The sequence below is a fragment of the Rutidosis leptorrhynchoides genome, chromosome 2 (assembly GCF_046630445.1).
Source record: "Rutidosis leptorrhynchoides isolate AG116_Rl617_1_P2 chromosome 2, CSIRO_AGI_Rlap_v1, whole genome shotgun sequence".
NCBI classification, from domain to species: Eukaryota; Viridiplantae; Streptophyta; class Magnoliopsida; order Asterales; family Asteraceae; genus Rutidosis; species Rutidosis leptorrhynchoides.
In genome coordinates, this window is record NC_092334.1 from 336,853,005 (window position 1) to 336,925,093 (window position 72,089).

Sequence of the window (72,089 nt, forward strand, 5' to 3'; positions counted from 1 at the left end):
TCTATTGTTACGATTTGATATATATAGGTTAAACCTATAACTCACCAACATTTTTGTTGACGTTTAAAGCATGTTTATTCTCAAGTGAATACTAAGAGCTTCCACTGTTGCATACAAAAATAAGGACAAGATTTGGAGTCCATGTTTGTATGATATTGTGTAAAAACTGCATTCAAGAAACTGATTTCGATGTAACATATTTGTATTGTAAACCATTATGTAATGGTCGTGTGTAAACAGAATATTTTAGATTATCATTATTTGATAATCTACATAAAGCTTTTTAAACCTTTATTTATGAAATAAAGGTTATGGTTTGTTTTAAAATGAATGCAGTCTTTGAAAAACGTCTCATATAGAGGTCAAAACCTCGCAACGAAATCAATTAATATGGAACGTTTTTAATCAATAAGAACGGGACATTTCATAGTGATTATTGGTGTTTTGGAGACTTTTAGGGTTTTCGTGGTTGACTAATTTTGACTAGAGTCAAAATTAGGGTTTGTTGAGGATTATGACCCGAATGCCGATTCGATTCGATTTGTAAACTTAAAATGGATTAAGTTGAAGTATAAAACCGAGTTAAACATGTTTTGGTGTCAAAACTTGTAAAAGGTGAGATTTTGACCTTATGGGTCAAAATTAGGGTTTATGGGCGATTTTGAGAACGATAAGTGTTTAACACTTGTGTTCGGGTTTAATTGGCATATTAGGACCATTATCACTTGTGTTAGTGATTATTGGTTAGTTTGGGCGCGGTTTGTCCTTAGAAGTGCATTTGGGTCGAAATTGCCCTAAGTGTCGAATTGGGTTGGTTTGTAGATCCAATCTAAGTGTGTTGTTGAATTTGTGATAATGGATTAGGTACTTTCCATTGACGAGTTGCGGATTACTGGGAAGCATTTCTTCAAGGCGACAAGGTGAGTGTTAATATCCTATGTGCATATGTATGTGTAGGATGGGTGCGGGTCGGGTGAAGTGGTTCTCGGTTATAGAACTCACTTCACATATAGGTGGATTTGATGGACTTGTGTATGGGTCCAATTAGCACGGTTGTGCATTTTGGTTGACCACCTTTGGCGAAGTACACACTTTGGGTGTACGTTATCACACGTGGTTGTGAGTGGAATAATTATACATGTGTGTATGTAATGTATTTACTTGTACGATATGCGATGTAGGTTTTAAGTTCAGGTATGCGATACCACATCGTGTTGACTTATGATATGGGTTTAAAGTTTCGGCGTTCGATCTCATATCATTGTGTGCGTGTGTGTGGATGTAATGTGGGTTTAAAGTTCGAGCGATCGATACCACATTGTACTTTTCATGTAATAAGGGTTTAAATTTCGAGCGTCGATACCTTATTATCATGAGTAATGTGTAGGATACGAGTTTTAAGTTCGGGCGTTCGATACCATATCCTCGTGTGTGTGTGTGTGGCGTGAAATGTGGGTTTTAAGTTCGGGCGATCGATACCACATTGAGCGTAACGGGTGGTCTTAAGTTCGGGCGTCGATACCATTCAAGGGGCCAGTGATGCATACTAGCGGCGTCTGCGTGGCTAACGGTTCACTCGCGAGAATTGTTCCCTTTGAATTTCGGTTAACCATGATTACGCGTTGTAGTGTAGCATGTTAAATTTCGGGTTATATTAATGTATTGTTATGATGTAGCTAACCCTTCGGGTGTAGCTTATTGGCGTTGTTCACATCGTCGTTGGTGACTTACTTTATGGTTGTTGTTACTAGCTTGCTGCTTAGTGATTATATGGTATGCTTAGCTTAGCTTGCCTTTATGCTTGGATGCTCCGGTATGCAGTATTTGATTATTGGTGTGGCGTGTCCATTTTATGCATATATATGTATGTAGTATATTTTCACTCACTAAGCGTTAGCTTACCCTCTCGTTGTTTACATTTTTATAGGTTTGCATGCTTGGCGGCTCGGGTAAGCTTGGGGATTAGAGATCTTGGCTAGGTTGCTAAGAAGATCTTGCTTTTGGACTCGATTAGGATTTGGGTAGCGTAGTCCCAAATCACCATGCTCGGTTTTATGTAAACCTAACTAGTCGGGTCATAATGATTATAACCGGTTTACGATTTAATTAATGAACCATTGTATTAGGGAGTTTAAATTATTAATGTATGTTTTAAGTTCGTTGACCTTACTTTGGTAACAAATATGTTTTGGAAATTGTGTAATGGGACCTAAAGTATTATTTAAAGCGTATTAAAAGGAAAAAAAAAATTATGGGCCGGTTTTAATACGGGTTGGGTCGTTACAAGTGGTATCAAAGCATGGTGTAAGGGATTTAGGTGACTTGAGATAGTTGCCTAGACTTAGACTTTTGTGTGTGCATATTTGTTGCGGGACTTGTAGGTGAACGGGTCGGAACAGGTTATAGTTAGTGCCTTGTCTGTAGGTGGACTAACTAGGATTTTTGGCTTGTGTTGTGATGCTATTCCCTTGCGTGTGTTTATATCGCGTGGAATCGTCGTTGTGTTGGTTATATCATTGAGCGAGGCGGTCGTTGTACTAACGAGTTGAGACGACGTGTGTGCGTAATAAGGACTTGCAAACCTTATTACGGGTGCAAATCGTGTCTAACAAGTGATGTACGACGAGTGTTGAGCAAGATGGGGCGGTGTTATGTGTGTTGTTTTATACGTTTGTGGACTAATCGTTTTGCATTCTTTAGAATGACGACGCGAAACGAGATCGAGACGAATGATGAGGAGTTTAACTCTAGAGTTGCGGCTGCCGTTGCGGAGCAAATGAGTGCGTTTCGAGAAGAAATGGATAGGAAGTATTCCGAATTTCGGGGTAGTAGTGAAATGGAGCGTTGTCTTAAGAGCTTCATGAGGACTAAACTCCCGATGTATGACGGGAAACCGGATCCTTGGGTAAGCAAAACTTGGATCTCGGATGTCGAAGGGTGTTTTCGTACTATTGAATGCCCTCCAGAGAGGAAGACGAGACTCGCTACTAATTTGTTGCGGGGTAGGGCAAAGGATTGGTTGGATGGTAAGATTGATCTTGTCGGTGGTGAACCGTTTATGGCGTTATCATGGGAGGAGTTTAAGAAAGAATTCTTTGAGGAATTCCGAACTTCAGCCGATTTGTCGGAAATGCGTAATGAGTTGCGAAATTTGCAACAAGGTTCTATGGATTTGAATACTCTCAAGACGACCTTTATGGCGAAGGCTCGTTTTTGCCCGGAGTATTTGGGGAATGATCATTTGTTGATGCAGGATTTCTATCGAACCTTGAATGATGACTTGAAGAGTAAGATTAGCAGAGTTCAGGCGAAATCGTTTGCGGAGTTATTCACCGCAGCTAGAGGTTTCGAGTCGTATTCGCGATCGAAGGTTGGTGAACCTTCAAGTGAGAGAAGGGTTGTTTCTTATGGTGCTCCAAGTAAGAGGACTAAGGGTCCGAGCGTGAGCACGGGTGGTACGCGGATGAGTATGTTAGATTCTAGTACGTCTAGATGTTACAATTGTGGCGTGAGGGGTCACAAGTCTTGGGAATGTTCGGTGCCAAAGGGTGATGGTATGGTGTGCTTCAATTGACGAGAAGAAGGATATCGTAAGTCGGAATGTCCCAAGTTAGCGGGGACGGGTGCGGCAAGGAGACGTTAAGGTACGTTTCGTTTTAATAAATATGTCCTTTGATTATTTATTAAGTACCGTTGAATTTGAGTTTATTAAATGCATTGTGTTGTGCATGTTGTTTTTATGGGTGACGTTCCTAATGGAAGTACCCTATGGTGACGTTTGATTGTCGGGCGAAGGGCGTAAGACTTGGTGCAACCAAGCATTCCTTAGTATTTGGGAAATGTTTCTACCAAGCCATGGAAATGGGTTTTGGTGTTCGATTGTTAAGCGCGTGTTCACTTGTGTGTTGGAGTTGATGAACCATGAGGTTCGACGGGTGAGATGAAACCCTTGAAATCGAGTGTTTTGGATCTCGATGTACGTTGGTAAAGGAGTCTACGTGACGCGACATTAGGTGCCTCTTTTATACCTACTAGCGTGGTGTTCGACTCCGATTGTGTTGCGGTTACATTGTACTTAGGGTACCGAAGTGAAACCCTTAAGTACATGAGTGATCGGGTGAAGTTTGACAAGCTATAGCAATTGGATGATTGCAAGGGTAGAGTTATGTAATTTTCGGTACACTTTTCGTTCGAAGTGTTAAGGATTGGTTGAAATCCTTCATGTGCTGAAGATTGGAGCGAGATGTAGTGATGGGTCGTGTGAAATCAATTGTTGGTAAAGTCTACCTTTGGTAGCAATGTACGGTTATACAAAATGCGGTTATGGAACGTAGTTCCAAGTGGGGGAGTTACACTCCCGCACGAGGAAATTTTAGTGTGAGATTGCGGATGATGCTTTTGATAGATCCGAAATTCGTGTCGGGACCTAGTTTTGGTCGATTTGTAGTAGAGTACAATTTTGGTTAAATTGTACTTATGAATTTGGATTTGAAATATCACCGGGGGTGGTAATGTGGTGAATCTCGTTGGGAGATAATGGGCGTATTTGACGAGCAAGGTGAAATCCTTCGGTTAAGGGATGTGTGTGTCGGGTTCTCTTCTAAGAGAAATATTGTTTTGTGCCTATGGGCGTGATAGGTGGTTCTTGCTCGATCTTGTTAGCAATGTTTTATGCCTACGTATGGTTCGTGTGCGGGAGATTCCAAGTTGAGTGGAATGATTTTATGTATGCGTATATACTTAGTTTGCTTGTTGTATTGTGGCAAGTGCTATCCAATGGCGAGGATTCACTTTTCGTTGACCACTGTTGGAATGTGATAAGTAGTAAGTGTTATCCGTTAGGATTCGCTTTTCGTTGGCTACTTGTGGTATGTGGAATGCGTTTTTCGTTAGGAATCGCTTTGGTTTGGCCATGTGTGAGGCATGTGACGAGTGATTAATGTTTGACTTATCGCTCTTCGTCAGTCACATGTAGGTAGTTGGTTATGTGGCGAGTGATTAACGTTTGACCTATCGCTCTCCGTCGGCCACATGTGTGATTGAGGTAAGTGTTAACGTCTCGGTGGCACTTTTCGTCAGCCTCGTCGGTCACGTGCGCGTTGCGATGGTTGGTGAGTGGTTAACGTTTGACCTACCGCTCTTCGTCGACCAACATCGAGTCGAATGTTGACATTGCGTATTGTTGTTGATGTGTGATCTATTGGGTGTTTTATTCGCAATGGTGGGGTCGTGAGGACCATGTTGTATGATTAGTGATGCGATAGCCGTGTTTCGCTCACCTGTTGCTACGGGTGTGACGATAGTCGATTTTGTACACCTTGGGTTAGCGTTGCCATGGTCGTTTTGGGAGCTAACGGTTTTAGCCGTTGCTTGTGATGTTGTACGGTAGTTCCGTATTAGTCGTATTGCGCATTACAAGGGATGTTTAGTGATTGGTGTTATCCGTAAGGATTCGTTTGGTTCGGTCTTCATCGTTTCGGGTTGTTGACCTTAGGTTTAGACTGGTTGATTTTAGCGTTGTACTCGGTAAGGGTACGCTAAGGGATCGATATCTTAGTAAGAGATTGGTTGAGTTTCCCGATGTGAGGGATTGAGCAAGTTTTAGTGCTCGGATTGTGGAATTGATAAATCGCGGGTGACGATTTAGTTGGTAAAGGCAATTCATTGGGAAGAATTGCTTAGGAAAGTCGGTTGGGACTTATGTTTGAGGACCGTGAAGTGTGGTCCGTTTGGGTTCGTGACTAGGATTACGAGGACGTGATCGAATCTAAGTGGGGGAGAGTTGTAACACCCCGTTTTCCCCGTATATGATTTATAGGTGTATTGTGTATGTACGATAGGCGTATGAAGGGTTCGGGACATGTTCGGGTGTTGAGGTCTTGTATGCAAGAAAATGACTCAGATCACGCTGTGTGTCGCGGCACGACAAATGAGGCCGCGGCGCGGCATTTAACTGGAATCCAGATCAGAAGCTTGACAAAAAATGATCCCAGACCTAGGCAAATGTCGCGGCGCGACATTTAAGGCCGCGGCGCGGCAATGTGGGCGAACTGGTTCCTGTTTTCGCAATATTTAGGTAAAGGGAGGGGCATTTTGGTCTTTTCAAATTTGAGCCAGATTTGAGGCTTTAACCTCATCCACTCACTCATTTTCTTTATTTTCTTTTTCTTTTTCTTTCCTATTTTCCTCTCAAAACTTAAAATCCTCAATTGATTCAAGTGGAATTTTGGAAAGGAAGAAGCGGGTTTTGATCTTTGGCGTAGTTGACAAGTTTTTTCTCCTCGTTCTTGGCTACACGGTGATACTAGTGGTAAGCTCTAACTCCGAATTTCATTTTCGTGTTCATCATTCAAATTTGGGGCTTTTGATTGTATGATTCATAGATAGAACCCATTTAGTTGTTAATTGGAGATTAACACCAAGATTCGGGTTTTTAAGTGTTAAAGGCGGGTTTTGGGTTGGTTAATGATTTAACCATGTTTAAGACTTGTAAATGGTGTACAATCACTAGCATTAGTGATTATTGGTGTTTTGGAGACTTTTAGGGTTTTCGTGGTTGACTAATTTTGACTAGAGTCAAAATTAGGGTTTGTTGAGGATTATGACCCGAATGTCAATTCGATGCGGTTTGTAAACTTAAAATGGATTAAGTTGAAGTATAAAACCGAGTTAAACATGTTTTGGTGTCAAAACTTGTAAAAGGTGAGATTTTGACCTTATGGGTCAAAATTAGGGTTTATGGGCGATTTTGAGAACGATAAGTGTTTAACACTTGTGTTCGGGTTTAATTGGCATATTAGGACCATTATCACTTGTGTTAGTGATTATTGGTTAGTTTGGACGCGGTTTGTCCTTAGAAGTGCATTTGGGTCGAAATTGCACTAAGTGTCGAATTGGGTTGGTTTGTAGATCCAATCTAAGTGTGTTGTTGAATTTGTGATAATGGATTAGGTACTTTCCATTGACGAGTTGCGGATTACTGGGAAGCATTTCTTCAAGGCGACAAGGTGAGTGTTAATATCCTATGTGCATATGTATGTGTAGGATGGGTGCGGATCGGGTGAAGTGGTTCTCGGTTATAGAACTCACTTCACATATAGGTGGATTTGATGGACTTGTGTATGGGTCCAATTGGCATGGTTATGCGTTTTGGTTGACCACCGTTGGCGAAGTACACACTTTGGGTGTACGTTATCACACGTGGTTGTGAGTGGAATAATTATACATGTGTGTATGTAATGTATTTACTTGTACGATATGCGATGTGGGTTTTAAGTTCGGGTATGCGATACCACATCGTGTTGACTTATGATATGGGTTTAAAGTTCCGGCGTTCGATCTCATATCATTGTGTGCGTGTGTGTGGATGTAATGTGGGTTTAAAGTTCGGGCGATCGATACCACATTGTACTTTTCATGTAATAAGGGTTTAAAGTTCGAGCGTCGATACCTTATTATCATGAGTAATGTGTAGGATACGAGTTTTAAGTTCGGGCGTTTGATACCATATCCTCGTGTGTGTGTGTGGCGTGAAATGTGGGTTTTAATTTCGGGCGATCGATACCACATTGAGCGTAACGGGTGGTCTTAAGTTCGGGCGTCGATACCACTCAAGGGGCTAGTGATGCATACTAGCGGGGTCTGCGTGGCTAACGGTTTACTCGCGAGAATCGTTCCCTTTGAATTTCGGTTAACCATGATTACGCGTTGTAGTGTAGCATGTTAAATTTCGGGTTATATTAATGTATTGTTGTGATGTAGCTAACCCTCCGGGTGTAGCTTATTGGCGTTGTTCACATCGTCGTTGGTGACTTACTTTATGGTTGTTATTACTAGCTTGCTGCTTAGTGATTATATGGTATGCTTAGCTTAGCTTGCCTTTATGCTTGGATGCTCCGGTATGCAGTATTTGATTATTGATGTGGAGTGTCCATTTTATGCATATATATGTATGTAGTATATTTTCACTCACTAAGCGTTAGCTTACCCTCTCGTTGTTTACATTTTTATAGGTTTGCATGCTTGGCGGCTCGGGTAAGCTTGGGGATTAGAGATCTTTGTGACGACCCGGGAAATTTCCGACCAAATTTAAACTTTATCTTTAGATAATTTCGACACGATAAATAAAGTCTGTAATGTTGAGTCTTAAAATTTTGGAACTGTTTACATTGATTCATTTAACCTTTTACTATTCTCGACGATTCACGAACAATTATTTACAAATACATGTGCGTATATATGTATATATATATATATATATATATATATATATATATATAAATATGAATGCTTGAGTATATAAAAATAATAATAAACTAATTAATCTGTAGAATTGAATCTATAAAATAATATAATATAATAAGATTACTATTAAAATAAATCTAGATATATATGATTTTTGTATATAATTAATCTATGTATATTATAATATATAAAATATATATAATAATGAACCTTCAATAAAAGCTATTATATAATAGATGTAATTGCAAATTAAATTATAAATGTTATATAAATATTATGATCATACCTTTCGTTATTATTACTAATGTTATTATTATATGTTAATACTTGTATTATTAGTATTATTATTACCATTAATAATAATAATATTATCATAAGTAGTATTAATAACAATATTATTAATAATACTATTATTATTATTTTTACTCATCATCAATGTGATCTTTACTGATCTTATCATATTACTTTTATTATTAATATCATATTTAACATTATTATTATTATCAATTATTATTAATATTAATATAAACAAAATTTACTATTAATTATCAAAATAAATCTTATAAAATCACAATATAATCTAGATTTTTAACTATATATGATTCATTCCTGTATCTAATTTGTTACCCGTACCAATCAGCTCCTATAAGAACAAAATTTGTCAACTTTCACAATCAAACATTTGGATTTCTCTCTTAATCTGCTTTATGTCTATTTCCTGTCTCTAACTCGTTAATACGTTGAACTCAAACAATACAATACTATTATGATCAATTATAGCAACTACTTTAGGCATTCAAACATTATATACAAGCCTTTACTGCAATATTTGAATATTAAAAACAGAAAAACCTCACTTGCTCAAACTAATACTACTGTTCAATTACCATTCACCTCAGCCACTTTCACCGGCCACCATCATCTCGCACCACCATCTTCTTCTTCTTTAATGAAACCACAAACCATCGTTGATCACCACCATATCCTTATTTCATGTATGCACATACAATACATGATTTGAACATAAGACCCACCATTTTTTTTTAGTACTTGAGTCAAGATCAAACCCGGTTAATCTTTTAGTACTCGGTTCACCCTACAACCTTTAATCACTTCCACCACTTACACTTTCATTCCCACGACAACTGCAACAAATTCCCTTCTTCTCCTTCCTTCTTCAGCATACCACCATCACCTCTAGTCACCATCCATTTCTGTTATGATTAAAGACACATTGATAACTGATGACAAGTTGCTACCACTCACTTATACGATCACCATTTACAACATCGTACTACTAGTTGATTTGTCTCCTGTTTCTGTAATAACTGTAGCTGAATGATTAACTGCTACTGTCATTGACCTTCTATCCAAAAGACAACCCACAACCACCATCACAATCATCAAGAAACCTTGTTATCAAGTTGCTACTATGCTATACTTTCTGCTATTTTTCGGAAGCCTTCACAATCCTTAAAACCAAAAATACTGCTGCTGCGATTGTTTGTCTTATTCCTGTCCAATCACTATTACAACTACTACAAGGTACCTGCTTTCCGTCCGGATCCAAATCACTTCTTGCATCTGTATTATGTTTCTGTTTCAAATTGCAACTACTGCTGCTACACCTGCACACCATCAAGATAGAACACTTTAGAATTCTAATGTTAAGTTATAAATCAATCCATAACATCATCGAAATTTTTTTTTCATGAATATGATCTGTTACAATTTAGTAAAGGAAAAACAAAATACTCAAGCTTTCATGAACAAACCAAACAGAGAGAGTACATATTAGTAAATCTGATTGTATCGATTAATAACTTACGATGAACAACGCTGGCTAATGAAAATATATACATATATATATATATATAAATAGGTAAATAAATAAACGAATACCATCTATTGTTCTGCTTTCTGGTTCAACACAAGACCATATTCAACACTATCATCAAACCTGTAACCTCTTAGACGATTGTTACTCAGACTCAATAACCACCACTGTAATCAATATTAGGGTTAAGGATCTGTGATGAATCATTAAAAGCTAAACAGAAATTAAATAGGAATTATCAATTACTCACATAACAATTTCATAACCGATGGATCCTCAAAGAGATGAACAGTCGATTGTCTCTTCAAAGAGTAAGACTGCAGACCTGTTTTACTTTTATTTTCACTCCTGTTAAATAACGATGATAATGGAGATTGATGGTGACCCTGAACGATGATGATACTAAATTGATGCCCTATTAAACATTTATGATCGTTGGTCGATTGATCTGTTGAAGAATCGAAACCCTAATTCGTGATACGTTTTCCTCTGCATTTTTATTTATTTATTTTCGTTTTCTTGATCTGATTTGGAGCAGACATAATAAAACGCGAAATGGTTTTTATTAGGTATTATTATTATTATTATTATTATTATTATTATTATTATTATTATTATTATTATTATTATTATTATTATTATTATTATTATTATTATTATATATTTTTATTATTATTATTTTTATTTATTTATTTATTATTATTATTATTATTAAGATTTTCATAAAAAGATTTCAAAATACATACATTAAAACTATTTAATTTTTATATAATATTATTAATAACATGTACATAATTATTTATATATTAACTAAATATATTCATATAAGATAAATTGTAATATATATTATAGAACATAAAAATAATATTAAATAGACATTATTATAAAATTTTATATATATTGACATAAATTAAAACATTATATAACGTATATAAACATTAAAATATAATACACCATTGATAATATAAATATATACATTATAATAAATTATAAATAAATTATCAAAATATTTTAATAAAGAATTACTATCATAGTATTAATAATTGAATAGTATGATAACTTAATATCATATATATAAAATAAATATATTCAATATATATATACATATATATATATATATATATATATATATATATATATATATATATATATATATATATATATATATATATATATAACATATAAATTAAGGATGTAATAGATGAATAAAATATATATTGGAATTTAATGTAAAACTTTTATAAATATTATATAGTATTTGATTTATTACCATTATACGTTTATAATATTATCTGATATATATATATATACAAATGATATAGGTTCGTGAATCCGAGGCCAACCCTGCATTGTTTAATGTCATAATATGTATTTTTACTACAAAATACATTAGGTGAGTTTCATTATTCCCTTTTTATATACATTTTTAGGCTGAGAATACATGCAAATGCTTTATTAACTATTTTACAATATTTATATGTGTGAGTTTCATTATTCCCTTTTTAAATGCTTTTGCAATATATATTTTTGGGACTGAGAATGCATGCGCTTTTAATAAATGTTTTACGAAATAGACACAAGTGATCGAAACTACATTATATGGTTGAATGATCGAAATCGAATATGCCCCTTTTTATTAAGTCTGGTAATCTAAGAATTAGGGAACAGACACCCTAATTGACGCAAACTCTAAAGGTAGATCTATCGGGCCCAACAAGCCCCATCCAAAGTACCGGATGTTTTAGTACTTCGAAATTTATATCATGTCCGAAGGAGGATCCCGGAATGATGGGGATATTCTTATATGTATATTGTGAATGTCGGTTATCAGGTGTTCAATCCATATGAATGATATTTTTGTCTCTATGCATGGGACGTATGTTTATGAGAAATGAAAATATGAAATCTTGTGGTCTATTAAAATTATGAAGTGATTATTTATGTTAAACTAATGAACTCACCAACCCTTTGGTTGACACTTTAAAGCATGTTTATTCTCAGGTATGAAAGAAATCTTCCGCTGTGCATTTGCTCATCTTAGAGATATTACTTGGAGTCATTCATGACATATTTCAAAAGACGTTGCATTCGAGTTGTTGAATTCATCAAGATTATTATTAAGTCAATTATAGTAAGATATATTACAAAATGGTATGCATGTTGTCAACTTTCGATGAAATGAAAGATTGTCTTTTCAAAAACGAATGCAATGTTTGTAAAATGTATCATATAGAGGTCAAGTACCTCGCGATGTAATCAACTGTTGTGAATCATTTATAATCGATATGGACTTCGTCCGGATGGATTAGGACGGGTCCTTTCAGTTGGTATCAGAGCGGTGGTCGTAGCGAACCAGGTCTTGCATTAGTGTATCTAACTAGGAGTTGTTAGGATACATAAGTGAGTCTGGACTTCGACTTAATAGTTGTTAGGTTACTTTAAGGAGTCTGGACTTGAACCTGGTCTACATGTCAAAAGTTTTGCTTATCATTTCGTGTCGAAAAATTACCTGCTTATCATCCTTAGAGAATCACTTGCTTATCATTCTTAGTCTAGACACGTTTTACTGCATTGACTGCATGAATAGTGTAAAGACAAAATTCATATCTTAACGTATCTGCTACTTCATATCTTAGCGTATATGTTACTGTAACTTTGCCTGAAAACTTCCGTAGATTCCTCCGTAACTTATGGAATTTTAGTATTATATATGCATATGTAAATTATGTATTGCAGGGTACTAATCTACATCCTATAATCTATTTCTTATCGAAAATCCTTCATCTGATCGTACGAGATGAATCATGCAACCAGTTCGAGTCCCTCAGATTCCGATAGCTATTCCGATAGTTATTCCGACAGCTATTCCGACATAGACGTTCACCTAAGCTCCGAAAACAGCGTCATCGGCATGAATCAACCAATCAGCCATTATCAATTCATCTGATGGGTTCGTAGTCAACTTAATTAATGGAAACGCGCAGAAGGCAATCCCTTCCACCAATCGAATTCACCTCTTGACAATGAACCTGGAGCGTTTATCGGCGAACCTGTTCGAGACACCATTTTCAGTCTCACTTCCGGGGTAACTTGACAAGATTATATTCCATCCACAATTCTGAACCTTATTCATCCGCTCGTTCAGACCGACAATCATCCTGGGGTAATAAGTCAACAAACTTCGCGCTTGAATAATCAATTCGGAGAATATGGTGCAAAATGTACCAGCTTCAGCAACATCACCAGCACCAACAGTACAATCAATAACAGCACCAGTACCATCAACAATCCATGCTTCAATATCATCATCTGTACTTTGAGTATGATCTTCGTTCGACATTTCGAATATGTAATCTCTAAAGTTTTAAAGATTATTTATTCTAGTTCCAACCGAAAAGCAAATGAGTTTAATATTATATTGACTCATTAAATCCATGATTACGTCTGAAGAAAATATATATGTATATATGCTTTCATAAAGATTGTAATCAAAATTTTTATTATACAAACTGTTAATGGTGAAAATATTTTAACGGATAGGTAATACCCGAGGAATATTTAGATTTCACATTAATAAGTTACACTGTACATTCTTCGAATCTGATTCAACAGTCATTTATAATCCTACTTACAACCACCGATATACATATCCGTTCACCAAAGAATAACCATTTTCCTTCAATTTCATATTTGGATTTTGACCTATCAAAATCCAACAAGTGGCATAATGAAGAAAATATTGGACAAAATAAAATTTGTTAGAAACAAACAAATTTAACTATGAGAGAAATTTTGTTAAGAATCCACGCTAACTATTCCTAGCTAATTGTTCCTAGCTAACTGATTACATTTTATTTATCGCAATTTAATTATCGCAATTTAATTATCGCAATTTATATTCTCGCAATTTTATTTATCATCATTTAATTTATGTATTTATTTTACGCACTTTAGATATCGGGACATGTATACAAGGTTTTGACATATCATATCGACCCATCTATATATATATTTCGGAACAACCATAGGCACTCTATATACAAATATTGGAGTTAGCTATACAGGGCTGAGGTTGATTCCAAAGTATATATATAGTTTGAGTTGTGATCGAGTCTGAGACATGTACACGGGTCACGATATGTATTAATTAATTCGAATACTATATATTAAATTATATATGAATTGTTGAATTGCTAACTGTGGACTATCAATCGAGGGCAACCAACATTGGACAATTAAAATGAATTAAAATATTGATTATAACATATGAAACTAAACAAATCTTCAAGTTTGTCACTTGATCTCATCTTAAACCCCATTTGTATCTTGACGATTACAATCTGCGTTCAAACCTTTCATGATGCTTGAAAACACCTCGATCGAGAGGATGAACCAACCGCACTTCGTCTACGGAAGGAAAGATTTATCTATATAGAATTGCACCTGAGAAACTCTCGGCAACTGAGTAAAAGTTTAGCACGTAGCCGAGTCAGATCCTTTGTCATTTATTAGCAAAAATAATTTTGCGATTCCTTTTCAAAGTAGCAAATTTTGTCACAGCTTTAGCAAATCAACTTCGATTTTTTTGTTCGAAACAACCTTATTATCACCTTGATTTATATGTATGCTCTTTTATTGTTACCGGGAAACTTTTTATATCTCACCATATTACCGTTAGCGTTTTATCATCTAAAAACACAATTCTCTTGAAATCACCTCGGATCGATAACCAATGATTCAGATAGAGTAGCAGTAAATGTAGAGGAATCGGCAATCAGTACTTTGAAAACTCACAACATATCCACATCAACAGTTATATGTGTAACATTTATCTCTTAGAATAATGATCTCTCATTCTGAAATTCTGAAAAGCACTCAGTCAAAAATCAATACTCTGAATGTTGAAAAAGATGAATGAAACAACAGAAACCCTAGACAACCGTAAACGACCATAATCATCGAAAGTTTGATGATAAAGATTAGTATGTTGGAAAAGCTCAGAAAAGTTGGAACTGAAAAACAGATTGAGCTAACCACGAAGGAGACCAAGGACAAATACAAGGACCATACCATATATTCAAAGAATTCAGGTAATTCTGGATCCGATGAAACCTTCAACGAATATCTTGCTCTGTACTCATGTTAAAATCTTGCTGAAAAATCTTCCTCATCAACCATCGAACTTAGAAATTCCAAAATATCATCATCAATATCTTCGATATTTCTGAGGATATTTTCATAAATATTCTCGTCCGAAATTATAGTATCGAAAAGCGGATTATGCGAAACTATAAAGGAAGCCGTGAACAAATCACAAAGAATAGGTTTGACTTCAAAGAATCCAAATGATTCCGTTTCTGATGAAATCTTTAGCGAATACCTTGCTTCCGAATCTAAACCCTTACGGATAAATCTTCTTCATCATCCATCGATATTAGAAATTCCAAGATATCATCGTAGCTTTCATTATAAATATCCTACATATTTCTAGAGGTATTTTTATAACTATTCTTATCTGAAATCATTACTCTCTTCGTGCTATCAGTATTACATCATATAGAAACTGTTAGTTTCTATATTCTGTAAATTTTCGAGCTTAAAATACGAATGTTATTGAAGTAATGTTGGGAACTGATGCATGAGTTAGTATAATATAATGACACTTGATCAACGTGATTATATTACATTAAGTCATGCTGAGTTTCTAAATGGAACGTGATGATTCACATATCATAACGTCATCATGTGCCATGTTACATAACTCTTTCATTCTACTTAACTCCGGAACAAATCAAGAAAATGTATTCTTGATGGTTCTATCTTTCGTGATGTTGATAAATTTGAAAATAAAATCGTGCTATCACGTTCCTTCCTGCTTAGAACATTATAATCATTCAAAACTCTATATCTACAAATTCTGGACCATTATTCGCTTGACTTGAAGTTGGGAAGAGAAAACAAAAGCATAGAGCTTAGAAATATAAGGGAGAATATAAAGCCCGATAACAACACATAAATTACAAACCGTGTATATCAATGTTTATCGCAACATAAAGACACGGGAGAATTAAAAACATTATAATCCCGAGGGTGAAGTAGAATAAAGCAGATTCCTATGGTGGAAGTTGGAAAAGGAGAATGATTGTTGCGATAATAAGGATGAGGACAAGGATCAGAATTGGATTAAGCATTCTCAGAATCCTTTGGATATATGAAACAAGAAGGAAAGTATAGGAATGGTGAGAATAATGGAACGGAAGAGTTTAATTTATAATAGAAATACCAGACAAAGCAATCAAGACAGATGACCGCATTTAATTATAGAGATCTTAATTTTCTTACTCGCCGAAGAATCAAATCTTTTAGATTTCGAAGATTTTCTGTAAATCCCTTGAATTCCGGAATTCAACCCTGTTTACGCTAAAAGCTAAGGAAAATCTTATTTTCATCAATTCACTCTTTTGCGATAGCTTCATTCGTATTCTTAGAATAATCGAATTATTTTATCATTATTATTCAATGATGATAAACCTCCAATTATCAACTCATATTGGTCATGAAAACATTTTTATTGTTAGCCATGACTACCTCATTCAAATTTCGGGACGAAATTTCTTTAACGGGTAGGTACTGTGACGACCCGGGAAATTTCCGACCAAATTTAAACTTTATCTTTATATAATTTCGACACGATAAATAAAGTCTGTAATGTTGAGTCTTAAAATTTTGGAACTGTTTACATTGATTCATTTAACCTTTTACTATTCCCGACGATTCACGAACAATTATTTACAAATACATGTGCGTATATATATATATATATATAAATATGAATGCTTGAGTATATAAAAATAATAATAAACTAATTAATCTGTAGAATTGAATCTATAAAATAATATAATATAATAAGATTACTATTAAAATAAATCTAGATATATATGATTTTTGTATATAATTAATCTATGTATATTATAATATATAAAATATATATAATAATGAACCTTCAATAAAAGCTATTATATAATAGATGTAATTGCAAATTAAATTATAAATGTTATATAAATATTATGATCATACCTTTCGTTATTATTACTAATGTTATTATTATATGTTAATACTTGTATTATTAGTATTATTATTACCATTAATAATAATAATATTATCATAAGTAGTATTAATAACAATATTATTAATAATACTATTATTATTATTATTTTTACTCATCATCAATATGATCTTTAGTGATCTTATCATATTACTTTTATTATTAATATCATATTTAACATTATTATTATTATCAATTATTATTAATATTAATATAAACAAAATTTACTATTAATTATCAAAATAAATCTTATAAAATCACAATATAATCTAGATTTTTAACTATATATGATTCATTCATGTATCTAATTTGTTACCCGTACCAATCAGCTCCTATAAGAACAAAATTTGTCAACTTTCACAATCAAACATTTGGATTTCTCTCTTAATCTGCTTTATGTCTATTTCCTGTCTCTAACTCGTTAATACGTTGAACTCAAACAATACAATACTATTATGATCAATTATAGCAACTACTTTAGGCATTCAAACATTATATACAAGCCTTTACTTCAATATGTGAATATTAAAAACAGAAAAACCTCACTTGCTCGAACTAATACTACTGTTCAATTACCATTCACCTCAGCCACTTTCACCGGCCACCATCATCTCGCACCACCATCTTCTTCTTCTTTAATGAAACCACAAACCATCGTTGATCACCACCATATCCTTATTTCATGTATGCACATACAATACATGATTTGAACATAAGACCCACCATTTTTTTTTTAGTACTTGAGTCAAGATCAAACCCGGTTAATCTTTTAGTACTCGGTTCACCCTACAACCTTTAATCACTTCCACCACTTACACTTTCATTCCCACGACAACTGCAACAAATTCCCTTCTTCTCCTTCCTTCTTCAGCATACCACCATCACCTCTAGTCACCATCCATTTCTGTTATGATTAAAGACACATTGATAACTGATGACAAGTTGCTACCACTCACTTATACGATCACCATTTACAACATCGTACTACTAGTTGATTTGTCTCCTGTTTCTGTAATAACTGTAGCTGAATGATTAACTGCTACTGTCATTGACCTTCTGTCCAAAAGACAACCCACAACCACCATCACAATCATCAAGAAACCTTGTTATCAAGTTGCTACTATGCTATACTTTCTGCTATTTTTCGGAAGCCTTCACAATCCTTAAAACCAAAAATACTGCTGCTGCGATTGTTTGTCTTATTCCTGTCCAATCACTATTACAACTACTACAAGGTACCTGCTTTCCGTCCGGATCCAAATCACTTCTTGCATCTGTATTATGTTTCTGTTTCAAATTGCAACTACTGCTGCTACACCTGCACACCATCAAGATAGAACACTTTAGAATTCTAATGTTAAGTTATAAATCAATCCATAACATCATCGAAATTTTTTTTTCATGAATATGATCTGTTACAATTTAGTAAAGGAAAAACAAAATACTCAAGCTTTCATGAACAAACCAAACAGAGAGAGTACATATTAGTAAATCTGATTGTATCGATTAATAACTTACGATGAACAACGCTGGCTAATGAAAATATATACATATATATATAAATAGGTAAATAAATAAACGAATACCATCTATTGTTCTGCTTTCTGGTTCAACACAAGACCATATTCAACACTATCATCAAACCTGTAACCTCTTAGACGATTGTTACTCAGACTCAATAACCACCACTGTAATCAATATTAGGGTTAAGGATCTGTGATGAATCATTAAAAGCTAAACAGAAATTAAATAGGAATTATCAATTACTTACATAACAATTTCATAACCGATGGATCCTCAAAGAGATGAACAGTCGATTGTCTCTTCAAAGAGTAAGACTGCAGACCTGTTTTTCTTTTATTTTCACTCCTGTTAAATAACGATGATAATGGAGATTGATGGTGACCCTGAACGATGATGATACTAAATTGATGCCCTATTAAACATTTATGATCGTTGGTCGATTGATCTGTTGAAGAATCGAAACCCTAATTCGTGATACGTTTTCCTCTGCATTTTTATTTATTTATTTTCGTTTTCTTGATCTGATTTGGAGCAGACATAATAAAACGCGAAATGGTTTTTATTAGGTATTATTATTATTATTATTATTATTATTATTATTATTATTATTATTATTATTATTATTATTATTATTATTATTATTATTATTATTATTATTTTTATTTATTTATTTATTATTATTATTATTATTAAGATTTTCATAAAAAGATTTCAAAATACATACATTAAAACTATTTAATTTTTATATAATATTATTAATAACATGTACATAATTATTTATATATTAACTAAATATATTCATATAAGATAAATTGTAATATATATTATAGAACATAAAAATAATATTAAATAGATATTATTATAAAATTTTATATATATTGACATAAATTAAAACATTATATAACGTATATAAACATTAAAATATAATACACCATCGATAATATAAATATATACATTATAATAAATTATAAATAAATTATCAAAATATTTTAATAAAGAATTACTATCATAGTATTAATAATTGAATATTATGATAACTTAATATCATATATATAAAATAAATATATTCAATATATATATAAATATATAAATATATATATATATATATATATATATATATATATATATATATATATATATATATATATATATATATATATATATATATAACATATAAATTAAGGATGTAATAGATGAATAAAATATATATTGGAATTTAATGTAAAACTTTTATAAATATTATATAGTATTTGATTTATTACCATTATACGTTTATAATATTATCTGATATATATATACAAATGATATAGGTTCGTGAATCCGAGGCCAACCCTGCATTGTTTAATGTCATAATATGTATTTTTACTACAAAATACATTAGGTGAGTTTCATTATTCCCTTTTTATATACATTTTTGGGCTGAGAATACATGCAAATGCTTTATTAACTATTTTACAATATTTATATGTGTGAGTTTCATTATTCCCTTTTTAAATGCTTTTGCAATATATATTTTTGGGACTGAGAATGCATGCGCTTTTAATAAATGTTTTACGAAATAGACACAAGTGATCGAAACTACATTATATGGTTGAATGATCGAAATCGAATATGCCCCTTTTTATTAAGTCTGGTAATCTAAGAATTAGGAAACAGACACCCTAATTGACGCGAACTCTAAAGGTAGATCTATCGGGCCCAACAAGCCCCATCCAAAGTACCGGATGTTTTAGTACTTCGAAATTTATATCATGTCCGAAGGAGGATCCCGGAATGATGGGGATATTCTTATATGTATATTGTGAATGTCGGTTACCAGGTGTTCAATCCATATGAATGATATTTTTGTCTCTATGCATGGGACGTATGTTTATGAGAAATGGAAATATGAAATCTTGTGGTCTGTTAAAATTATGAAGCGATTATTTATGTTAAACTAATGAACTCACCAACCCTTTGGTTGACACTTTAAAGCATGTTTATTCTCAGGTATGAAAGAAATCTTCCGCTGTGCATTTGCTCATCTTAGAGATATTACTTGGAGTCATTCATGACATATTTCAAAAGACGTTGCATTCGAGTCGTTGAATTCATCAAGATTATTATTAAGTCAATTATAGTAAGATATATTACGAAATGGTATGCATGTTGTCAACTTTCGATGAAATGAAAGATTGTCTTTTCAAAAACGAATGCAATGTTTGTAAAATGTATCATATAGAGGTCAAGTACCTCGCGATGTAATCAACTGTTGTGAATCGTTTATAATCGATATGGACTTCGTCCGAATGGATTAGGACGGGTCCTTTCAATCTTGGCTAGGTTGCTAAGAAGATCTTGCTTTTGGACTCGATTAGGATTTGGGTAGCGTAGTCCCAAATCACCATGCTCGGTTTTGTGTAAACGTAACTAGTTGGGTCATAATGATTATAACCGGTTTACGATTTAATTAATGAACCATTGTATTAGGGAGTTTAAATTATTAATGTATGTTTTAAGTTCGTTGAACTTACTTTGGTAACAAATATGTTTTGAAAATTGTGTAATGGGACCTAAAGTATTATTTAAAGCGTATTAAAAGGAAAAAAAAAATTATGGACCGGTTTTAATACGGGTTGGGTCGTTACAGCATGTCTGTCAACTTTCGATGAAATGAAAGTTTGTCTTTTAAAACGAATGCAATGTTTGTAAAATGTATCATATAGAGGTCAAATACCTCGCAATGTAATCATATGTTATTATATTCGTCCTTATGGATTAGGACGGGTCGTCTCAGAATCTTTGTGCCGTTATGTCACCCACACATATATAAAGTCTAAGTACTCATGTCTAGTATGTAAAACATAAAAAGCGCATGTATTCTTAGTCCCAAAAATAGTTAAAGTAAAAGGGGAGCTATAAACTAAAGTAATTAACGAAAGTAATTAAGTTAAGTGATTACGCACTTAATAACACGTTGTAAGGTATTAACGAAAGTAATTAATCATGAATAAAGATCCCAGAGCATAAACTAGCTTAATATGCACATATACGCAGATTCGTGAAAGTATAGAGCACAAAAAATATAAGTCGAAAAAATCGGGTCGTTACAGGCCTCATCACTAGTTTTGAATAAGGATGTTTTGACTTAATTTAAGGGTTTATCACCAAAAAGCCCATTTTTCGACCTTTTTTGCGTGAGAGCTCAAAAAAAATTGTCAATTTGCCCTCGCAAGGAGCAAAGTGCCTCTTGCTCCCTTGCGCCTTGTGTCCTTGTGACCTTGGTTCCACCTGGAAGCAAGACGCAAGGTGCCTCTTGCTCCCAGGTGGAAGCAAGGACGCAAGGTGCCTCTTGCTCCCTTGCTTCCACCTAGGAGCAAGGTGTCTTGCTCCTTGCTCCTTGCTCCTAGGTGGAAGCCAGAGAGCAAGAGGCACCTTGCGTCCTTGCTCCCAGGTGGAAGCAAGAGAGCAAGATGCACCTTGCGTCCTTGCTTCCACCTGAGAGCAAGGGAGCAAGAGGTACCTTGCGTCCTTGCTTCCACCTGAGAGTAAGGGAGCAAGAGAAACATTGCGTCCTAGCTTCCACCTAGGAGCAAGGGAGCAAGAGGCACCTTGCTCCTTGCTCTCAAGTGAAACCAAGGTCGCAAGGACGCAAGGCACAAAGGAGCAAGAGGCATCTTGCTCCTTGCGAGGGCAAATTGGCAATTCTTTTTTTTTTTTGCTCTCACGCAAATAAGTTCAAAAAAATAGGTTTTTTTTGTGATTATCCCTTAATTTAATGGAGGGAGAACTAAAATAAAATACTTTTAAATTTAATTTAAATGTCGTATTTACAAATATAAAATATCATTTGATGTGTATAAACTTAGGTTTGTAAATAAATTACTTGAGAGAATAGTTAAAGTTAATAATTTTTAACTTTTATTTATCGATGTATATTTACATTTTTACGAAAATTTACGATGTTTTATGCCATTTAAAATATAAACTTTTTAGTAATTTTTCCACCCTCGTCGAGAAAAAGAGTTCTAGATCCGCAACTGGTTTTGGGTTTAGGTTTAGAGACTAAACCCAAAACAACAAACCCCAAACCCTAAACTCTAAATCGGGCTAAATTTTGACAAAAGGTACTTCACAAAACATGAAGAAGAAAAAAACGTTCGAAGATTAAATTCTTCACGACCAATATTATCTTGAATGTTATTTTTGTCGATCGTTTTCCCGCATAAATAATAACATTCATCACGAAGTGTCTTTTTTAAATGTTCATATTTTCGTGTGATCTTGATGCCTGAAAAAAATTCGAAAAAAACCAAAATTTAAAAAAAAAAAAATTTACTTCACCCACTTCCCCCCGCTTGGTTACTTCCCCCTTAATCCTATATATATATATATATATATATATATATATATATATATATATATATATATATATATATATATATATATATATATACTAGTTAAAGACCCACGATTTCGCGGGTTTTATGCAATGATGATATTTTAGGATAGTATTCAACTATGATAACACAAAATAACAAAACATTTTAAAAGGTCAAATGTGTAAAATATAAATAAAAAAATATTGTTTAATATAAATAAAGTACTGGACTTAAATTCGAAATTAGTAGTAATAAACGGTTTGTAAGTTTGACGTATATAGTTGTATGCAGTGATAAACTAACTTTTTTGATGTTTTCTTCAATTATTCGGTGTAATTTTCTCACATATTCTTAAAGTCATTAATCTTTTGAGTTGACCATGAATTATGAATAATGACATAGCTTGTTGTCTTGTGGTGAGTATTTTTTGGATCTCCGACAAAGTCTTTCCACGTAATTGGTCATCCTGTAAAACTCAGTACATTATATTGTTACAATTGTGTATATCATTATAATATATTAAAAGCTGAAAATGAATTGATCGTTATTAACAAAGTTAATTGTAGTGGTAATAATTGATTAGTAAAACATCTTCGATTTATCTGTATATCCGTAATAACTGATTAGTAAAACATATAATATTTCCAAATAAGAGATATACAAAATGTAAAGACACAAAACATGCAAAAATGATACAAATTGATACGTGGATGTCGATGAGGACGATTTCTAATGGCATTTCTTAATTTGGATTATTGAAGAATGTTCTTTTCTATGTACCAAATACTTTCTCTTTCACTCTCCCGTCATTTCTTTGACTTCTTGAGTTCTTTCATAGTTGATCTCTACGTGAGCAGCAGATATAAAATTTCAGAAGGGGATTGGATTGATGAAATCTACACGCATACCAAATTGACTGTCAAAAATAAGTAATTGGATTGATGATTTAAACAATAAAAATGTGAGATTAGCCTATACAAACCCAAACAGATGTTAAAATTATGAAGATGGGATTCCAGGGCAAACGTTTGTATATTTTGAAATAGGAACACGTATGGTGTACCCGCGCTTCGCTGCGGTATGTTACAGATGTTGCTAAAATTGCCGTTGTTGTCTTGAGACAGGAGTGTCCTCTTGAGTTCCCCATTCGGTCCAAGATCCATCATAAACAGGAACATCAGTCTTCTACCAATCGATGGAGGCCCTACAACAATTAAATAATTTACTTTAACAATATTGACAAACAAATAATTAGTGGAAATATAAAGCATTACTGCTGTTTTAAGTGGAAAGGAAAAAATAATATTACCAATGCAAGAATGCATGTAACTCCAGTTTCGCATGAAGTCATAACAGCGCTTTCCAGTGAGATTTCTGCACAATAATTTTCCAATAATAATGGTATCCATCTTTTTAATACTATTTAAAACAAATAAATTTTTAATAAGTATAAAACTTGAGAATATCAAGGCAAAGACATATGTTGATGTATTTACCCTCTTGTTCAAACTTTGTCTTAAGCTGATCTGCAGATAGTAGCGTATGTGAGCCATCTAACACCTGTAAGAATCAAGAAACATGTCATGCATGAAAGATAGTAGTAACACATTTTTGGGCTAGTGCTTTCTCTACCAATGTAAAATTAAAAAATAGATATATATATATATATATATATATATATATATATATATATATATATATATATATATATATATATACTATTGAAATCGGCATAAAAGATTAAAGTGAAGAACCGAATATGAATTACCTGGGAAAAAGGGATGCACTTGCTCCCAGACACATGCCCACTTCTTATTCCTTTTCGAGCCTCAGCCACAACACCACAAAATCTGAAAACAAATCAAACACACCATAAACACGCTGACTTTATAGTGATCTTGTATTATTCTTTTGATAACTTGCAAGTTAAGAGTAAGTCCCCTGGATATTTTGAGTAAAAAATTAACATGGTTCCCATAATATTGACTGTATAAATAAAGTGAATGACATTTTCCTCGCTAACAATTGATTTCTTATAACTATGCTGATGTGTTTGGTCTTCAATATTCTTTTTAACCTGTAATAATAATAGAAAACAATCTTTAGATTCATAAAGTAGAGAACTTTCATACCAAACCCGGTTTCGATCATATATATTACATTCTTTCATGACCCATTTCATGAAACCCAGCAAGTAACCAAACACAACATGAATCCTCCACCCATAAAAAGATAATACTTTAATACTTTATGGACCCATTACTCACCATGTCCCAACCACGCATATTGACACATTTAGATAAGAGTACTCACACCTAGCTTGGTAACATATATGGACATAAATCTTAGTCCCAAGCCTAATACTCTAGCTTCTGAAAGCAAACATGCAATCATCAATGAAGTCATTATAATTCCAAATATAGATTACTTAAGCAAATTTAAAATTGATATTCACATTCTTAGTTTTATCTGAACACTACCTATATGCGTTCCTAAGGATCCACACCCAGCACTACAAAACACACCAACTTTTTTATAACAAAAGAGTAAAAGAAACTCAATGAGTATATATATATATATATATATATATATATATATATATATATATATACACGTTGGTTTTCACAATGAGTTATGTATACGTTGGTTTTCACATCTTTTCTCTTCTGATTAATGTGATATATATATATATATATATATATATATATATATATATATATATATATAACACATTAATCAGAAGAGAAAAGATGTGAAAACCAACGTATACATACCTTCTTCAAGACTCCCGAATCTTCAGTTTTGACCTGAATAATTACAAAGCAAATAATAAAAGTTAGTTATGATATTAAGTACAATCACCAAACTACAAAACCTAAATAGCAAAATTAGTTGCTTTACATTTCAACACTACACATCGTTAACCATATACAAGTGTTACATAATTTAAAAAGGGATCTATATGCTACAACCTGCAAGTGCATACTATAATAGAAGTGTCACATCAGACTATTGTTAATTGACTGAGGAGCCATAAATTCAATGCTCGCCGAATCAACCATTTGTCCCACGAGCTCACAATCGCCTTCTTATGAATCAGAACAGTTATCACGCTGCACCATCAAAATATATCACAACCCTACAAAAAGGTCAGATACTATTTTGGTCCTACTCATTATGCAAGTTTAACATATTGGAATCGAAGGTTACGGGATTGGGTCTCAACCACAGCCACTGTCGTAGTCTCTCGTACCAGCAGTACTGCCACCATCGTCTCCGGGTTCAATCCACATCGTGCAACTTGTTTAACAAAGAATACGAAATCAATAGCAGTTTAGCACATGCGTGGTGAAATACCCCAAATCACCAAATTCAAAATATGAACTAATTCTAATTACCTGTATTTACAATTTTATCTACAAACCTTGGGCAAAAAGGAATAGCCCTACCCACTTGGACCTGGACAAAGGTTACCCATTTTGATCCCACCCACCCAAACCGCCCATTTTGTCACCTCTACTGAAGGATTAAAGATTTCACTTTTTCAATCCTATTAGACACACCCTTCATTCATAAATACTTAATTCTTGGAAGCAAATGTGTTTCAGTCCAACCAACCCAACCTAACCTGCCAAATTGATACATTTTGACTCGTTAACCAAAACTCTCATTTTTCGACCTTTATGATTGTAGATATATTTTTGACTTCAGTACCTGATACCCCTTAAATCCAAATCTATCACAAATTGCTACACAAGCTAGCTTCTCATCAGACATGCATACATTATATTAATATTTGGTTACTTTCTTTCTGAAAAAATGTTACACTGACTATGTTTTATAGCTAACAGTTCTACCCTATTCTATTGTACTTATGTTTTATTAACGAATTGCAAATTTACCCATTTAAAACGCCTGGAGCCAACATTCTGAAAAGATCTTTTTGTTGCTGCATTTTTCTAAGACAATTTAGAATCTTACGACTGAATTAAATATCCTCTATTTATGCAGAGACTTAATCAAAAAATGTAATGGTAACCTGATTGTTTATCTTCAAGATGTTAATCTTCTTCATCCCAAGATTAGGGCTCACATCAGAAATCGTAAAAAAAAAAAAAAATAAATAAATAAATAAATCTTCAATTCCGATTAAGTTTTTGGTGGTGGAACTGTGGTCCTGATGGTGGACGAATTTCGGCCACGGAGAATGGATTTTGGTGGCGGTGGTGAGGCTACGTTGTGTCAACCTGATTGTTTATCTTCAAAATGTTAATCTCTTCATCCCAAAATTAGGGCTCACATCAGAAATAATAAAAAAAGAAATCATCAATTCTGATTGAAGTTTTTGTGGTGGAACTGTGGTCCTGATGGTGGATGATTTCCGGCCATGGAGAGCGGATTTGGGTGACGATGGTGAGGCGACGGTGTGGTCGCCGTGGGTGGAGGAATAATGGTGAATAATGGATAATACTTTACGGATGAATTTAGGGTTTGAAAAGGAATGTCGAAAGGGACAAGAAAGCAAACGTGTTGGGTTGGAAGAATTCGAACTATTGTCGAAGTTGTGGCTGAAGAACCCTAAATTCTGAGAGATGAAGGTCGATGTCTTTCAAATATACAGAACCCCTATTCTTGGATCAGAACCCCTAATTTTGTTACGGTACCCCATTTTCTTCCAAGGGTCATTAACTCACAAATCATGATTTATAATATACTTTGTAAATGTAAATGATTAATAGCCATTGGATCAAAGGGTATGATGAAATAATTAGTTGATATAATAGTGATTAAAGGGTGTTTGCAAATATTTATTACTTAATAAAAAATCTCTTTTAATGTATATATATATATATACATTATATATATATATATATATATATATATATATATATATATATATATATATATATATATATATATATATATATATAGGGGCAGGATCAATGGGTAAGTAACCAATCGGGGGAAGCGGGGGGAAGAAAAAAAAAATTTCGTTTTTTTTGAAATTTTTTTTTCCGGCATCAAGATCACACGAAAATATGAACATTTAGAAGAGACACTTCGTGATGAATGTTATTATTTAGGCGGGAAAACGATCGACAAAAATAACATTCAAGATAATATTGTTCGTGGATAATATGAAGTTTTTTTTTTCATGTTTTGTGAAGTAAAATTTAGCCCGATTTAGAGTTTAGGGTTTAGGGTTTGGTGTTTTGGGTTTATTCCATAAACCCAAAACACCAAACCCTAAACCCTAAACCCTAAACTCTAAACCGTTCGTGTTAAAAACTCAATCTAAATCCTAAATCTAAACCCTAAACCCTAAATTTCTAAACCCTAATATCTAAACCCTATAAACCCTAATATCTAAATCCCAATAGTTAAAACCTCAAAATACGCTCGAAAAACACGATAATTGTTATATATTACTTCTTCGAGCGTTTTCCCGCCAAAATAAAAACATTTATCACAAAGTGTCTCTACTAAATGTTCATATTTTCATCCCATCTATAATGTTCGTGAACAAAGTTTTTTCAAAAAACGAAAAAAAAAAAAATTGCTTCCCCCTTCCCCCCGAATGGTTACTTCCCTCTTGATCCTACCACTATATATATATATATATATATATATATATATATATATATATATATATATATATGTGTGTGTGTGTGTGTGTGTGTGTGTGTGTGTGTGTGTGTGTGTGTGTGTGTGCGCGCGTGTGTGCGTGTGTGTGTGTTTACATTTATATATTATTATATATGTAAACTATAAACTATTACGAGTAAAATGTTATCGAAAATATAAAGATACAATTATGTGAACAGTATTAAATTCATATTTCTTGCATTTATTACATATCTTTACTAAAAATACTTTGATAATTTCATTTCATAATAAGAATATTTTTGAAAACTTTTGACATCTAACGGATATCCGTTACCCGCTTTATTTAACTAATATGGATATAAATGAAAGAATTATTTTTAAACGAATATGAATATGAATCTTAAAAATTAAATGGAGAATATGGATATAGATATAAGCTCACTGCAAACCTATAAATCCGATCCATTAACACCGCTCCATAATTGAAAGGGATGTGATATTTTCAAACAAGTTTTTAATAGATCCACACACTTTTGTTGATACTTTTCGATAATGCCCCTTCAATAAATTGTAGCAAAAAACTTGTATCCCATGTCATTAACGACAGTTTAGTAAATTTGTATGGATTTATCAAAAACGTGTTTGAAAATATGAACCAACTAATTGAAAACCCCAGCAACTCCCTCACCTCTCAGGCCATTTCTAACCGTGACAGTGACGTCACAGACAGTTTTGTCACTTTTTGGCCAAAATGCAATCTGATTCTGACTGGGTAGTGTCAGTTTCTGACATTTTATAGCCTCAAATGTCAGTTTTCAGTACACGGTCCATATGTTTTTTATTTTTTAAATTTTATTTATATAAATAACACACTATTTAATAACAGTATTAAATAATATTCATTTAAACGACTATATTTTTAAACCCAACGGCTATATATTTTTTCTCTTTTAATAGTCCAGCTTTCTCACCATAAATTCACACTTCAAACTTCTCAACTTCTAAAACACTCTCAATTGTTCAAAATGAGTCCATTGAATGTTGCCTTACAAGTTAATTACGGAGATGCATTTGATCGGGAAGTGATGAACTATCAATCTTGCTGGCAACAAGAGTATGTCATTGATGTGCGCGAGTATGACTTATTGAAGTTGATTGAGTTTCTTAAGGAAGACCTACCTTTGTTTTTCAAATAGGTTTGGTATTTCAAAAAATCCAATGTTCCCGCCTCGCTACTTGAAGATGACCACGATTGGTTTGCTTTGGTAGGTCGAGCCTTGGTACATTATGACACAATCAAGCTTTATATCGAATTTAGGGATGAAAGCGAAAATATTGTTGAAAGTGAGCAAGAAGTTGTACTTGAATCTCCAAAAGGGTTTCAGCAATACAATCTTCGTGATTACGAAGATTGATCAAGGTGTATGTTGAAGATAGCCGTTAGGAATTCATGTAATCGTTTTAGGAAATAAGTTGTTTTTCTGTTTAGGAAATAATGTAATTGTTTTAGGATTTAATGAAATAAACGGCTATATTTGGTGAAGTTTAATACTTCAAATTAAAAACTACATTGAAAATTTGAGAATTAAAAATACATAGAAAGTAATAAATAAAAAAGTACATAGAAACTAAAAAACTAAAATTACTTGAAATTAAAAAGACATAATCAAACTGCTAGTTGTCGTTGTTGCTCCAAATAAATTTGATGTTGTTGTTCTTGTGTTGGAGAACGATATTGAGGCGTAACGATTGAGATTTGTTGAAGATTATTCGAGTTTGATGAACTACCACCTATAAAGGCTCCGTATTGAAACCAAACGTTGTACTCATTTGGGGTTTGTGGTCTTTGTTTTGGGTTAGCCATGGTGTTTTTTATTTTATTTTTGTAGAGAATGATAAAGTTAAAAGTGACATTTTTGTTTCTGAAGATGAAGAGAATTGTATAAGTTAATATATAGAAGAAGAAAAAGGTATAGAAGTTATTAGAATTTGAAGGAAAAAAAATATATAAAAAAAACGGTTATGTAGCCGTTGGAGGAGCTGGGACCCACTGCATCAGAAATGGACCAATCAAATCCAACCATCTCAAACTAACGAATTTTTTTTCCGTCGGAAGGCCAACTAACGCCCTCGACTGACGGAAACTAGCGTCGCATTAACGACCGTCAGTTTTTATTAGTTGTGACAAGTGTACTGACGGTCACAATCTAACGCTGGGTTGGAATTGGTCTCAGCAGAAAATTCAAGAGTTTTCTTTGTTGTGACCCATTGTATAATTTCAGTCGTCCCTACCGCCGCTGTCTTTTTTCATACGTGATTCACATGTTGTTTGTTCATATTGGATCAATTATTAAATCAACGTATGTTATCGCAACTAAATATCCCCTTTTCTGCTTCTGCTGCTCTTTATACTTCTACTCCATTATCTGATAAATCAATCGCTTCATTTCAGTATCCAATGTGGAAGAATTGGAACTTGCAGCTTCAACCCAATTTAGGGTTTTCTAAAACTCATGTTCAAGCATCTGCTACTTCATCCGGGTATGTAGCTCTATCAATCACCTGATTTTTCATTTCAATTCAATTTGGGAATTTATACACTTCTGATCATCAGTTTTAATTTTGACATTGAGTTGATTTTTTAGGGCTTTTTTATTCCCTTTGCATTTTCATACTTTTAGGGTAATAATTAAAATTAAATGTAGTACTTAATCATAAATATAGATTATGCTAACTCCAAATTAAATATTAAAATAGCTCATAATGGACTTCAAAGTCATGAATGATGATGAATTGATTCATTAATTAATTAATTCATATTCACTTTAGAGTTAAACATGTTTTCAAAGTTGAAGTTTATATGTATATGAATGATGATGAATTGATTATAACTGAATGATTTGTATTGAAGCTTCAATGTTTTTCTGCTTTCATTGTAGTTCGAAAAATACTAGGGTAGATGAAAGTCAGATCTATACTCTTGATGGTATAAGAAGTTCTTTAATTCGACAAGAAGATAGCATTATATTTAGCCTATTGGAAAGAGCACAATATCATTACAATGAGGACACATATGACCCAAATGCTTTTTCCCTAGATGGTTTCCAGGGTTCTTTGGTTGAGTTTATGGTCAGGGAAACTGAAAAGGTCTACGCTCAGGTATTTTCAACAAAATTTTCATTTCTATCAAGAAAAGCCATTATCGATATAGACATAATGAGCGTTATCTTAAACAGGTCGGAAGGTACAAGAGTCCTGACGAAAATCCATTTTTCCCAGACAACTTACCTGAACCTATGTTGCCGCCTTTGGAGTACCCACAGGTAACGACGCTTGCATAGTTGGTTCCTAGAACTTACCAAGGTTGTAAACGTCGCTATTCGGGTCGAGTTGGACGTTGACCAACGTTGACTGACTTTTTAGGTGTTTTTGAGCGAAAGGGACGGGTTACTCCCCACACCAAGTCGGCCGACTTTTACAACAGTTGAACTTACTGATAAGATCATTACATGCTTTAGTGATTAACAAGTATTTTCTATTTCAATATTACGTATAGGTGTTGCATCCCTGTGCTAGTAATATAAATATTAATCCTAAAATATGGGATATATACTTTAAAGATCTTCTACCAAGACTAGTCAAGGAAGGAAATGACGGTAACTGGGGATCTGCAGCAACCTGTGACTCCAATTGCTTGCAGGTATCAATCATGTACTAAGTTTGTGAGTATAAACTTGTGTGTTCATAGTCGGGTTTATTTTACATTATATGTGTTTAAATGTGAAAAGTGTTACTCAGTAATGCTAGAAAAGTTTGTGGGCCTTAACCAATAACACAAATTTGCTGCAACTATCATTAATTGGTAATTTACAGTTCGGTTAGTTTTAAATTCAAAATTTGCTAAAAAGAGAGTTACAAATTTTAAGGGAAATCGCAAAATGGAATTGGGTTCAAGTTTAAGCAGTGGGAGGAGCAATCATTCTTCAATCATCTATAAGAATAGTTGACTTACTACTATTAGGTAGCGCTTGATTCGAGTATTTGAAATCCCAAGTGATTTAAAAACATGGGATTTTTACCATTGCAGGCTTGCCTCAATGGTATCCCCACACCTTGTGTGTGGGGCTAGGGTTTAGGTCATGAGTTCGAGCCTCGCTCTGCCCATCCTATTAATCAACCTGCCTGAAATATGGAGCTCCAGATTGACCAAGGGGTTTTTCTTCGGATACATTCAGGATTCAAACCCGGTCCGCCTGCCCCTCGGGATGGTTTAAGGAGTGGGTTCCTGCAACGCGATGCGGGTTTCCTCCCGAAAGTGCATGCGTGCATGGCATATGATCGCGAAGGTGGTTAAGTCCCCTCTGGGTGATGCCGACAACTTGCCTTTCAAAAAATAAAAATAAAAAAAAAATCATGGGATTTGGATTCTTGTTACATGTTTAATTGACAGTTTTTGTACAAAGAATTTCAGGATTACAACATAATTGCCCTCCACTGATAAAATAAAGTTATTTATCAATTTTAGCCCCCCAAGTTTTGCTTTGACTTGAGCTCTTGCTATCTTAGATTCATTCTAAAATAATTTGCTACTGGAAACAAAATTAAGGTAACATAATGTTAGTGAAACTTAAAATTCTTACGCCAAACAAGTTTCAGAATGTTGTTTTTGCCAAAAATGACAAACTAAAAAACTAGCCTGAACATTCACAACTTCATGAAATTAATCCACATATGTTTCAAAATATTTATAGCCCCTACTAATGCATAGGGTGTAAAGGAGTTGAGTAACGAGCCAATCTAGAGTTTAACATATTAAGCTCGAAATTAGATGAGCTCGAGCTTTCTAAAACATGTTGAACTCGAGCCTCGTCGAGCTCGGCTTGTTTACACCCCTACTAATGCATATAGCCAGACTACTCTTTCAAAATGTACTTCATCAAACCGTTCATGTTTACTTCATTAAATCCCATTAGGCTTCAAGTTGTTCGAAATCACAACTTATTTTTCACAAAACCTTGTACTCTTCATTTTGAGTAAGTTTAAAAATCTCACCCTTTTTCCTTTTAAAATCCTCTTGAAATTCTCTGTCTTGACTCATAGAATTTCATGTGGTAGCTACTTTACTTGTAGTGTTACCAAATACATAAACTACTTCATGCAATCCATCAACCAAAGGCCCCGTTTGGCATTTTCTTTTGTTGCTATGAACACTTAAAACATCCTCGACTTGGAATATTTGTATTATCTTCAACCTGGAAAGTGTCATTAGTAGGTGGATTATGATCAGCTCTCTTCATCTGATATTCTTATCAATATCTTCACCGATTCTTGCACTATAACTAGAAATACAAGTTACATCATAATTTTATCAAGCAAATTCTAATAACACAAATGTATAATTGATCTTAATATATTAATCCCAAACTTCAGGAGTAGCATTTAAAAGTTTTTAATCATTGAAGAACCTAACCCACATTTGACCACCTACGATAACACTTGACTGCCCACGATAAACTTACAACTTTAGTTCACTATATCAGCTTCACGACACACACTTGTTATAGGTATACATTTTTAAATACAAAAAAAAAAAAAAAAACAAAACCCAGCAGAACCCTATGTTGTAACTTTATATGCTTTTTTATATATAATTAAAACATACATATATTCTAAGACCAGTACTGTGCATTCATGGCAAACAAGTTCATATCATAATTAGCTTGCGATTTTTGAAGACTGTATACATTGCAAGTTTTATTTATGATCCTATCAATGCTTCCCTAAAATTCTAAAGTTTTGGTGTTTATTTGTTCATATACTACTTGCAGGTGCTATCTAAAAGAATTCACTATGGTAAATTTGTAGCAGAAGCCAAATTCCGAGATTCACCCGCTGACTACGAAGCTGCTATAAAAGCACAAGTAAGAATCTTTAAGTGTGTTTTAACTTTAGTACTTAACAATTAGATTCCAAAGGTTATAATGGTAATTACACATGCAGGATAAGAAGAAACTTATGGATCTGTTGACGTACCCAGCTGTAGAAGAAGCAGTCAAGAACAGGGTTGAAACGAAAACCAAGGCTTTTGGTCAAGTAGTAACCGTTGGGTTTGGAGAAGATGCAACGGGGCCCGTTTACAAAATACAGCCAAGCTTGGTTGCTGATCTCTATAAGGACTGGATCATGCCCTTGACCAAGGAAGTACAAGTTGAGTACTTGTTGAGAAGACTCGATTAAAGAACAAGCAAATGTTGGTTTAATATCTATATATTATTGTCTTCGTTTGAAAGAGGTTAGTCAAACTTCAGGTGATCTATGAATTTTTACGCTAATCGTAATGTTCGATTGTAGTATTAATGTTGAATAATACGTACCATCTTTAATGATTAAGTTTTGTGTGTTAGAGTGGTATTATTGGTTGCTTGAGTTTGACACCGGCCATTTTGTTGGGAAATTGACAAAAATACACTGTCTTTAAACAATATACATTTTTTTTCAAAAAAATTGCCAATATACACCATTAGGTCGACCAAGTTGTTGGTCGACCACCCCTTTAACTTGGTCAACCACCCTACAATAGGTTGATCACACAATTTATTTGAAATTTGACAATATGATACACCTTGGTCAACCACCTTGTATTGGTTGGTCGACCACTTTGTTAGAGTCGGTCGACTATGTAGTCAACCATGTTATAATGGTAGTCAACCAAATTTTTGTTCGAATAAGAGTGGTCCACCACCTTATAATGGTTGGTCGACCACCTTGTAATGGTTGGTCGACCACCTTGTTAGAGTTTGTCGACTACGCAATCAACCATGTTATAATGATAGTCGACCAAAATCTTGGTGGCCCTGATGGTGTATAATGATATATTTTTAAAAAGTGTATTTTGTTTGAAAACATTGGAAAAAGTGTATATTGACCAATTTCTATGTCTGTCGGTAATGACAAGACAAGATAACATATTTTCGAGAACTAGAAGTTTAGTCCCTAATTTCGTATTAATGACAGAGACAGTGTCAGGGTAAAAGCTAAAGTTTGGCATTTGGAATTTGCAACCTTTTCAGTTAACACAGTAGAAATGTATAGAAAGTGTAGTAGTTTACACAACACATATACTGAATCAAGCAGTTCACTAATGTTGAATTATTATGGCTTAAGGACAAATCTATATAAAGTTTTTCTCATTTCAAATTATATATAATAATCGAGTAAAACAAAATTGTAGGCACATAATATAATAGTTGTATTTGTATATGATAAGGTAGGGAACTAAGAATTCTTGATATAATTAGCTGGAGAATAACATGACAAATATAAACATTTGGTAGAATGAGCTGGAAAATACTACGGAGTACTAACATTTTTTTTCTACATAAGACTAATCTTATTGATGACACATGTCATACAACCATATTGTCTCATATCAGCGTCACCTCAACAACTTCTTCCTATCACTTAATCTGTCACATTCCCTAGTATCCATAACATACACCTTTACCATAAAACGGATCCATCAAAATTAATTAATACAATGTATCACTTTTAATGGGTAAGGTACAACAAAAAAAATGTCAAATGCTCCGTCTTTGAATATGCCCAACAACGACATGGTGAAGCACAATCTTTGAATGGCGCTACAACCACACTTGCTAATATCGGCTCCATTTAATAGCGATGGCAACCACGCTAGCAACGGCGCACCGTTGCTAGCAGCCTAAGAAACCTCTCTAGCAACAACTATAATGGGTCCTCGCTAACATGTTATTTATAAAAATATAACTTTTTATTGAATACTAAATATTACTCCCTCCGTCCCATATTAATAGCCAACAGACGAAAAACACATAGTTTAAGAAAATGCTATAAAAATATTGTGCTTTCTATTTATTTTTCAGTTTTACTCTTACCTTTTCTTTCTCCTTTAATCCTATATAATAGAACTTAAGCTTCTTATTTTTTTCTATTTATGAAAGTGGACTATTAATTTAAATAATTCTAAAATAAAATACTGGACTATTGATATGGAACAGAAGGAGTATATAATTTATACATTCAAATCAATGTTTTAGAAATTCAGGGTTTATTCGCATGCTGCCCCCAAAATCTTTATTAAGAAATTAGCTTAGATGCATTATTTTACTAAATTTTATTACAGTTTATATTTTTTATTTTTAAATTGTCTAAATACACTGTTCATTCAAACAGATGTCCGGTCAAATGCACGCAAACTTATTTGAACGCATAAAATGATGACTTGGCCCAAAAAATTATGTTCAAGTAAGGAACACTGAATTCGAACATGTTGTTCGAATTCAATATAATTTAAATATGCGATGGTTCGAAACTAATAAATAACAAACGCTAATTTATTTTCTCATATAACAATTAAAACACATGAAATTCCTAATCCAACGATTTTATTTTCTACTACATTACTCAATCACATGTGCACAAGGTACGGACAGATATTGACCATTATTAGCAAGGTCGATATATTGGATTAACTTTGTAAGCAACATCTCCAAAGGTAACAGAACCATAGGTATTCCCGCTTCGTCTTGCATCCACTTAAGAATGATGTTGTTCACGTCAAACGGTGTACCATTAACGATTTAATAAATCATTAGGGCTTCTATAACAAGGACAACATCATATTCATTTGTTGTCATCAACAAGTTATGTTGCTCCGTACAACTTCATATATTTTCTTGGCATTGTGCTTTAGTTGACAAGAGAGAACTATTTTAGCATCTACACAAGCGTCTACATAATCATTAGTAACGACATTTTGTATAACGTCTTTTATGTCCACACGTGTATAGCGTTGAGAAACTAAAATGACCAAAATCAAAGGTACTAGAGTAAAATATTATGCCTTTTTATGGGAGGCCTAGTGTGTCGTTGAAATTTTATGATATATAAGCTTGGTTATCAAGCGTAAATTGGAACGTTTAACACTTGCAGTAACTCGATCATACTATCACCAAGATCCCTAACAAATTGAGTACGGGTTTCGACACTCCTACAGATCGTTAAGTTGTATAAATCGACATGGAAGTCGGTCAGGTTAAGCTTCATCATTATCTAATGGTCATGTTTGAGCAAAGATATAGGAATGAGGACCTATATAGCAAAGTGTTATTTTACTATTCTATTATTTCAAGTGTATATTAATTACAAAATACATCGTTACATGATTGCATTCTGATCAGTGTGGAAATGGGGCTCGCGTACCATCAATATAACCTTTAACGTACAAGTTCTCATCTTTTTGGGTCTTCATCATACCCTTCTTGAAAGACACCGACTTTATGTAAACTTTTCATTGTCACTACTATTTCAACCTCACATCTCTGTTTTTGCCACCACAAAAATGATTTAACAACTCCATGCATCATTGTTCTGCAACAAAAAAAGGCAATTTGATCATATATATAGTGTTGGACGGATGTCCAATATTGACTAACATTTAAGTTGAATATAATATTTGCGTGAAGTTTGCATGTGGGTTTTGTTACCTAACTTTGTTGAAGAAATATACGTTCTCATGTGTGAAGTCATAAAAGGAGGTTGTTGCTTTCACATGGGGTAGGTATGGTTGTCATTTATTTATTTATTTCACATGTAAAGATGATCATGTATATTTGCTATTATAAATAGCTCATCATTCAGAGGATTGAAAGTATCCAGAGAAAGGGATCAAGTGATCCAAGAGAGGATCAAAGTATCACAAATGTAGTAAACATAGTTGATCGATAATATCACCGGAGTGTGTTTCTTTGTGAGGTCGAGAGTTTTATTCTTGTAAGGAGTGTAAAAGAGTGTACGGGAAACTTAGATTTTATACTAAAATCTAAGGGGCTTGGGTTTGGGTTTAACTCATAGTGTATTTTTTCTTGTACCGGGTTCTTTTATATTATAAGAATAAAGGAGACTCTTGGGGTGGACGTAGGCAGGGTTTGCCGAACCACGTTAAATCGTCGTGTTATCAGTTACTTTATTTGCTTTCTATTATTTCTCGCAAGTTTGTCTCAAACAAATTATATCCCGCTTCCGCTGGTGTGGGTGCGCTAGCAAAATTGTCATAACAAGTGGTATCAGAGCGTATCCAGGTGTTTCGGATAGTTTTTTGTTTGGAGATGGCGAGAAACGGCGGTATGCAATTTAAGGTGGAGCCATTTGAGATAACTGATGACTATTGGGATATCATTGAACATATGAACGTGTTTAATGGTATGGTGGATCAACTTGCAAAGTTGAGGTTTATATTGAGGAAGAAGATAATACCCTTATTCTTCTTGCCTCTCTTCCAAGTTCGTATGATATTTTGGTCACTACTATTCTTTACGGAAAGGCTACTGTAAAGATGGAGGATGTAGTACTGGTAATCTTATCACAGGATAAGAGACGAAGATCCAGTGACCATTTTTGAGCATGGGTTTGCTATAGTTGGTCATGGAAGGGGAAGGTTTGCCGAGAAGAAATCTAGTGATAACAGTAGGTCTAGATCAGGAGACGGCGTGAAGGGTATTCAGTGCTTCAAATGTCATGAGTGGGGTGACTACGGACGGACTGTCCACTCTAGAGGAATGGTGAAGGTAAATCTGGGGTTCATCGGCTGCGGTAGCAGTTAATGTACCGATGGAAGATGTTCTCACAATCTTCAAAAGTTCTACTTCTGCTCAAGATGAATGGATTTTAGACTCTGGTTGTACGATGCATGTGTGTTCCCAGGAAGCTTATTTTGATAAGCTTATGTTAAATAAAGCGGGGTGCTGACTTTAGGTGATGGTTCAACATGTGATGTTGAGGGTGTTTGCATGGTAAAAATAAAATTGTTTCACGGAGCTGCTTACGCTCTTGGTGGTGTGGCGTACACACCAAGGATGTGCAAGAATCTAATTTCCTTATGCGTGTTGGATTCTCAAGGATACGGTTATTAAGGCCGTAGGTGGAGTTATGAAAATCACACGTGGCGTGAAGGTCCCGATGAAGCGAGAGAAGTATGAGGGTTTATATTATCTGGTGGCGAGTACAAAATGTACTCATGTCTCAAAGGTTTTGAAAGCGTGCACGCGGGAAACAGGTCGGGAACATGTTAGGACATGTTTGACCAAGGTAGGCGATGGTGAGAAGGAAAATCCTACTGTGGTGGAAGAGGTGATTCGAGACTCATCTCCGGTGTCAACTAGGTAAGTTGACAGGGTTAGCTGCACATGATTATTGGCCAGTTTATTTGAATCGGGTTCAGGACCGAGGTGATTCAAGGTGTGTACAGTGGGGATAAGGAGGCCAATGGAGAAAATACTTGGTGTTAGTATTTTCAGTGACGAAGAAGATAAATGTTCGTCAAGGTGGAGATTGTTGGACGGATGTTCAATATTGACTAACATTTAAGTTGGATATAATATTTGCATGAAGTTTGCATGTGGGTTTTGTTGCCTAACTTTGTTGAAGAAATATACGTTCTCATGTGTGAAGTCATAAAAGGAGGTTGTTGCTTTCACATGGGGTAGGTATGGTTGTCATTTATTTATTTATTTCACATGTAAAGATGAGCATGTATATTTGCTATTATAAATAGCTCATCATTCAGAGGATTGAAAGTATCCAGAGAAAGTGATCAAGTGATCCAAGAGAGGATCAAAGTATCACAAATGTAGTAAACATAGTTGATCGATAATATCAACGGAGTGTGTTTCTTTGTGAGGTCGAGAGTTTTATTCTTGTAAGGAGTGTAAAAGAGTGTACGGGAAACTTAGATTTTATACTAAAATCTAAGGGGCTTGGGTTTGGGTTTAACTCATAGTGTATTTTTGTTTGTACCGGGTTCTTTTATATTATAAGAATAAATGAGATAAAATGAGACTCTTGGGGTGGACGTAGGCAGGGTTTGCCGAACCACGTTAAATCGTCGTGTTATCAGTTACTTTATTTGTTTTCTATTATTTCTCGCAAGTTTGTCTCAAATAAATTATATCCCGCTTCCGCTAGTGTGAGTGCGCTAGCAAAATTGTCATAACATATAGCTACAACACTATGCACATAAAGCAGTTAAATAATTTTTGTCACTTTATCTACTTACCATATTATCCAGATAACCGTTTTCCAAGAAATCTTCCCTAGCTAATATTCATTAATGAAATACACGTCTTTCTGAAAAAACACCAATTTGCACTTAAAAATCTCATCTTTCACAGCATTATCAACCGTCGACGGTCCGAGTAGGTTCCTTTCATCCTCAAAAGTAGATGTGACTGATATAAGTTGCCATCATCATTCATCAAATTATCTACAGCTTGTACAATATCATCTTCTGCTATTTCAACCTTTTTCCTTCTGTTTTTTCTTTTTACGATAGCTCTTTAAGTCTTTAGATGTTGCTATCTCAACAACGGGTGTCTCATCGGCTTTCTCCTCAACAACTTTCTCATTGTATTTTTCCTCTAAAACTTGCTCATTTTGTTTGTCCTCAATAACATTCACTAAACTATCATCAATCGCTTTCTCATCAACCGCCAACGTTTTGCTCTGCTTACTTTTTTCTTGAATTGATTATGTTGGTTTAGGATCCAACGTAAATCTAGGTTTTGATGATGACTATAATCATGAGCAATGATAAGTAATGATAAAGTAAAAGCGCAAGTTCATGAACCTACATTTTCTCTAGCAAACGACCAAAACACACAATGTCTAAATCTAAACGTGTCGCTTTCACAAAGAGCATGAATACGGTCAAACACAATGGTTAGAACATATGAGTTACCATTTATGCTCTATACTCACATTCCTATCTAAACTGATTTAGGAATGCACAGTCAACATCACGACTAAGTCATACATTGACCGTAATTTTGGCAAGTCAAACTATGCTTTTCAAAACGATTATCTCAAACTGTTTGACATTATTAATGATTGAAACTTCATATTACATGAGTTTCCAAAAGATAATTAACGAAGTTTAATCTCATTCATATTTGAACATAATTATCACCATTAAAAGCCATAGACTTAAAACTAATCATCATAAAAATACATAAGTGTTTGATGACTTTCTTAATCTTAAAATCTATCTAGACATCGTAAGAATGGTCATCAAGTCCCAATTGAGAGGAGCTCATTCCTAAACATGAGTTACAAATTATTGAACACGTATACATCTACGTGTTTAAAGACTAGTTTATACGTGCTTAGACATTAACATGATTAGTTACTATATGCTTAGAATGTGTCATGATTAGTTGCAATATGAACTTAACTGCTATATGCTTATAAATTTCCATGATCGATTAGTTGCTATGTGAACTGTATATACTTAGAAACTAACATATTAGCTAACATGATTAGCTAATATGTCCAGCACAATTATTACAAGTATACATGATTAAATGAATACTTACTCTAAGATCAAACCATATAGAATTAAGATAACATATTATGTGTTTGATCACTTGTAACAATTCCAAATCGTGTCTTTATTGATTTGTTAAAATCAAACTATCTCAAGTAAAATACTTGAATAAAGACATGATAAACCAAGATAAGACCATATGAGATTAATTACCTAACACACTAACATGGTTTTATCAAAGGATAATTAGTATTAATTTGAGTGTACTAATCTAATTGCCTACATGACTGTGATTAAATGATTAGAAACACCTAGTAAATTGCATATCCCTTCATAAGCAAAACAATATGTGTTTACACCTTAATATACCAAGAATATGATTTCTGTTTTGTGTCTAAATGATTAATGCATGCTATTTGCTTGACTGATCAATATGTGTTACCTGCTTAGCTCTTAAACTAATAATGCATGTTGGTATAAGAAGATAATCTTAAATTTCTTTAATCATAGTCATTAACATGCTTATGATATAAATATAACATACTAAGTGTATGAGATACATATGATATAGTCAAGATTATGAGATTTTATGTGTGCTTAACAGTGATATTAATGGTTAATACTCATGGCCGTTGGTTAACTTTATCGGATTGGTCAAAGAAAAAGTTTCTTTATCGATTTAATTCAAACAGCTAGTACATGATAAAAGTTTGAAAAATAGATTGGATATGATCCAAATATGCACTTAGCGTAATTGGTAATTCATGATGGAATGCCAAGAAAGAAATACTAGCCCAAAGTGTTTGTGACAACTCACTTTCATAAAGCTAAGTCCAAGATAATTTAAACACTTTAAGCCTAAAGCATTTATCTAGGCTATTGAACTCTTTCTGCAGGTAACACATTCAGCAACAGTCATACACACTTATAGAAAAAGAACCGTTGCATAAACGGCTACTTTATTGGAGTATTACAAACTGTCAATGCCACAGTTGACCATGAACGTCGACCGTGAACATGACTGTTAGTCATCTTTCAAGCTCATATCTTCACCTATAAAAGGGAGACAAAATAATAGCTTGAAGACTAACCTGAGCTCTCCAGAACTTCATTCAAGTACAACAAGATCACATAGAGCTTCATGACATATGATTAGATATGTGATTAGCTACAGGGACATTCTATCTTGTACCTAAGATAAAATCAATGTAAACTAAGCACTTAATTCTTATCATTAGCTAGTTTGCATTGTAAGCTACTTCTTTAAATTAGTCAAAGAAGTAGTGATATCTGCTAAAAAGTCATGTTTTCACCGCGGTATTAAAGCCCAAAACAATAAAGTTTCGAGCTTTATCGCCAAAATACCCGCTTCGTCGGTTAAAATTGAAGATCAAGTGATTACGAAGATGGTGCAAAAAGAATCAAGAGAATCGGAGCTAAAACGAAGATTTTAGAGCGAAAATGGTGATAGACAAGAAACCAAGCTACGATCAAGGAAATCAAGTTACGATCCAGTGAAATCAGCAAGCCAAACGGCCTGCCATAAGGGAAAATGGCTTGCCAAACGGCCCAGGCAAATGGGCTAGGCAAATGGCCTGCCAAACGGCTTGCCAGCCGTGTGCAGGAAAAATTCAAGTCTATTTAAAGGGTCTTTGTCATCCATTTTTACACACACTTCAATTCACTTCTTTCTCTCTCTTTATATGATATTAGTCATACTTTCAAGGTCATTTCTTCAGGAGAAGACAAGTTTTTGGCGCCGCTGCCGGGGAACTGGTATCAGACAATACTGCTTTTATCAAACTTATTCACAAGCATTTAGTGGTGTCTAAGAAAGACAATTATACACGGACTTAGTTGTTGGATTTTCTGAACAGTCTCCAATTATATTGGAACCAAAAGGATCCTGCTTCTCCGTAGTCGACCTGGCCACTTGGTTTGTTGAATAGTTCGTGCGAAGCTCTGTTATCGAAATACCAGGGAATAAGTAGCAAGAACTAAAAACATATTTAAACTTAGGATAATTAGATTAGATTACCTTAGATTAAATCTATCCTAGATTACTTTAGATTAAATTTTCCTTAAATTGTCTTAGAATGAATTAGGAACTTAGCTTATCTACTTTAAATTTAAAATAAACAGGCATACCTAGTGTATGATGCAAACCCGATCTAGACCAGGGCCGTTGTTATTCGTACTTGATCCAGACACAATAATCTCTAAAGCACGCAAAGAAGAACGAATTAGAAATCAAATGGCGTTACGCGTTACTTTAGCAGAAAACACCAAACCCTCGATTGAAGGTCGAGGAGGACCGATCAGATTCCCAGAGATTCAAGGACACTCGTTCTAGTTAAAACATCATATTATACAGCTCATCCAAAATAGCTGTCAATTTCATGGATTACCGAATGACGATCCTAACTCTCACCTGCATAAATTCATATCTCTTTCAAACTCCTATAAATAGCCAGGGATAGGACAAGATATAGTCCGGCTATACTTGTTCCCCTATTCTCTCACTCATCATGCACAGACATGGTTTGAAGGATTGGAAAAATACTTCATCACGTCATGGACGGAGATGGCTACTAAATTCCTAACCAAATATTTCCCTCCTTCTAAACAAACCAAACTCAAGAATGACATCATTAACTTTAAACAAGGTTATAATGAATCTCTTTACACTGCATGGGAGCAATTCAAAACCCTGCTGAAGAAATGCCCTAATCACTAGTTAGAATGGTCAGCTCAGATCTATACCTTCTATAATGGTCTTACGGTAAATCATAGGACGACGATCGATGCATCAGCTCAAGGAAATCTGATGAACCAAACCGCAGACGAAGTATGGGAGTTGCTCGAGAACATGACAATGCATCATCATGACTGGAACAGTGGTGAAACAACTTCATCATCTGCCCCACTCTCCGCACTTAACAATCAAACGGAAGCCATCAAATCCCTCACGGATAAGATGGAATCTCTCGCCAAACAACTGAGAGAATTGAAGACGCAACTGCAGCAGGTTAACCAGGTTCAAGCCTGTGTTAATTGTACCAACCCGCAACCCACTGAAGAATATCAAGTTGGGTACGAGAACTTTGACGGTTCAGTCTGTTACGTTCAATACCCAGCTCGTCAATCAAATCCCGAATTCAATCAACAACCTAGGGTTAACCAATTTCAACGAAAAACCCAGCCTTTTCACTATCGTTACCCACCTTATCCACCCCAACAATATCAATTGACCTACGATCAACCACTTCCACTCACTGGTCCACCAGCTGAGGAAAATTCTCCAACCACCCAAATTACAAAAGTAACCAACCCTACTCTCGGGACTGATGTCAGTTGACTCAATTAATTCAAGGACAACTATAACTAAATCAGAGAACTGCATCTAGACAAGACCAGACGGAGATAATAATGAGAAATCAATTGGCTCTGCTCAAAAGTCTAGAAACGCAGCTCGGACAGTTATCACAATGCCTTGAAACCCGACCACAAGGAAGATTACCTAGTAATACTATCCAAAATCCCCACATAGAGGAAGCTAAGAAAATGGACTCCATAATCCCAGAGGAAGAACCACAGAGAAGGTCAGCTAGGTTCAAGAACAAATCGACATACACTCAGAAGTTGCCCACTGTAACTCCAGTTCGTATACGTTACCCTGGGAGGCTACAGGAAGAACCATCCAAGCTTGATTCCTACAAACTTGATGAAAGATTCCTGGACACCATGTACAAAGTTCCCAACCAGAAGAGATACATCTGAAGGCTTCTCTCTACAAAGAAGAGGATACCAGATTCTAACAAAATTCCACTGAGTGAAGAATGCTCAACATTGCTCAGAAACTCTCTACTGCAAAAGCTAGAAGATACGGGCCGATTCATTTTCCCGTGTTCTATTTACCAGTCTGGAACCATTCATGCACTAGCAGATTTAGGAGCAAGTATCAACCTAATACCTACTCTCTCTACCAGAGATTAGAGTTAGGAGACCTGTCACTAACCAAAATGACAATCCAGCTTGCCGATCACATAATTCGCTATCCTAAAGGCATAGTTGAGAACGTCTTGGTGAAATTCGACAAATTCTTGTATCCTACGGACGTCGTAGTGATGGACATTAAGGAAGACCTACACACACCGATAGTGTTAGGAAGACCTTTCATGAATACGGCTACGGTTGTCATTGATGTGTACAATCAAACCTTGATCTGGTGATCACATGGGGAGAGCGTTACCTTCAAAATTGACTGACCTACCGATCTTTCTGGACAGGCAGGGATGTTTACTATTTCCACCGGACGAATCACTTCCGATGATGAGTCTCCGCCACCAGCCAACGATATCAAAATGGGTGTCAAATCACAGTCTGCTGACGACCCAGAAATGGAAGAAGAGGATCCCAGCGAAGAAATAGAGGAATAGGAAGAACCCGAGGAGGAAGAAGAAATGAGAGACGTAAAAGAAACTGCGATAATACCCTCTCGAAGCTTGGAACGTCACGAAGAATTAATGAGGCTCGAGACGCAAGATCACAGTTTAATCATTCGTTTTAAGAAGAAGACAGATAAGGCTGAGATTAAAGATACAGAGATCGACCCTGCAAGTGTCAAAATGAAGCACCAGGATACGGAAGAAGCCCGTTCATCAGATGAATCCACAGAAGAAAGTTACACCGATGATGACATGGAAGAGCAACTATGAAGAAATTCTGGATGATTCATATTCTCCACCCGAACCAGATCAGGAGGAGCTGAACTCTTCTTCAGATTGGATTCCGGTCATATCTAATCACGCTGACATGATAACTTTCATCAATAACACCGATGAATTTGAAAAATTCTCGAAGCCATCCGTAAATCAACAATTGATTTCACATTATAATTAATAGAACGGATCATGGCTATCAAAGGCGAATACAACCTCTACCTACAGAGAGAAGACAATAATGTTGAAATCTTAGAAGGGCATATTCAAGACTTTATCAATACTCTTCACGATCATATCTACCGTGAAGAAAGGCAACGAGAGCACAATTCAGTGGTTCGCACTATTCTTGAGACAAGATTTTACCGAGATCAGAAGATCATTTACTCTAAGGTTTACAATGCCTTAGCCAGATCTGCACTTTCGTTCTCAGCCAATCAACGAGCACTACTAACTCTCATCCGGAAGAATATGGATCTTTCCACCGGACGCCCGACTTATCACTCTGATTTGCAAATGATCGAAGATATTCACAGCCTCTTTGCTCTCTTGGAAAGAGATAATTTCAAAAGCACCAGACAAGCTAGTGCTTTACGTAACAATTGATCACCACGCCGATCTGATTATCAAGGAGTTACGAGACGTAGTAGTAGTAGAAGAAGGAAGACGCAACAATCCATTTTCACATCTTGAACCAGACCGAGTCAACATTTCCACTTATATTACGAAGCAGATAACACGTATATTCCACGAATTCACAGATCCTAGTTTCATATTTAAAGCTAGATGTCGGGAGATATACTCAAAGACGGCGACATTAATGCTTGGGTCAGGATTGCTTTTCACTTCTTTTCAGCTTCGCCTCTTGACCAATCTGTGCAAGGCTACAGACTCCTACTGTGGAGTTCACCGTTCAGAAGATTTTGAGATACTGAAGATACAATTTCTGACACTATTTGAAGACCTCCAGAATGAGCATCCTAACAGAGAGATAATCACCTCCAGCACTACCGCAATGATTGACAGTCATGGATCAATTAACAGGGCCGTGGATCATATTCTCATCGGACTTCAAGATTTGTCACGAGCCAAAACCGCACATTATCTCTCCTTCAGAAGATTTTCAAGAGAAGTACCGGATCTGCTACCACTTTTGGTCCGACACTTTCTCTGGATATATCCACAAAGACTCACATTCCCCCGATAAGACCACGATTACAACTACCAGAGGGGAATGTCTGCTTTGTATTCATCATTATGGTCGAGCCAACGACCTTAAACAAAAGCGCTTCTCAGGAGGCAACCCGTGCAATAAAGTATAGTAGAAGAATAAAGGATGAAAAATGAGCCGATCAATAAAAGGACGTAACTTCTAAGATTACTGAAACAACCATCCTCACAAGCCATCCAGTTTCTTCACAAGACCATCTGCTGGGGGTACTCCTTTCTTCCCGTTACTAGCTCAAATTTTAGTTATACCACATCCTAGCTTAACACTAAGTGTGGGATCCTAATCTAAATAAACACTAGATAAATATTCCCAAATCTTTAATTAAAACTCCTAAGTGTGGGATACACTAGGAACATCGAGGACAATGTTTGTTTAATTGTGGAATGTTGGTATAATATTTTTATGCTATAATAAAATAACCCATTAGAAAGATTCCAAGTTCTTAAGTCAAATTTTAAAAAATTTTAACAAGAGAAAGCCTTTCCAAAAAAGTACTTTCGAAAACCTGAAACGTTTGTAAATAAAATTAAGGCTTAAGTAAGGAAGAAATCTTGTTGTGACGAACCGAATCTCTAATAGAGCATTGCATGACTAGGCATTATCGACCTAAATTGATTATGGTGAGGCACTCAAATAAGACTAGCATTCATCTTTAATGCTTCACTATTTTCCGTTGAGGGTGACGAAGTCTGTACTCAGAATCAGAACTTGATCTAGATATGCATTTCCAAGAAATGAAATGTAATTCGTGTATAATTAGAAGAGCTAGCCATTTGTCAAAATAAGCCTTTCACACCTTCACCACTTCTACCACATCAAACCCTCATCCACATCATCTTTACTACCACCCGAACAATCCAGAAAATGAGATTCCTTCCGAAAACCCGATGTTATAAATCTCTCAAGTATCATGGCAAAGGTCTTAAAAAAGTTTGTCGGCAGAAAGTTTCTCGAGATAAAATCTCCAAAAAAAATGTGTGTTCAAAGTTCTGAGAAAATGAGCAGAACTTATAAAGAGAAACGCCGAAGAAGAACTTGACCTAAAACTGCCTATCACTCCAAAGGAGGAAAGTTCGAAAAGTGCTTCTAAAAAATATCAGCACTCCTATCTATCTTATCTTTTTTGAAATTTCGAATAAAAGTCTTTAAAAAGACTATATTACCCTTTTCTCTCCCCCTTATAACAACTTCACCACCACTCTAAAATTCTTTTCCATCATTCTAAATTGACAAATGACCTAGAAGCTATGGTTATTACCGTTTTCATATCAGTAGCAAGGATTTGAGTCTTTATCAAGTCTATGACGATAGGTGCAACATGACTAGCTATGTGTGAATCCATTTCTTAGATCTATAAGGAACCCTAAACACTTGAGTGATTTGAGTGACCCGTGAAAGTCAGCCTAAGTCATGTAAGCTCCTCGCATGCTTGCAGAGATAGTTTCAACCCTAACATAGATAACTCACCTTATTTTTTGCCCTTATAATAAAAAGCAAACCGCTTAGGCTATTAGAAAAGAAACTCCGAAAAGATTTCTTAAGATAAAAACGAGAAGTTTGCTTGAGGACAAGCATAGTCTAAGTGTGGGATATTTGATATCGGCTAAAAAGTCACGTTTTCACCCCGGTATTAAAGCCCAAAAACAATAAAGCTCTGAGCTTTATCGCCAAAATACCCTCTTCATCGATTAAAATTGAAGATAAAGTGATTACGAAGGTGGTGCAAAAAGAATCAAGAGAATCGGAGCTAAAAAGAAGATTCTAGAGCGAAAACGGTGAAAGACAAGAAACCAAGCTACGATAAAGGAAATCAAGTTACGATCCAGTGAAATCAGTAAGCCAAACGGCCTGCCATAAGGGAAAATGGCTTGCCAAACGTCCCAGATAAACGGACATCACAAACGGATGACCAGGCAAATGGGCTAGGCAAACGGCCTGCCAAACGGCTTGCCAGCCATTCTCAGGAAAAATTCAAGCCTATTTAAAGGGTCTTTGTCATCCATTTTTACACACACTTCAATTCACTTATTTCTCCCTCTTTCTACAATATTAGTCATACTTTCAAGGTCTTCGACTCCATACGGGAAACCTAGTACCCGGAGAAGAACGCCGAAGATTGTATTAGGAGGGGTCTGGAGTTTGAAGTTGTCACTTTTGTATTCGGAACTTGTTTAATCTAATGGTACTTCTATCCTTTGTCTTTATATAATGTCTTCCGTTATTATGCCTTATGATATTGTTGTCATGGTTAGCGAGTAGTTATCTTTAGTGTATGCTATGATGTAGTCAGTTATAATGCCGAAATAATATTATGGTTTGTGTATGTTGTCGAGATGTTTTTTGATTATGCTTTAAACGCAATCGCTTTTCCAACTAATAGAACGTAGTTATCGGCTCTGTAATTGGGAAGTCGCGAACCCCAATTTAGAGTAAACTATCTGTGTCACCCCTTGGTAAGAGAAGTCTATCGGATACAATGTAATTTTGACTGAGGCACACCGGTTGTAGTAAGTCCACTGAGCCTTGGATTCAAACTGAGGACTCTTTCATAGTGAAATATCTAACTAAACCCCTAGTACGTTGTCGGTCCTAGACCATGCTAGTGTAGTCACCAAGCATATAAGCTTCGTACGTGCACACTGAAGCACAACGGTTATTGTAAGCTGTACCTCTGCTAAGTAAGGCTATGGAACCCGGTCAGTGCTGGTTAGTACAATTCACCATAACGCGGTCTCAAGCATTGCACCCCGTTTGAGGGATTCTTAGTTAATTAAGGAATTTTTTGTTTAAACACATAAAGGATTCGACCGTTAAGATAACCGAACATGTTCATGGAAGTCAAACCTGACTTGGCCATGGAGTTCTTTATGGTTTAACTCTTTAAGGGCCTAACTATCTTTTAAACCCAATCATTAATGAAAGCATCGAAACACATCACGTCTCTCGGATATGGCAAACCCTGTATTCTATTATGCTTAAGAAAGTTTAGACCTTTGTGGAATGTTAATACGTCACCCAACCGAGTCACTCAATTGGATGAGCCGTCTGAACGTGTATGCCTGTAGTCAGACTGTACGGGTGTCGGGGGTAAGGGATGTTGCTGTCTATTCAGAATCTTCAAGCCTAAAGCATTACCCAGTGACATGTCTTATGACAGGGGCGTTTAGGACTAGTGTAATGAATACAAGGTCACTATCTATTCACGAGCCAACATTCCATAATCCCGGCAAAGTAACTGATGAAATCATAGTATGCGCTCATTTTAACCTTATCTGAATCACAAATTTTATCGCATTTACTTTACTTTATCTTATAAACTAGAAAACCCAAAATTAGGTAACAAACCACTACTCGTTCACTTTAGGATTATCTTAAGCTTTAATTATAGGTTCGATTCTACTGATATCTTAAAAATACGACCCTAGGTCATATTTTCCTTACTCATAATAAGGAGTAGTACGATTTAGGCCCAACTAAATATAAATATTAAAATTATTGCTCTCCTTCTTGATAAACCGTTTCTAACGCCTTGCGACCTGACGACACCACATAAATAAAATCGTCCGTTTTAGCCATATTAAGTAGCATAGATCATCACTTCTAATAACCTTGAGTGTGTGTGTGAGCTTCTAACTTGGGGTGATCATGTTAGCGGCTTTGTTTTTGTAATAAGAACACCATATTACTTAGCTAACTAATTTTTTTTAAAGGGACTTGGGAAATTGATTGTTCTTTTGGTGGGTACAATGCGTATCTCATTTGATATATGAGTTAACCAAGTAAGCTTTAATCTTTCAGTGATACCAAAAGATTGTTGGTGTGAAATATTAAAGGACAAATGATGTAATTGGATCCCCACCGAATTTGGAGAATAGCTTAGTAAAGCTAAAATCTCGACATGATGTTTCGAGGAGTAGATTAAGGAGGATTAGTTAATATCCTCTCCAACCGCTATAAATTCTTGTGTTTGTTGCCTTTTACATTCTTTACATATTACATTAACAAACACAAACACCTCATGATAACTGGTGTGGCTAACTTAACAGTTATAGGGATTGATTTGAACTCCTCTCTGACTAACATTGTCATCATCCTATAAACAATAGTAATCAATATGTTAAATAGTAGAAAATAAACTAGGTTAGACCAATAAGTGGTTCCAATCCAAAGAGTGGTAAAAAATTTCCGTCCAGACCAATTAACCCCATGGATAATAGTTCATCAACTCGAAATCCTCTATCAAATTCAGAAAGTCACAACTTGAATCGGGTCTAGATATTGCTTCCCAAGAAAAGTCACTTGCGCCAACATAATGGTTGCTACACGCACGCAATCCTCATCACTTGCTTAACCTCTCCCAGAGAATGACCCATGGTCATTTAACAATTCGTTAAACTGTTCAACCTCGAATGTATCACTAGAACACTTTTTAAGCACACGAGTTGCTATGCTAGGCACAAAATCCGACGTGTTGTTCACAATGTAATGTACAAAATCATTGACTGACCCGAAACATAATCTGGTCACCAAGCAGAACTCACGCATGCCGGATTTAATAGCATGATCTCTAGTGATTTTGAACCATAGCTCCCCGGGCTCCCCTCTTAGTGCAACACTAGCTGGACAGTCTATCTAATTGTGTATTAAATAATGTGCATCATTACGTTTATCTTTTGGTTGAGCTACTTTTCCTCCCAAATTGGTATGTTAAAATTTCACAAAACAGAAAATTATTAGTAGTATACTATGTTGTCACTTAATTTTTGAAGAGAACATGGAATACTAGTTTATGATGGTTATTACCACCATGTTGGTGGTAGTCATCCATTTATTTTGTCTGAGGTGGTGGCGTCTCTTAGTAGTGACCTTGACCGTCGTTTTGCTTTTTTGCTAGCGGCCTTATACTTTTCTGTCGGACTCTTCCTTTTCCGGTCTCATCTTCCGGGTTAAACCAAACTACGATCTCCTTGTTGAAGATCTGGTTTTAGGTGTTGTTTGCTTTTTAAGATGTTTTTGTCTAAAGATCTGCGGACCATCTCTGCAGAGAAGATTTGACCTAAAGGTTTGCATGTTGAATAGTGAAGAATGTAGTTTTTATGTATACAAAATAACTTAATCTCGTCTGCGGCACTAAGAAGCACATTTCTAAATATGCGAGTTTGGAGACTGAATATGACATTATGTTATCTTATGTCTTCAGAAAAACAAACAGTTTGCTGTAAAAATGTCTGCAAGCGCAAGCATAAGACATAAACAGATCTGCAGACTGAAAAACAAACACCACCCTAGTGTCAGTAGTTTGACATGGCGTGTTGCGGTCGGGGGTTCTGTTTTGTGGTGGATTTTGAAGGTATGTGGTGGACTTGTTCTGCTTTATGACAGTCTTTGGCGTTCTCTCGTCGACTCGATGTGTTCATCAAAAATGGTGTCCCGCCGGTGCGTAGTTTGAGTTTTTTAAGTCTTGGTTGTTGTTATACTAGTCTTAAATTTTTTTACCCCTTTCACCTGATTTCTTGTTAAATATTATTGAGAGATATTTTGGGGAAAAAGACATCAAAAGATGATGGATGGAGTAAAAGTAGATGTGGATATATCATCTCCTGTACTCTATTGTATTAGTAGTTTGTATTACGTTAATCTTCAGAATCTGTTTTTATATATTATTAGGTATTCTGGTAAAAAGAATAAAAGGAAATACCAAATTATTGTGATCTTTTTTCTTTTGTACAGTTACTATATATATTCGTATAGAACGTCATTTTCTATTTAAGTAAAAAATTGAAGTCTCGTGGCAAACAAATACAGTCTTAAAAATTTAGTGACATTTCACACCAAAGATCTGATTATACAATCTAAATAATCTAGTCCAATTTGGTAATCTTCTCAAAATACTTTATTTATATATTACGAATTTACAATAGGAAAATCTAGACGATGTGAGGTGTGAACCACGGCAATTTTTATAAGTAGTGGTTGTTTTGCTGACTCAAATCTATGTTTGTATATTTATTGTAGAGAACGTTAAATATAACTCTAATACTTACGTTTGAATTTACTATATTTAAATTTATAAATTCAGTTGAATTAAGTACAATATTTATAAATATTTTTATCTAAATTTAATTTAATATCATTATTTATTTATTTATACTAATTCGGGGTTATAAATGATAAATGATAAATGATAAATGATAAATTAAATTAATAATGATATACTTATACGTAATCCTAAGAGCTATATTTAACATTGTTCATTATTTTTGCTTATTTTTTAAATGCAACTAACACCATTAACTCAAATTTATACATTTCGTCACAAATTTTGAAGCGTGAACCTCATAGTTGAAAGGCTCATTGTTCTAACAATTTTATTCATGCCCTTTTTGCTTTAACGGCAAACACTCATCAAATAACACAAATTTAAACTTTAAAGTTGACGCGTTATCTCAATGCGCTAGACAGTAAACTTTTTGGTATTCATGCACATATTGATACATAAATAGTTTAAGGTTTAGCTGAATAAGATGATTTCGCACTAATTGTTGGATAGTTTAACATTCAATGCGTTTATTTGTAACTTCTGACTGACAAACGATGTTAAACAATAAAAAATGTGTTATGAACCATTCTGAGTTAATAAAAACTCTCGTTACTGAAGTTGTGATGTGGTCCAGGGTTGGTGGCCTGCCTCCTTTAGGGGAGGTCAGGAGTTCGACCCCCGTTGGCTACATATTAACCCACAATTTCATCACTGTCATAAAATTCCACCAATGACACCTTTCCCACATCGCGTTGGGGGGGGGGGGGGTAAAGGGGAGGGGGTTTTACCGTCCATGCCCCGTATGGGATTGGTGCGGTTTTGCTCCTGGGCACGCAGTTGGGGGCGGGTATAACTATGTAGGAGATGAACGCGTGGGTGGTTAAGTCCCCCCTGGGTGATCCTAACAGCTAAAAAAAAAAAAAAAATTCTCGCTACTATTCAGATTCAATTTCCTTTAATACTTTCCTTAGATTTTTTCATTTGACGAAGAACTTATTTTTATATACAACAACAACATACCCAATCCCACGTGTGTGAGGTATGAGGGAGGTGAGACGTAGGCAATCATTCCTCTATCCTAGAATAAAGAGAAATCATTTTCCACCCCGAATGAAACACTCACAAGAGTAGGGAAAGTCCTCCATCTCTTTGTTCGACGGATAGAGAGATTGCTTTCAAGAGGACCTCCGACCCAAAAAGTAGGAGAAATAATAATAATAATAATAATAATAATAATAATAATAAAATAAAATAAAGTAAATGATTTAAATAAAATAAAATAAAGTGAATGATTTAAATAAAAATAATAAAATAGATACATACATGATAAAACGTAATAAAAAAGATACTCTATGAAAATGGTTGAAGCAAATTTCCATAGGTTTTAAATCAAGCCTGGAGTTCAATTTAGCCCCTAAGCGGCAGTCAAGTCGCAAATAAATCGACACTTGTTGTTGCCTCAAATAATAGGGCAATATATATATATATATATATATATATATATATATATATATATATATATATATATATATATATATATATATATATATATATATATATATATATATATATATATATATATATAAAGAAGGAAACGTACCTTATACTGTTGTGCGGGGCTCAAGACATATCGAGAAAAGTTACACTAGAAGAACAATAAGCATATATGACCACATACCAACAACCAGAAACACACCTAAACATACATATCTACAAAACATGAAAACCTACATACATACCTCCAAACATCCACACAAGCGTACATACGTACATACATACATACATACATACAAATATACATACATACATACATACATACATACATACATACATACATACATACATCCGTACCTAAACGAAACATAAAACATACAAACCTGAAATATATCAGGGTACATACATACATACATACACACATATACGAATACATACATACACACTAGCATACCTACATCCCTAAACATACAAAGCATAGATACAAGCGTAAGCATGCTTACATATGCATACATACATCCATACAAAAACATACTTACAAACATCCATAAACATACACCATGAAAATGTGACGACCCGGAAATTTCCGACTAAATTTAAACTTAATATCTATATGATTTCGATACGATAAGCAAAGTCAGTAAAGTTGAGTCTTAAATTTTTTTGAACTGTTTCATATATTCATTTGACCTTCGACTGTTTTCGACGATTCACGAACTATTATTTGTAAATAAAAGTGTATACATATAAAAATAAATATAAATATATGTATAGTGTATATTAAATATAATGATTTAATGATTGTAATACTCGTTGGACGTTTCGATTATTATTTAGAGAAGTTTAATTCGAACTTATATGATTTTAAAATAAACAGTGATCCGAAAATGAGTTCTATAAATTTTAGGCTTAATAAAAATGTATTTAGGATCTAGTTATTTAATTTCAATAATTTTTATATTTTACCCAAAATTGAGAGGGACAGTTGATGTAATTTTTATTTAATAAATTAATGATCAAATTTTATACCATAATGACTGAAATAAATAAAGGAACTTAATCTAAAAATTTGGGATTTTTCTGAGACCTTTTTATCTGCCACTGATTTAACAACGGAGTACGATATTATAGTCCGTGAAAACTGTCGGTAGAATGCATACAAATATAATTCACGAGAAACTCAATTAGGTATACTGTGCTAAATTGGTACTACTTGTTGACTTATCAATCCTAATCAGATCATAAAATATCCATATATATATATATATATATATATATATATATATATATATATATATATATATATATATATATATATATTTAGATTACTATTATCCTTTTTGCATTATTTATGTTTCATCTACAATATACATATATGATATTTGTATAGATAAACGAGAGATATGCAGTAGGAATTTTACAAACACATTAAATCTCGCCACCTCTTTCTCATCTATCCCTTTTTGATATTTTTATGAAATCATTAAACCAACAATTAACCATTATCACTGTTGATGCAAATAACACGTTCTCTATCTCGTTCATATTTATCACCGAAGCCATAGCCCACCAAGACAACCTTCATCACCTCTCACCTACAAACTCAAAACCAAACCGAGAGACCTGCTACTATATGAAATGTCCCGTTCTTATTGATTAAAAACGTTCCATATTAATTGATTTCGTTGCGAGGTTTTGACCTCTATATGAGACGTTTTTCAAAGACTGCATTCATTTTTAAAACAAACCATAACCTTTATTTCATAAATAAAGGTTTAAAAAGCTTTACGTAGATTATCAAATAATGATAATCTAAAATATCCTGTTTACACACGACCATTACATAATGGTTTACAATACAAATATGTTACATCGAAATCAGTTTCTTGAATGCAGTTTTTACACAATATCATACAAACATGGACTCCAAATCTTGTCCTTATTTTAGTATGCAACAGCGGAAGCTCTTAGTATTCACCTGAGAATAAACATGCTTTAAACGTCAACAAAAATGTTGGTGAGTTATAGGTTTAACCTAGATATATCAAATCGTAACAATAGACCACAAGATTTCATATTTCAATACACATCCCATACATAGAGATAAAAATCATTCATATGGTGAACACCTGGTAACCGACATTAACAAGATGCATATATAAGAATATCCCCATCATTCCGGGACACCCTTCGGATATGATATAAATTTCGAAGTACTAAAGCATCCGGTACTTTGGATGGGGTTTGTTAGGCCCAATAGATCTATCTTTAGGATTCGCGTCAATTAGGGTGTCTGTTCCCTAATTCTTAGATTACCAGACTTAATAAAAAGGGGCATATTCGATTTCGATAATTCAACCATAGAATGTAGTTTCACGTACTTGTGTCTATTTTGTAAATCATTTATAAAACCTGCATGTATTCTCATCCCAAAAATATTAGATTTTAAAAGTGGGACTATAACTCACTTTCACAGATTTTTACTTCGTCGGGAAGTAAGACTTGGCCACTGGTTGATTCACGAACCTATAACAATATATACATATATATCAAAGTATGTTTAAAATATATTTACAACACTTTTAATATATTTTGATGTTTTAAGTTTATTAAGTCAGCTGTCCTCGATAGTAACCTACAACTAGTTGTCCACAGTTAGATGTACAGAAATAAATCGATAAATATTATCTTGAATCAATCCACGACCCAGTGTATATGTATCTCAGTATTGATCACAACTCAAACTATATATATTTTGGAATCAACCTCAACCCTGTATAGCTAACTCCAACATTCACATATAGAGTGTCTATGGTTGTTCCGAAATATATATAGATGTGTCGAAATGATAGGTCGAAACATTGTATACGTGTCTATGGTATCTCAAGATTACATAATATACAATACAAGTTGATTAAGTTATGGTTGGAATAGATTTGTTACCAATTTTCACGCAGCTAAAATGAGAAAAATTATCCAATCTTGTTTTACCCATAACTTCTTCATTTTAAATCCGTTTTGAGTGAATCAAATTGCTATGGTTTCATATTGAATTATATTTTATGAATCTAAACAGAAAAGTATAGGTTTATAGTCAGAAAAATAAGTTACAAGTTGTTTTTGTAAAGGTATTCATTTCAGTCGAAAGAACGACGTCTAGATGACCATTTTAGAAAACATACTTCCACTTTGAGTTTAACCATAATTCTTGGATATAGTTTCATGTTCATAATAAAAATCATCTTCTCAGAATAACAACTTTTAAATCAAAGTTTATCATAGTTTTTAATTAACTAACCCAAAACAGCCCGCGGTGTTACTACGACGGCATAAATCCGGTTTTACAGTGTTTTTCGTGTTTCCAGGTTTTAAATCATTAAGTTAGCATATCATATAGATATAGAACATGTGTTTAGTTGATCTTAAAAGTCAAGTTAGAAGGATTAACTTTTGTTTGCGAACAAGTTTAGAATTAACTAAACTATGTTCTAGTGATTACAAGTTTAAACCTTCGAATAAGATAGCTTTATATGTATGAATCGAATGATGTTATGAACATCATTACTACCTTAAGTTCCTTGGACAAACCTACTGGAAAAGTGAAAAATGGATCTAGCTTCAACGGATCCTTGGATGGCTCGAAGTTCTTGAAGCAGGATCATGACACGAAAACAAGTTCAAGTAAGATCATCACTTGAAATAAGATTGTTATAGTTATAGAAATTGAACCAAAGTTTGAATATGATTATTACCTTGTATTAGAATGATAACCTACTGTAAGAAACAAAGATTTCTTGAGGTTGGATGATCACCTTACAAGATTGGAAGTGAGCTAGCAAACTTGAAAGTATTCTTGATTTTATGTAACTAGAACTTGTAAAATATATGAAGAACACTTAGAACTTGAAGATAGAACTTGAGAGAGATCAATTAGATGAAGAAAATTGAAGAATGAAAGTGTTTGTAGGTGTTTTTGGTCGTTGGTGTATGGATTAGATATAAAGGATATGTAATTTTGTTTTCATGTAAATAAGTCATGAATGATTACTCATATTTTTGTAATTTTATGAGATATTTCATGCTAGTTGCCAAATGATGGTTCCCACATGTGTTAGGTGACTCACATGGGCTGCTAAGAGCTGATCATTGGAGTGTATATACCAATAGTACATACATCTAAAAGCTGTGTATTGTACGAGTACGAATACGGGTGCATACGAGTAGAATTGTTGATGAAACTGAACGAGGATGTAATTGTAAGCATTTTTGTTAAGTAGAAGTATTTTGATAAGTGTCTTGAAGTCTTTCAAAAGTGTATGAATACATATTAAAACACTACATGTATATACATTTTAACTGAGTCGTTAAGTCATCGTTAGTCGTTACATGTAAATGTTGTTTTGAAACCTTTAGGTTAACGATCTTGTTAATTGTTGTTAACCCAATGTTTATAATATCAAAATAAATTTTAAATTATTATATTATTATGATATTATAATGTACGAATATCTCTTAATATGATATATATACATTAAATGTCGTTACAACGATAATCGTTACATATATGTCTCGTTTCAAAATCATTAAGTTAGTAGTCTTGTTTTTACATATGTAGTTCATTGTTAATATACTTAATGATATGTTTACTTATCATAATATCATGTTAACTATATATATAACCATATATATGTCATCATATAGTTTTTACAAGTTTTAACGTTCGTGAATCACCGGTCAACTTGGGTGGTCAATTGTCTATATGAAACCTATTTCAATTAATCAAGTCTTAACAAGTTTGATTGCTTAACATGTTGGAAACATTTAATCATGTAAATATCAATCTCAATTAATATATATAAACATGGAAAAGTTCGGGTCACTACAGTACCTACCCGTTAAATAAATTTCGTCCCGAAATTTTACGCTGTTGAAGGTGTTGACGAATCTTCTGGAAATAGATGCGGGTATTTCTTCTTCATCTGATCTTCACGCTCCCAGGTGAACTCGGGTCCTCTACGAGCATTCCATCGAACCTTAACAATTGGTATCGTGTTTTGCTTAAGTCTTTTAACCTCACGATCCATTATTTCGACGGGTTCTTCGATGAATTGAAGTTTTTCGTTGATTTGGATTTCATCTAACGGAATAGTGAGATCTTCTTTAGCAAAACATTTCTTAAAATTCGAGACGTGGAAAGTGTTATGTACAGCCGCGAGTTGTTGAGGTAACTCAAGTCGGTAAGCTACTGGTCCGACACGATCAATAATCTTGAATGGTCCAATATACCTTGGATTTAATTTCCCTCGTTTACCAAATCGAACAACGCCTTTCCAAGGTGCAACTTTAAGCATGACCATCTCTCCAATTTCAAATTCTATATCTTTTCTTTTAATGTCAGCGTAGCTCTTTTGTCGACTTTGGGCGGTTTTCAACCGTTGTTGAATTTGGATGATCTTCTCGGTAGTTTCTTGTATAATCTCCGGACCCGTAATCTGTCTATCCCCCACTTCACTCCAACAAATCGGAGACCTGCACTTTCTACCATAAAGTGCTTCAAACGGCGCCATCTCAATGCTTGAATGGTAGCTGTTGTTGTAGGAAAATTCTGCTAATAGTAGATGTCGATCCCAACTGTTTCCGAAATCAATATCACATGCTCGTAGCATGTCTTCAAGCGTTTGCATCATCCTTTCGCTCTGCCCATCAGTTTGTGGATGATAGGCAGTACTCATGTCTAGACGAGTTCCTAATGCTTGCTGTAATGTCTGCCAGAATCTTGAAATAAATCTGCCATCCCTATCAGAGATAATAGAGATTGGTATTCCATGTCTGGAGATGACTTCCTTCAAATACAGTCGTGCTAACTTCTCCATCTTGTCATCTTCTCTTATTGGCAAGAAGTGTGCTGATTTGGTGAGACGATCAACTATTACCCAAATAGTATCAAAACCACTTGCAGTCCTTGGCAATTTAGTGATGAAATCCATGGTAATGTTTTCCCATTTCCATTCCGGGATTTCGGGTTGTTGAAGTAGACCTGATGGTTTCTGATGCTCAGCTTTGACCTTAGAACACGTCAAACATTCCCCTACGTATTTAGCAACATCGGCTTTCATACCCGGCCACCAAAAATGTTTCTTGAGATCCTTGTACATCTTCCCCGTTCCAAGATGTATTGAGTATCTGGTTTTATGAGCTTCTCTAAGTACCATTTCTCTCATATCTCCAAATTTTGGTACCCAAATCCTTTCAGCCCTATACCGGGTTCCGTCTTCCCGAATATTAAGATGTTTCTCCGATCCTTTGGGTATTTCATCCTTTAAATTTCCCTCTTTTAAAACTCCTTGTTGCGCCTCCTTCATTTGAGTAGTAAGGTTATTATGAATCATTATATTCATAGATTTTACTCGAATGGGTTCTCTGTCCTTCCTGCTCAAGGCATCGGCTACCACATTTGCCTTCCCCGGGTGGTAACGAATCTCAAAGTCGTAATCATTCAATAATTCAATCCACCTACGCTGCCTCATATTCAGTTGTTTCTGATTAAATATGTGTTGAAGACTTTTGTGGTCGGTATATATAATACTTTTGACCCCATATAAGTAGTGCCTCCAAGTCTTTAATGCAAAAACAACCGCACCTAATTCCAAATCATGCGTCGTATAATTTTGTTCGTGAATCTTCAATTGTCTAGACGCATAAGCAATCACCTTCGTTCGTTGCATTAATACACAACCGAGACCTTGCTTTGATGCGTCACAATAAATCACAAAATCATCATTCCCTTCAGGCAATGACAATATAGGTGCCGTAGTTAGCTTTTTCTTCAATAACTGAAACGCTTTCTCTTGTTCATCATTCCATTCAAATTTCTTCCCTTTATGCGTTAATGCAGTCAAGGGTTTTGCTATTCTGGAAAAGTCTTGGATGAACCTTCTGTAGTAACCAGCTAGTCCTAAAAACTGGCGTATGTGTTTCGGAGTTTTCGGGGTTTCCCACTTTTCAACAGTTTCTATCTTTGCCGGATCCACCTTAATACCTTCTTTGTTCACTATGTGACCGAGGAATTGAACTTCTTCCAACCAAAATGCACACTTTGAAAACTTAGCGTACAATTCTTCCTTCCTCAATACTTCTAACACCTTTCTCAAATGTTCACCGTGTTCTTGGTCATTCTTTGAGTAAATAAGTATGTCATCAATGAAAACAATGACAAACTTGTCAAGGTATGGTCCACACACTCGGTTCATAAGGTCCATGAACACAGCTGGTGCATTAGTTAAACCAAACGGCATGACCATAAACTCGTAATGACCGTAACGTGTTCTGAAAGCAGTCTTTGGAATATCATCTTCTTTCACCGGCATTTGATGATACCCGGAACGTAAGTCAATCTTTGAATAAACAGACGAGCCTTGTAGTTGATCAAATAAGTCGTCGATTCTCGGTAGTGGGTAGCGGTTCTTGATGGTAAGTTTGTTCAACTCTCGGTAGTCGATACACAACCTGAATGTACCATCTTTCTTCTTGACAAACAAAACAGGAGCTCCCCACGGTGATGTGCTTGGTCGAATGAAACCACGCTCTAAAAGTTCTTGTAATTGGCTTTGTAGTTCTTTCATCTCACTGGGTGCGAGTCTGTAAGGAGCACGAGCTATTGGTGCAGCTCCTGGTACAAGATCTATTTGAAATTCAACGGATCGATGTGGGGGTAATCCCGGTAATTCTTTCGAAAATACATCGGGAAATTCTTTTGCAATGGGAACATCATTGATGCTCTTTTCTTCAGTTTGTACTTTCTCGACGTGTGCTAGAACAGCATAGCAACCTTTTCTTATTAGTTTTTGTGCCTTCAAATTACTAATAAGATGTAGCTTCGTGTTGCCCTTTTCTCCGTACACCATTAAGGGTTTTCCTTTTTCTCGTATAATGCGAATTGCATTTTTGTAACAAACGATCTCTGCTTTCACTTCTTTCAACCAGTCCATACCAATTATCACATCAAAACTCCCTAACTCTACTGGTATCAAATCAATCTTAAATGTTTCGCTAACCAGTTTAATTTCTCGATTCTGACATATATTATCTGCTGAAATTAATTTACCATTTGCTAATTCGAGTAAAAATTTACTATCCAAAGGCGTCAATGGACAACTTAATTTAGCACAAAAATCTCTACTCATATAGCTTCTATCCGCACCCGAATCAAATAAAACGTAAGCAGATTTATTGTCAATAAGAAACGTACCCGTAACAAGCTCCGGGTCTTCTTGTGCCTCTGCCGCATTAATATTGAAAACTCTTCCGCGGCCTTGTCCATTCGTGTTCTCCTGGTTCGGGCAATTTCTAATAATGTGGCCCGGTTTTCCACATTTATAACAAACTACATTGGCATAACTTGCTCCGACACTACTTGCTCCGCCATTACTCGTTCCGACACCATTTGTTCCTTTCGTTCTATTAACCCCTGGTCCGTAGACCTCACACTTCACCGCGCTATGACCATTTCTTTTACACTTGTTGTAAAATTTGGTGCAGAACCCCGAGTGATTCTTTTCACACCTTTGGCATAGCTGCTTCTGATTGTTGTTGTTGTTGTTGCGGTTATTATTGTTGTTGGGATGATTGTTGTAGTTGCTGTTGTTGTTGTTGTTGTTGTTGTTGTTGTTGTTGTTGTTGTTGTTGTTGGGCCGTTTGTTGTAGTTGCGATTGATGTTGCGATTGTTGGGATAATTGTTGCGATTATTGTTGTAATTGCTGTTGTTGTTGTATTGGTGATTCTTATCACCGTTTTCCTCCCACTTTCTTTTGACTTGCTTCACATTGGCCTCTTCAGCAGTCTGTTCTTTAATTCTTTCTTCAATCTGGTTCACTAGTTTGTGAGCCATTCTACATGCCTGTTGTATGGAGGCGGGCTCGTGTGAACTTATATCTTCTTGGATTCTTTCCGGTAATCCTTTCACAAACGCGTCGATCTTCTCTTCCTTATCTTCGAATGCTCCCGGACACAATAGGCACAATTCTGTGAATCGTCTTTCGTACGTGGTAATATCAAATCCTTGGGTTGTAACCCTCTAAGTTCTGTCTTGAGCTTATTGACCTCGGTTCTGGGACGGTACTTCTCGTTCATCAAGTGCTTGAATGCTGACCACGGTAGTGCGTACGCATCGTCTTGTCCCACTTACTCTAGATAGGTATTCCACCATATTAACGCAGAACCTGTGAAGGTATGCGTAGCGTACTTCACTTTGTCCTCTTCAGTACACTTACTTATGGCAAACACCGATTCGACCTTCTCGGTCCACCGTTTCAATCCGATCGGTCCTTCGGTTTCATCAAATTCCAAAGGTTTGCAGGCAGTGAATTCTTTGTAGGTGCATCCTACACGATTTCCTGTACTGCTAGATCCAAGGTTATTGTTGGTATGTAGCGCAGCCTGTACTGCGGCTATGTTTGAAGCTAGAAAAGTACGGAATTCCTCTTCATTCATATTCACGGTGTGTCGAGTAGTCGGTGCCATTTCCTTCAAAATAGTCAAATGGAACAAGTTAATCATACAGAATATTAAGAGTAGTTAATAGTATTTCGTAGCATAATATGAACTCATTTATAAAAGCTTTTTCTTCATATTAGCGTTTTATAAGTTTAAATTCGGGTAGTACCTACCCGTTAAGTTCATACTTAGTAGCTAATATACAATTCAACTACTACAATTCTATATGAAAAACTGATTATAATAATATTTCGCATTCAAACTTTTATACAATATTTTACAAACTTACAATACCGCTTATTTTACATAAAGCATGAAATATAGCACACAATAACTTTGATACAAGATAGTTGTGAAGATAATTCTAGCTAGTACACAAGTCGTTCAGCAAAGGCAATAAAGACACGTAATTCATACGTCCAGAAACAAGTCATGCATTCTGGTTTTACTAGGATTACTTCCCATCCTTGGTCTTGTGGAACATAACCGTTATGGCCGTTGATAAAACAGCGTGTTGTAACGTCGTCAAAGGGACGAGGGTTACGTAATGTCCAACAGTCCCGTAACAATCTAAAAACCTCATTTCTTACCCCAATTACCGACTCCGTCACTTGTGGGAATGTTTTGTTTAATAGTTGTAGCCCGATGTTCTTGTTCTCACTTTGGTGAGAAGCGAACATTACTAATCTGTAAGCATAACATGCTTCTTTATGTTGCATGTTAGCCACTTTTTCTAAATCACGAAGTCCTATATTCGGATATACTGAGTCAAAATAATTTCTTAACCCGTTGCGTAAAATAGCATTTGGGTTCCCCGCAATATATGCGTCAAAGTAAACACATCGTAACTTATGGATTTCCCAATGTGATATCCCCCATCTTTCGAACGAAAGCCTTTTATAAACCAAGGCATTCTTGGAACGTTCTTCGAATGTCTTACAAACTGATCTCGCCTTAAATAGTTGTGCCGAAGAATTCTGACCGACTCTAGACAAGATTTCATCAATCATGTCTCCGGGTAGGTCTCTTAAAATATTGGGTTGTCTATCCATTTTGTGTTTTTAAACTGTAAAATAGACAAGAGTTAGATTCATAAAAAAATACTTATTAATACAAGCAATTTTTACATATATCATAAAGCATAAGCACACTATATTACATATATTACACCACACGAATACAACTATCTTATTCCGACTCTCTCGTTTCTTCTTCTTCGGTTTTGGTTCGTTTTGCCAGGTTTCTAGGGATATATGATGTTCCCCTAATACGAGCCGTAATTTTCCACATTGGTTTAGAAAAACCTGGTGGTTTAGAGGTTCCCGGGTCATTGTTACAACTTAAGGACTTCGGGGGTTGACGATACATATAAAGTTCATCGGGGTTGGAATTAGATTTCTCTATTTTTATGCCCTTTCCCTTATTATTTTCTTTTGCCTTTTTAAATTCAGTTGGGGTAATTTCTATAACATCATCGGAATTCTCGTCGGAATCCGATTCATCGGAGAATTGGTAATCCTCCCAATATTTTGCTTCCTTGGCGGAAACACCATTGACCATAATTAACCTTGGTCGGTTGGTTGAGGATTTTCTTTTACTTAACCGTTTTATTATTTCCCCCACCGGTTCTATTTCTTCATCCGGTTCCTCCTCTTCCGGTTCTGATTCTTCTTCCGGTTCCGACTCTTCTTCCGGTTCCTCTTTGGGAACTTGTGAATCAGTCCACGAATCATTCCAATTTACATTTGACTCTTCATTATTATTAGGTGAGTCAATGGGACTTGTTCTAGAGGTAGACATCTATCACATAATATCAAACGCGTTAAGAGATTAATATATCACATAATATTCACATGTTAAAAATATATAGTTTCCAACAAAATTTGTTAAGCAATCATTTTTCAAGTAAACACGGTCGAAGTCCAGACTCACTAATGCATCCTAACAAACTCGATAAGACACACTAATGCAAAATTCTGGTTCTCTAAGACCAACGCTCGGATACCAACTGAAATGTCCCGTTCTTATTGATTAAAAACGTTCCATATTAATTGATTTCGTTGCGAGGTTTTGACCTCTATATGAGACGTTTTTCAAAGACTGCATTCATTTTTAAAACAAACCATAACCTTTATTTCATAAATAAAGGTTTAAAAAGCTTTACGTAGATTATCAAATAATGATAATCTAAAATATCCTGTTTACACACGACCATTACATAATGGTTTACAATACAAATATGTTACATCGAAATCAGTTTCTTGAATGCAGTTTTTACACAATATCATACAAACATGGACTCCAAATCTTGTCCTTATTTTAGTATGCAACAGCGGAAGCTCTTAGTATTCACCTGAGAATAAACATGCTTTAAACGTCAACAAAAATGTTGGTGAGTTATAGGTTTAACCTAGATATATCAAATCGTAACAATAGACCACAAGATTTCATATTTCAATACACATCCCATACATAGAGATAAAAATCATTCATATGGTGAACACCTGGTAACCGACATTAACAAGATGCATATATAAGAATATCCCCATCATTCCGGGACACCCTTCGGATATGATATAAATTTCGAAGTACTAAAGCATCCGGTACTTTGGATGTGGTTTGTTAGGCCCAATAGATCTATCTTTAGGATTCGCGTCAATTAGGGTGTCTGTTCCCTAATTCTTAGATTACCAGACTTAATAAAAAGGGGCATATTCGATTTCGATAATTCAACCATAGAATGTAGTTTCACGTACTTGTGTCTATTTTGTAAATCATTTATAAAACCTGCATGTATTCTCATCCCAAAAATATTAGATTTTAAAAGTGAGACTATAACTCACTTTCACAGATTTTTACTTCGTCGGGAAGTAAGACTTGGCCACTGGTTGATTCAAGAACCTATAACAATATATACATATATATCAAAGTATGTTTAAAATATATTTACAACACTTTTAATATATTTTGATGTTTTAAGTTTATTAAGTCAGCTGTCCTCGATAGTAACCTACAACTAGTTGTCCACAGTTAGATGTACAGAAATAAATCGATAAATATTATCTTGAATCAATCCACGACCCAGTGTATACGTATCTCAGTATTGATCACAACTCAAACTATATATATTTTGGAATCAACCTCAACCCTGTATAGCTAACTCCAACATTCACATATAGAGTGTCTATGGTTGTTCCGAAATATATATAGATGTGTCGACATGATAGGTCGAAACATTGTATACGTGTCTATGGTATCTCAAGATTACATAATATACAATACAAGTTGATTAAGTTATGGTTGGAATAGATTTGTTACCAATTTTCACGCAGCTAAAATGAGAAAAATTATCCAATCTTGTTTTACCCATAACTTCTTCATTTTAAATCCGTTTTGAGTGAATCAAATTGCTATGGTTTCATATTGAACTCTATTTTATGAATCTAAACAGAAAAGTATAGGTTTATAGGCGGAAAAATAAGTTACAAGTTGTTTTTGTAAAGGTATTCATTTCAGTCGAAAGAACGACGTCTAGATGACCATTTTAGAAAACATACTTCCACTTTGAGTTTAACCATAATTCTTGGATATAGTTTCATGTTCATAATAAAAATCATCTTCTCAGAATAACAACTTTTAAATCAAAGTTTATCATAGTTTTTAATTAACTAACCCAAAACAGCCCGCGGTGTTACTACGACGGCGTAAATCCGGTTTTACGGTGTTTTTCGTGTTTCCAGGTTTTAAATCATTAAGTTAGCATATCATATAGATATAGAACATGTGTTTAGTTGATCTTAAAAGTCAAGTTAGAAGGATTAACTTTTGTTTGCGAACAAGTTTAGAATTAACTAAACTATGTTCTAGTGATTACAAGTTTAAACCTTCGAATAAGATAGCTTTATATGTATGAATCGAATGATGTTATGAACATCATTACTACCTTAAGTTCCTTGGATAAACCTACTGGAAAAGAGAAAAATGGATCTAGCTTCAACGGATCCTTGGATGGCTCGAAGTTCTTGAAGCAGGATCATGACACGAAAACAAGTTCAAGTAAGATCATCACTTGAAATAAGATTGTTATAGTTATAGAAATTGAACCAAAGTTTGAATATGATTATTACCTTGTATTAGAATGATAACCTACTGTAAGAAACAAATATTTCTTGAGGTTGGATGATCACCTTACAAGATTGGAAGTGAGCTAGCAAACTTGAAAGTATTCTTGATTTTATGTAACTAGAACTTGTAAAATATATGAAGAACACTTAGAACTTGAAGATAGAACTTGAGAGAGATCAATTAGATGAAGAAAATTGAAGAATGAAAGTGTTTATAGGTGTTTTTGGTCGTTGGTGTATGGATTAGATATAAAGGATATGTAATTTTGTTTTCATGTAAATAAGTCATGAATGATTACTCATATTTTTGTAATTTTATGAGATATTTCATGCTAGTTGCCAAATGATGGTTCCCACATGTGTTAGGTGACTCACATGGGCTGCTAAGAGCTGATCATTAGAGTGTATATACCAATAGTACATACATCTAAAAGCTGTGTATTGTACGAGTACGAATACGGGTGCATACGAGTAGAATTGTTGATGAAACTGAACGAGGATGTAATTGTAAGCATTTTTGTTAAGTAGAAGTATTTTGATAAGTGTCTTGAAGTCTTTCAAAAGTGTATGAATACATATTAAAACACTACATGTATATACATTTTAACTGAGTCGTTAAGTCATCGTTAGTCGTTACATGTAAATGTTGTTTTGAAACCTTTAGGTTAACGATCTTGTTAAATGTTGTTAACCCAATGTTTATAATATCAAAAGAAATTTTAAATTATTATATTATCATGATATTATAATGTACGAATATCTCTTAATATGATATATATACATTAAATGTCGTTACAACGATAATCGTTACATATATGTCTCGTTTCAAAATCATTAAGTTAGTAGTCTTGTTTTTACATATGTAGTTCATTGTTAATATACTTAATGATATGTTTACTTATCATAATATCATGTTAACTATATATATAACCATATATATGTCATCATATAGTTTTTACAAGTTTTAACGTTCGTGAATCACCGGTCAACTTGGGTGGTCAATTGTCTATATGAAACCTATTTCAATTAATCAAGTCTTAACAAGTTTGATTGCTTAACATGTTGGAAACATTTAATCATGTAAATATCAATCTCAATTAATATATATAAACATGGAAAAGTTCGGGTCACTACACTATATACGGTTGTCACCTTGTTTCTGTTTAGACTCACTTATGTCTATTGAAACCCACTTGAGCACCACCACCATCTCGTCACCTTCCTACCATATATCAACAACCGCCACCAATTTATCCACTCTAAAATACAACCCACTTCGACCCCAAACGAAACACCATGTTTAAACCACCATAACCGTTGACCAAGGTTGCAACTGGGTTTGTGTTTACCACTGCTATGTTACGGTTACAACAGCCATACTTGTACATTTATGTTTCATTCTTTTTGTAACAACTAGGATGATACATAAAATAATGATGGTATCGTATCACTAACGATGAAGATAATAATTAGTGTTTAGGATTGTATGTGATCATGAAGATGATAATAGAGTTTCAGCTTGTTCTATTCCATCTTCCTGCCTTGATTGAACCTAAACAAACATGGAAGTATTACTGCTACAGATTTCTGTTTCAACGAGTCAATTGGGTTTTCTTTTTCTAGCGTATTAATCCACTTCAATTTCTGTTAGGCTTCAAACCACCCATAAAATTCTTTTTCGGTTCCGGATCACATCCAACAATCATCTAATGTTTTGTCTTTTGATTCATCAATAAACCATCACCAATTTACCACTATCCCTTATAAGCTGTTCTTGCTTCTATTTTCGATTACAGTGACGTGTAATGACGAGGACGATGATGATGTTGAGTGAAGAAGAAAGATTTGATGATGGTGAGAACGATTATGATTATGACGATGATGTTATTATATAATGATGATTATGAAATAATGATAATGATAATGAAATGGAAGATGATGAATGATCACTTGATGATGGCGAGGATGAAGATCATTTGATGATGACAGCATATTTTTTTGTTTTTGTTTTTGTTAATCGATCTACTGCTACAATGATCCATATTAATTGTTGGGCATAAGTAATGGACTGCCTTATTCAATTTCGTTGGGCTTGATAATGAACTGGAAATTTTCTTGAGTGTTGGGCTTATGCAAGTTGGGCCAGATTATCGGTAATGAGTGAAGAAGAAACTGGTAAATTACGGGATTAAATAAAATTAATTTCGAATATTATCAGTAATACACAAATGGATCAATGGTGAAGTGGTTGTTTGGGAGAGCGAGTGGTCGCGGGTTCGAGTCCTGTCTGGAGCATTCTTTTTAGACAAAGCTTTAAGGGTATACACAATTACTTTTATTATTATTATTATTATTATTATTATTATTATTATTATTATTATTATTATTATTATTATTATTATTATTACTTGTATTATTAATTATTGTTATTATTGTTACTAAAATAGGTATATCTATAAAAGCTATTATTTATTATCATTAATAGAATATTAGATACAATTATGAATGTTATTAGTATTATTATGAAAATAATAAATGTATTGCTTTTCATTAATATTGATATTAATATCATTTCTATTAATATAGTAACACATTTAAAATTTGTAATATCATTATTATCAGTATCATTGTTATAAGTACTATATTAACATTATCATTATTAGTATTATTATTATTATATTTATTAACAGTGCTAATATTATTATTAAAACTTATTATCATTAATAATCATTTATTTAAAGTTATCATTTTAAAAAGACAAGAATTATGATTATTAGTAATAACAATATTATTATTATTAAAAGTATTGTGAATTTAAAAATAAAAGTTTTTAAAATATTATTATAAGTATATATTAACAAATTATTTTAGAAATACTCATATATAACAATTTAGGCATTTTTACTATAACACTAAACATATATACCTATATATATATATATATATAACTA

General features: G+C 34.4%; 2 protein-coding genes across 17 annotated transcripts; one reads left to right on the top strand and one right to left on the bottom strand.

Moving 5' to 3' along the window:
• Nucleotides 1-23,668: 23,668 nt before the first annotated feature.
• LOC139891907 (thiosulfate/3-mercaptopyruvate sulfurtransferase 1, mitochondrial-like) lies at nucleotides 23,669-27,731 on the bottom strand. 15 transcript variants are annotated; one of them, XM_071874935.1, is made up of 10 exons: nucleotides 27,111-27,731; nucleotides 26,282-26,371; nucleotides 26,044-26,184; nucleotides 25,846-25,878; nucleotides 25,080-25,443; nucleotides 24,840-24,921; nucleotides 24,568-24,631; nucleotides 24,381-24,445; nucleotides 24,054-24,275; nucleotides 23,669-23,967 (listed from the first exon to the last, which is right to left on the bottom strand). In XM_071874935.1, exons 5-9 carry the CDS (start codon nucleotides 25,220-25,222, stop codon nucleotides 24,249-24,251), a joined length of 381 nt encoding a protein of 126 aa, XP_071731036.1. In that variant the 5' UTR covers nucleotides 25,223-25,443; nucleotides 25,846-25,878; nucleotides 26,044-26,184; nucleotides 26,282-26,371; nucleotides 27,111-27,731; the 3' UTR covers nucleotides 23,669-23,967; nucleotides 24,054-24,248. The 15 variants fall into 15 exon arrangements, 8 of the variants coding, with proteins under 8 accessions (XP_071731036.1, XP_071731035.1, XP_071731033.1 ...); XM_071874934.1 differs by adding an exon at nucleotides 26,974-27,020 and having other exon boundaries at nucleotides 26,044-26,371; XM_071874932.1 differs by having other exon boundaries at nucleotides 26,044-26,371.
• Nucleotides 27,732-30,976: 3,245 nt separating this feature from the next.
• On the top strand, nucleotides 30,977-35,094 carry LOC139891908 (chorismate mutase 1, chloroplastic-like). Of its 2 annotated transcripts, XM_071874939.1 has the most exons (7): nucleotides 30,977-31,038; nucleotides 31,131-31,219; nucleotides 31,618-31,837; nucleotides 31,915-32,001; nucleotides 32,235-32,378; nucleotides 34,507-34,599; nucleotides 34,679-35,093. In XM_071874939.1, the coding sequence occupies exons 2-7, from the start codon at nucleotides 31,137-31,139 to the stop codon at nucleotides 34,913-34,915; spliced, it is 864 nt and encodes a 287-aa protein (XP_071731040.1). In that variant the 5' UTR covers nucleotides 30,977-31,038; nucleotides 31,131-31,136; the 3' UTR covers nucleotides 34,916-35,093. The 2 variants fall into 2 exon arrangements, with proteins under 2 accessions (XP_071731040.1, XP_071731039.1); XM_071874938.1 differs by lacking the exon at nucleotides 30,977-31,038 and having other exon boundaries at nucleotides 31,045-31,219; nucleotides 34,679-35,094.
• The last annotated feature ends 36,995 nt before the right edge of the window (nucleotides 35,095-72,089 follow it).

Excerpts from the sequence above, each read along its gene's own strand:
- LOC139891907 (XM_071874935.1), bottom strand. The coding sequence starts at position 25,222 with ATGATCGAAACCGGGTTTGGTATGAAAGTTCTCTACTTTATGAATCTA. Across the intron at positions 24,922-25,079 it reads CAATTGTTAGCGAGGAAAAT|ATTTTGTGGTGTTGTGGCTG; the intron begins GTCATTCACTTT and ends ATTTGTTTTCAG. Across the intron at positions 24,446-24,567 it reads GACAAAGTTTGAACAAGAGG|AAATCTCACTGGAAAGCGCT; the intron begins GTAAATACATCA and ends ATTATTGTGCAG.
- LOC139891908 (XM_071874939.1), top strand. The coding sequence starts at position 31,137 with ATGTGGAAGAATTGGAACTTGCAGCTTCAACCCAATTTAGGGTTTTCT. Across the intron at positions 31,220-31,617 it reads GCATCTGCTACTTCATCCGG|TTCGAAAAATACTAGGGTAG; the intron begins GTATGTAGCTCT and ends CTTTCATTGTAG. Across the intron at positions 31,838-31,914 it reads CTGAAAAGGTCTACGCTCAG|GTCGGAAGGTACAAGAGTCC; the intron begins GTATTTTCAACA and ends TATCTTAAACAG.